This window comes from Rattus norvegicus, chromosome 9, assembly GCF_021556685.1.
Source record: "Rattus norvegicus strain SHRSP/BbbUtx chromosome 9, alternate assembly SHRSP_T2T, whole genome shotgun sequence".
Taxonomy (NCBI): domain Eukaryota; kingdom Metazoa; phylum Chordata; class Mammalia; order Rodentia; family Muridae; genus Rattus; species Rattus norvegicus.
The window spans coordinates 71,763,679-71,824,626 of record NC_141542.1 but is presented as its reverse complement, the minus strand read 5'-3'; the positions used below and the strand labels follow the sequence as shown (position 1 = coordinate 71,824,626).

At 42.6% G+C, this 60,948-nt stretch overlaps 3 protein-coding genes and 1 pseudogene across 5 annotated transcripts in view; 1 reads left to right on the top strand and 3 right to left on the bottom strand.

Moving 5' to 3' along the window:
- Positions 1-8,280: 8,280 nt before the first annotated feature.
- On the bottom strand, positions 8,281-32,217 carry Mob4 (MOB family member 4, phocein). Its single transcript, NM_133528.1, has 8 exons — positions 32,151-32,217; positions 25,150-25,212; positions 19,235-19,335; positions 16,140-16,182; positions 15,859-15,945; positions 12,972-13,051; positions 10,879-10,990; positions 8,281-10,222 (listed from the first exon to the last, which is right to left on the bottom strand). Exons 1-8 carry the CDS (start codon positions 32,208-32,210, stop codon positions 10,091-10,093), a joined length of 678 nt encoding a protein of 225 aa, NP_598212.1. The 5' UTR covers positions 32,211-32,217; the 3' UTR covers positions 8,281-10,090.
- On the bottom strand, positions 9,820-14,549 carry LOC103690547 (glycine cleavage system H protein, mitochondrial pseudogene; annotated as a pseudogene). The gene is made up of 5 exons (XR_015629925.1): positions 14,523-14,549; positions 13,580-14,360; positions 12,972-13,519; positions 10,879-10,990; positions 9,820-10,222 (listed from the first exon to the last, which is right to left on the bottom strand). The product of XR_015629925.1 is annotated as a glycine cleavage system H protein, mitochondrial pseudogene (transcript).
- Positions 32,218-56,594: 24,377 nt separating the features above from the next.
- Positions 56,595-59,684, bottom strand: Hspe1 (heat shock protein family E (Hsp10) member 1). The gene is given in 4 exon segments (NM_012966.1): positions 56,595-56,745; positions 56,935-57,024; positions 58,612-58,776; positions 59,411-59,684. Coding segments are annotated over 4 exon segments (309 nt in total). The 5' UTR covers positions 59,414-59,684; the 3' UTR covers positions 56,595-56,694.
- A 61-nt stretch (positions 59,685-59,745) lies between these two features.
- Positions 59,746-60,948, top strand: part of Hspd1 (heat shock protein family D (Hsp60) member 1) — a 10,688-nt gene continuing 9,485 nt past the window's right edge. The window contains exons 1-2 of one of the 2 annotated variants that reach the window (XM_087567498.1): positions 59,746-59,819; positions 60,854-60,948. The exon at positions 60,854-60,948 is cut by the window's right edge and continues 81 nt beyond it. In XM_087567498.1, coding sequence (XP_087423624.1) covers positions 60,856-60,948 — 93 coding nt within the window. In that variant the 5' untranslated portion in view covers positions 59,746-59,819; positions 60,854-60,855. 2 annotated transcript variants of the gene reach the window in all.

Genomic DNA, 60,948 nt, shown 5'->3' with positions numbered 1-60,948 from the left:
CTGAAGAGAACTACAGTATACTAATATATAAATAAAATAAATAAATCTTAAAAACAAACAAAAAACCCAACAACAACAACAACAAAAGAAAGAATTGGGCTGGAGAGATGGCTCAGTGGTTAAGAGCACTGACTGCTCTTACAAGGGTCCTAAGTTCAAGTCCCAGCAACCATCTGTAATGGGATCCAATGCCCTCTTCTGGTGTGTCTGAAGATAGCTATAGTGTACATATAAAATAAATCTTTTAAAAACAAAAAGAAAGAAAAGAAACTTTAAAAAGAACTATACAAGCATACTTTTGTTTTTTAAATTAAACTCAGGATCTTGCTTCGTAGCTCAGGCTAGCCTTAAACTTACAATCCTCACGCCTTAACCTCTAGAACTACAGGAACGCTCCATCACACCAAACTTGCATACTTTCTTTTATGACTTGCTTTTAGGACCAGCAAGATGGATCAATAGGTACAGGTGCTTGCTGCTACCCTGGATGTCCTGAGCTCAGTTCCTAGGACCCGTGGGTAGAAGCAAAGAACTGACTCTTTTGCAAGCTGTTTTCTGACTTCCATATATGCGTGTGATGCGTGCGCGCACACACAAACACATGAAATAAATACAAAGTATGAAAACATTGCATCTAAGAAGTATTCCCTCCCGTTGAGGGAATTTTAAACACAAGCACCTATAGAATTTTCAGGGTCCCCCAGATGGTGTTTTAGACATGAAAAAATATTTTTGTTGGCTTTAAATTATGATGATCATAAAAGTGAAGGAAGGAAGGAAGGAAGGAAGGAAGGAAGGAAGGAAGGTAGGCAAGTAGGAAGGTAGGGAGGGAGGGAGGCAGGCAGGAAGGGTGAAAGCACTAAGTCAGAGCCAGTGAGGTGACCCAGCAGGTAAGACACCACGCCTGACAGCTGATCAAATTGCCAGGACCCACATGGTGGGACAATCAACTCTTGCAAGTTAACCTAGGACCTCCACATGTGCCTCCCTCCAGACACAATAAGTAAACAAATAATACATATTCTTCTTGGGGTTTTTATATGATTTATTTTTTAATTATATGTACATGAAGAGTGGATGGAGTATTGCACAGGACCCCAAAGAGTCCAGAAGAGGGCGTCAACCCCCGGAGCTGGGGTTGTGGGTGGCTGTGAGCCACTGAACGTGGTTCTGGGAATCTTCTCTACAAGAGAGCAAACATTCCTAACATCCCTGACCCACTTCTCGAGCCCCTTCCTTCTTGTTCTTCTAATAATTCTATGCCCAGCATGGCGACACACATCTTTAATCACAGCACTCAGCGGTAGAGAACTGGAGCACCTTCTGCCTCTGCTCTCAAATGCTGGGGTAACAAGCATTCACTGTCACACCTGACATCATATTCTCTCTTCCCCATACGTCAAGATAAGTCAGTTTTGTGGCTTCAAGACCGCTATCACTTGTATAGCTGTTGTCTGAAACCCTTTTCAGATTTGCTTCTGAAATCACGAGTCGTCTTTCAGATGCTTGCTTGGCTCACTCACCTGTCCTGATGTAGATTTCTGACCAGGGGAAAGCTTCTGCCTTGGAGAATCATCCACAGAACACAATGCTCACACACTGATTTACAATGGCTCCATTCACTTGCTTGCTCATTGGATCTGCACTAAGAGAGACTGGATTTCTGCTGGGCAGTGAGCTAAGGTTTCATCTTCATGTTAAATCACTCAAGGCATAAACAGAAGGCCAAGGCCAAGCGATGAACGGCTTCCACGCCAACTATGACTCACGGAGGCTCAATTGGGTCCAACTTAAGGAATCACCGAATTAGTGCTTGCCTGTGTATGAAGCTCAGAAAAGAATGGCTACATTGTGAGGTTCCTGGCACACTTAGAAAGTAGCCAGTGTGAGCTAAAGGCAGATGGGACTACAGCCAGTTAACGACTGGCCTATTTTTAATTTAGAATTGTAAGCAAGAGAAAGGGGCTGTTTATAATCAGCCAAAATCAGTCTGATTCACATGGGCCCTGGAAGTCCCGGATACCCCAGCAAAACTGCCAAACTCTAACCTACTCCTGACTCGGTGACTGAATGTTACACTTCGGCCTCTGAAACACGTAGGCTTCAAAAGAGGATCCTGGTGTTTCCTCTTGGGGTTGCAGCACCTTGCAAAAATGCAACCTACCTGCGGCTGTTTTAAATTTGAGATCACTCGTGCCTCACCTTTGTGCAACGGAGAGGGCTGGGCCCTGCTTTCTCAGGCCCAGTGTGGAGCCTCCCACGGTCTTGGCCACGCCTTTCGGGGATCTGCAGATCCAGTTCCGCTGCTTGTGCTGGACAACCTACACGGTGAGTTCCAGGCCAGCTAGGGCTGGAGACGAGAGGAGGCGGGGCTAAAGGGGCTGAGGACATTGCTCAGTTCGGAGTGCTTACCTAACAGGCACAAAACCCTGGGTTTGATCCCAGCGCCATGTAAACTGGGAATTAGAGTCATCTCAGCGTTCAGGAAGTGGGAGCAGAAGGATCAGAAGTTCAAAGTCACTTTCATCTAAGCCAGCCTGGGCTACATGAGACACTATCTCAAAAAAATAAAAGAAAGAAAGAAAAGAAAATAAAGAAAAAAGCTCACTCAATAGCACACACACACTCACACCGAGAGAGACAGAGACAGAGGGAGAGAGAGAGAGAGAGAGAGAGAGAGAGAGAGAAACACTCTCCTCTCCTCTTATTTTCTTAGCCTTCCCTCAGTACCACCAGAACTAAGTCCTTTTATCTACTCTAAAAGTTACCAATGCACAAGTGAATGATGCCTGGTTTCTTGATTTTTGGGACACTGTGAGGTCTCCCCACGCGCTAGTCTGAGACTCCCAGGCTCAGCCGACGGAAGTTCCTGTCTCAGCCTCCCAAGTAGCTGGACTTCAGGCATGAGCCACCGCTCGCAGTACTAACTACCGTTTCAGGTTCACTTCCTCCCAAAAAGGCAAATCTGAGCCAGTGAGAGGCTCAGTGAGTAAAGGTGCCTGCTGCCAAGCCTGGTGACCTGAGTTCCACCCCTGGGACCCTCAGAGTAGGAAAGAACCCGCTCCCAAAAGTTGTTTTCTGAGCTGCACACATGTATGATGACATGCAGGCACGCATGCATGCGTTCGCACACATGCGTTCGCACACAAGCCAGTATGTTTTGTTTACAGATTCATTTCACATGTATGGGTGTCTTGTTGGCATGTAGGTCTGTGCACCATATGCATGCGTGGTGCACACAGAGGCCAGAAGATGGCGCTACGGCTAGACTTAAGGATGGTTGTGAGCCACCATGTGGGTGCTGGGCATTGAACCCAGGTCCTCTGGAAGAGCATCCAGTGCTCTTAATCTCTGTGCCAGTTCTCTAGCACCACAAAAGGTTTGATTTATTTTTTGTTTGTTTTTGTTTTTGTTTCTTAAAGAAAAGCTTCTGTGCAGCAAGGAACATAAGAACACAATCTACAGAATGGCAAAAAATATTTGCAACCCCACATCTGATAAAAAGTTACTCTCCAAAAGAGATTATGTAATGTGATGCAATGGCACAAGCAAAACAAAACAAAATCCCAGTTTAAACATGCACTGAGAAGCAGAACAGACATCCATCCAGGGACAACACAGAAACAACCCAGAGGTGTGTGAGAAAGTGCCAGTCGCATCAGGGAAACGGGGCTCACTCCTGCGGGATGGCTGCTGTCCACACAACAGAGATGATGTGAAGAAAACGGAGCCGCTGCCCCGCTGGTAGGGATGTGAATTACTGCACCAGCTATGACAATAATATGGAGATTCCTTGAAAACTAAAGACAAGTGCCACACTGTTCAACATTCCCACGTCTGATGTTTTAAAGATAACTAAACGAAGATCTGAATGAGGCAGGAGATGGCTCAGCAGGGAAAGGAGCTAGCAGCTCTCCCAGAGCAATGGGCTGGGCTCACACACCCACATAGCTTATAACAACCATCGGTCACTCCAGCATCACACGGTGTATGGACACACATGCACACAAAACACATGCATAAAGGGAAGGGGCCGGGGGAGCCTCTGTACATAGTAACATGGATGGGCATGGGCGCGAGGGATGCGAGGCCTGCTGACAGAGGCAGCCCCGAATACTGCGTACTTCACTAAGTAAGACACTCGCTCTGGCACAAGGTTCCTAAAATTGGATAGAAGCAGAGCAGTTGGCTACCAAGAGCCAGAGAAGGGGGGCTGCGTGGTTATGCATCGACTGACAAAGTTCCAGACACAGGAGATGAGTAAGCTCTGGAGGGCTGTTACCCTACGGTGCATCCAGTCACTGTGTCACACACTTCCCAGTGTTCAACTGGGGATGCCCAAACCATTCTGACTCAAGGTCAGTTCAGATTCCACAACGCCCACCAGGAAACAGTCCTCTAGGCAGGCAGCAAGAAAGAATGGATTCTCCATTGAGGCAGGAGAGCCAAGTCATAGAGTTCCTCTGACAGTCTGAGGGATGTAGCCTGTTTCAGTAAATATTTAAAGAGGCCTGAATCTTTTATCCTGGCTTGTGCCAGCACCATAGGGCCACATGGCACTGCGGAGTATCTTTTTATCTCCACAGCAGCTGGCTCCAGCCTGTCACCACTCCACACTGGCCCCAAGTACACTCTCACCCAGGTGGTCTGCAGGCCATTCCAGGGTGTTGACACTAGAGTCAGTTCCAGCAGCAGAGGGCCATATGGAACTAACCATAATTTGTCTCTGGTTAGTATCTCTCCCAATAGTTCTGTGCTAGCCATGAACTCTCTGGTTCCAGCTACCCTGGTAAAATCAAGACTCAATAAACTGTAACTTAACAATCAGATTTATGCTAAATTCTCAATCTACAATACAGCCACACAATAATCTCACAACCAATTGATAAAGATACAAACCGCCCACCTAGATAAATTGACCTATAGAAATCCATCTCCTAAGAAATATTCATAACAACCCGTATCTCTGTAGAGATGCATGGTGAGGATCTTACATCTGCCTCCATGTTGCCTCCCTTTCTCCTCCCTCTCCTTCTCTAAAACTTTGTTCCCTCCGACCCTTCCTTCTCGTCCAATGACAGGCCTCATTTTATCTTATGTCTGCCTTCACCTGAATAACATCAACCTACAGTAGCCAATTTCTTTCACCATTTTGGAAGATACCTTAATGTTGCTATTAGTGTCTGTGAACACCCCAAGGCCCTTGAGCTCAAATCTGTACCCTGCTGGGTTACAATGTTGTCCAAGCATGCTGACTTTGGAAGCAGCTGGAGAACCTGAAAGACAATACATGCTAAAAATCAAAATAAGGGCTAGAAAGATGGTTCAGCAGGTAAAGGCATTTGCCACCAGGCCCAAGGACCTGAGTTCAATCCCTGGAACCTACTTAGACAACTGACTTCTATAAACTGTCTTCTAGCATGCACACACATACATATATATACATAAAACATCCTTCGTGTGAGTATGAATGGTGTATATATGGTATGTGGTGTCAAGTGTGTATACATACACACACATGGATGTGTACCTGCCCATTGTGAATCTGTGAAATCCAGAGGTAGATGCCAGGTGTCTTCCAGCATTCCTTCACCCTTTGGGGATTGAGACAGGATTTCACTATGTAGCCCATATTGTTCTGAAAGTCTCTATGTAGACCAGGCTGGCCTTCCACTCAGAGATCCACCTGCCTCTGCCTCCTGAGTGCTGGGATTAAAGGCCTGCGTCACCATACCTGGTCTCCATCTCATTTTTCGAAACAGGGTCTCTGAACCTGCATCTTGGCATCTGAGCTGTCTATAGGTCTCTACTATCTTTGCTCTCAGTGCTGGGATCACGTGACACTAAACCCAGCTCTTTAGTGAGTACTGGGGACCTGAGGATCTCTGAGCCCAGCTTCCCGAGTACCTTGTTTTGGAGACCATCCTGCTTGCCACACAGCCCCAGCTGGCCTGGAATTCTCAATCTCCCTGCCTCACCCTCCTAAGTGGTAGGTAGGTGTCATATCCTGGCTCACTAAAAGAAACTTAACCATGGGGTTGGGGGTGTCAGTTCTACTGCAAAATGAATTTGACTGCTCAATGGATGACTATAATATGGTATTACTAACAATTATGGTTTTCTACTTAATTTACTTAGATATTAAAATACCGAGTCATTAAGAATTTAACTGAAAGGCTGGAGAGATGACTTGGCAGTTAAAAAGCACTGGCTGCTCTTCCAGAGGACCTGAGTTCAATTCCCAGCAACCACATGGCAGCTCACAACTGTCTGTAGCTCCACTTCTGGAGGATCTGGCACCCTAGAACAGAGATGCAGGAAAACAATGCATGCATGCATGCAAGCATATGTACATACATACATACATACATACATACATACATACATACACACACACACACACACACACACACACACACACACACACACACGTTAAAACAATCAACCAAGGCCGGGCATGGTGGTGCATGCCCCTCATCCCAGCATCCCGGCAGAGGCAGGCCGACTTTGTAAGTTCAAAGCGAGAGTGGTCTAAACAGCAAGTTCCAGAGCTACCAAGAGACCCTGTCTCAAAAAAAGAAAAAACTAAGAATGGGACAAAAGGTGAGGGAAGAAATATGGTATGAAATTGGCAAATACTGTAGTGTCAAACATATAAGTCCAGCACTTGGGAGGTAGAGGCAAGAGAGGGAACTCAAGGCCAACCTATGCTACATGAAACCCATCTCACTCTCCACCCCTCCCCCAAGAACTTGGGAACACAAATGGTAAGGCAGAGGAGAGACAGTGAATTGTGTTTTCTTATGCTTGAGTCTTCTGCCTGCATATATGTATGCACACCATCTGTATGACGGTTGCTAGCAGCGACAGGGAGAGATCCTTCCTATCTCTTGGAACTGGAATTCTGGGTGGTTTTGAGTCATAATGTAGTGCTGAGAACAAACTTGGGCTCTCTGAAGGGGCAGTTAAGCATACTTAACTGCCAAGCCATTTCTCCAGCCCCATCAACATGGTCTGTGTGAAAAAGAATATATAAGGCTTTCATTTTTATTTTTGAGAGTCTCACTCTGTAAGCCAGGCTAACCTGGAACACAATATATAGAGCTCAAGCTGGACTTGAACTTTGAGCTTTCTGCCTCAGCTTCTCAAGCTCTGAGAATTCAAACATCAGCCATCATATCCAGCAGGAGAATCCAGCCTTAACTTCTGAACTTCAGTATAGGCTCACTAATACACACCAAGCCTGTTGTATTAAGTTAGAACATTGTATTTGCACTTCTCATAGGACACTTACTCTGTAAGGTCATTTGCCAGAGCCAGGCTTGAGGACCTTGTGTGTACACGTGAAGGTCAGAGGGCATCTCTGTAACGTTCCTCAGTAGCATTTCACTCTGTTGTTTCTATGTGTCACTCTGGTTGTTTGGTTTTGGTCAGTGATTATTACTGGCCTGAGACTGACCAAGTAGCTAGGATGTGTAGCAAGCCAGCCAGCCCACCAGCTGCCTCAGCTCTGCTTCCTGCACTAGATTACAAGCTGCATGGGACCCAACTCAGACTTCACATTTGCCAGCAGGCACTTTACCAACTGAGCCATCTCCCCAGCTCTGCAATCATCTCTTCATAAGTTTACCTTTCCATTCACTTGGAGGCTGGCACATGCCAAATATGTGCGGAAGTTAGAGGACAACCTGCAGAAGTCCGTTTTCTGCTACTACCACGTTCGTTCTAGGGACTGAATCCAGGTCGTCAGGCCTGGCAGAAGTACCTTTACCCGCTGAGTCATCTTGTCAGCCGTTCTCTCCATTCCCATTTTTCCTTTCTAACATTTAGCCTCATTAATCATCTTTTAATTCTCAAAAACTTGGATTTTATGTAGATAGGTGTATGCCAGTCACGGCATCCATAGAGGTCAAAGGACAACTCACAGGAGTTGTATCTCTCCATGTAAGTTCCAGGATGAAACTGAAGTCATCTTAGCAATCACCTTTACCTGCTGAGCTATCTGCTGGCCCGGCATCTTTGAGACAGGATCTCATGCAGCCCAGAGGCTACATGCCTCTGCCTCTCTCTGCTGGACTAAGTGTGCCCCACAACTATGGCTCCAGCCACTTTTTAAACTACTACTCATTTTCAAAATTATGTAAATAATATTAAAACACAAACTTTCACTGAGATCTTACCTACGAGAGTTAGTGAGGTGTCAGTATGAATACAAAAGCAAGAATACAAACTGATGCTTTTGCAGATTTATGATCAATTTCACACATACTACAGGAAGGGTGGAGTAAGTATAAAAAGAAAACCACACTTTATTTTCCTGTTAACACTAAGCCATATATTCACAAAGTGTTCCAAGTACTCAGTCAGGTCTCCACCTGCCTTAACTGCTCACTGAGCAAGTCAAACAACAGGACTCCACCGGGGACTCCAACTAGAGAACAGCAACATTACTAGGCTATGTATAATTTATGAACTTAGTATAGGTTAGTCTCTCATATCTACCAAGTTTATTAAAATTACTAACCCCAATGATTTATGGTGACAGTAATATAAACACCCAATTTCAGTCAATGTTCTATTCACTGCATACATGAACTTCTCAGAAGATAACTGTGGGCTCAGGTACAGTGATGACTGTGACCGCTGGCACAGCACAGGTTCAGACAGGCGTCAACTATACACACACTCTCAGTTTGCTCTCACTTCCCAATTTTTCTGTGTATACTTGTCTTATAATACAATACAAATCATTTCTTCAAATAATTAGAAAAACAAACAAGATGAATGCATTTTTCAATTTCATTTGCAAATAGCTCTTAAATAAAAAAGAAGTTTCTTGTGTTTATTAAATTGGAAAAGATGGCTTCAATTGTCCCAACTGCACAGGTCTCTGTTTCATCTCAGTGCCTTGCTACAGTGTGGCATAGAGACCTCAGTGTTTAAAGAGAAACTCCACCAATCATGTTATCTAAGTCTGCACTTAAATTCTTAAGACACTGAAATAAGAAATCAAAGTATGACCACTTATCAACAGCACTTAACCTGTGAATTATTGTAAATAGTCTTACATGTGCATATAATTAGAACAATAAGCTTTTAAGGAGGGAGAATAAAATAAATACACTATCTTTTTTTTCATATCTATTTAATGCTGCCTAGGGCTAGGTGAAAAGATTAATATTACTAACAGGAAAAGTCAAACTATATTAAGGACTATTTTCTAAGTAGTTACAACCATTTTAAAAAACAAAGGTAGGCAGTCCAGTTTCCCTGTAGTGTAACGTCACTGCTAGTATGAGGTATGCTCTGTAAGCAATTAATACAGTATAAATAGGGAAAAGCCACCACTAACCATAGCTTGGTAAGTAAATTTCATGACTAGTATACTTCCCAGAGGACTAAGGGAAACAAGGGGCGGGTGGGTGTCCATGGGAACATCATGTATGTGCCTCCTCCTCCTCACCATGTATTTAATAATGCACTGCCATAGCAAAGGTAATGCTTCCATGTACACTGACCTAAAGGATACTTTATGTAGAAGAGAGAGATAATTTATTACTAACACCTCCTCGAATTTCTCTGAACACACACATAATCAGTTATGCATATCAAAAGCTATAAACAGAACTCTTAAACACTTTTATCTCATTTTGGAAAAATTAACAGTACAGATGGAATACTACTGAATTTCCTAAAATATTAAATCTTAGGGGTGAAAACAAAATATTCTCTTTAGTAATTGTAAATACTTGTGTGAGACACAAGTTCATTCCTTTATAGATTTGAGAGGATTGTGATCCAATGATTGTTTAGCAGCAATTATACCAAACTGTAAATTCTTTTATTAACAGGCATTATAAACAGATAATACTAAACTTATTTAAAAACCATGAGTGCCACACCAGTGAATATACAGCTCATGAATAACTTAAAATGTATTTCCCATTTAAAAAGGCAACACATAGCATACAAAAACCTATACTAAACAAATAAGCTATAATATGGATACATGATTGATGTGTCTAAAATGATATATATACAGTACATAATTGTTAATTATGTGATCAGTACATTGTTCTACATGATTCCTTCATGCTTCACTTTCCCCAGAAACTGAATTCTGAACTTCCTCTTCTAAAATTGGTACAATCAGGTTATCCTTCGACATCAAATTATATTTCATCACAAATTTGGTAAACCGGTGACATAAAAATGTTTCATTCTGTAGAAAGGAAGGGAAAAAAAGTCATTTACTACCCAAAATCAAAAGGCTAGAAGTAATATCAAAATACTTTACTGTCACCCTGACAAGAATGTATTACAATAATTGTAATTATTAGTAATTGGTTAGTTTTCTGTTGACTAGAATCATCTTGGAAGAGGGAACCCAACTGAGAGAATTCCCCACAAGATTGACCTGTGGGCAAGGTCTGTGCTGGCCTTATCCCTGACTGATGTGCACAGTGCCATCCCTGGGCAGATGTTATTGGGATGTATAAGGTGGCAGGCTGAGCCTTTAGTCCCAGCACTTAGGGGACTCAATCAGGGGAATTTCTAAGAATTCAAGGCCAACCTGGTCTACATAATGAAGTTCCATGTTGGTCAAGGCTATATGAGACCTGTCACAAAACAAAACAAAACAAAACAAAACAAAACAACAAAAGGAAAGCAGGCTGGGCAAGCCGGGAGAAGCAAGATAAGCAGTAGTAATCCTCCACGGCCTCTGTTCCAGTTTCTGCCTCAAGTCCCTGTCCTGGTTTCCCCAGTAATGGAGTCGAACCTAAGAGTTGAAAGTAGCAATAACCGTTTCCTCTCTGAGTTACTTTTGGTCATGATCGTTATCACAACAATATAAAGTAAGCTAAGACACATACTTACTTCATATTCATCAAATATCTGCCGGTGATGAAAATAGGCATGTGAGAATATTCTGTAAATCCTACGGCACACTGATCCTAGTTTTGCTACAGATGATTCTTTTATGCTAACCCTAAAAAGAGAAGAGAAACCAAGTCACAGGTTGGACAAATGTTAGAGATATACAGTCTAATCTTCTGGATTCCCAAGGGTGGTACTGGTTATACCCAAGGCAAGGTTATAGCTGGATCAAGGTTATAGTGCAGTGTAAAGAGTCCTGGGTCAGTGCTCTCACTACAGCACCTTAGTAAAAACGTCTGAAACTTCCACAAAATATAATGCAGTTAAAATGAATTCCTGATACCTCAAAACTTACTAAAACAAAACCAAAGAAACCAAATACTTTAAAAGTACTTCACACTACTGCTAGTTTGTCTATTGCAGGCAATTAAAACTGCTGGAAGAATTCACTGTTTTCTCCTATAAAATCTGCTTTTGCTTTCTTTGTGTTTTTGGAAATCAAAATATGTGTATTTTTGATTCTCTTTTAGAATATAATACTGAGAGAAAAATTAGATGTTTTCTGTGGTTTTTATCCCCACAAATTTTAGGTGAGATATGAAGCTAATTATATTTTAGAGGAAAAAAAAAATCCCCTAATCCCATCTACTTCATAACAAAGACCAATCAGAAGCCAGGGGTAGTACAGACACTTGTAATTTCAGTTCTTACAAGGACTGGCATGTTCTTACAAGGATGATCACCTAATTTCAAGAACAGCTTGGTTCAAGGCTAGCATGGGCTACACAAGACCCTGTCTCAAAACACCGGTTATGCTGGGTGTAGCTACACATGTCTTTAGTCCCAGCTAGAAGAGACAGGTGGATCTGTGAGTTCAAGATCAGCCTGATCTACACAGTAAGTTCAAGTGGGACTCAATCTCAAAAACAATAATTTTTTTTTTTTAAAGAAGTAATAAACTGCTGGGCAGTGGTGGTACATATCTTTTAACACTAGCACTTTGGGAAGCAGAGGCAGGTGGATCACTGTGAGTTTGAGGCTAGCCTGTTCTAGAGTGAGTTCCAGGACAGCCAGGGATACAAAGAAAAATCATGTCTGGAGGGTGGAGGTGGGGAAGACTCATAAACCACATGGGTAATATAATACATGCAGGTTTTCCCCATAGCTTAAAAAAAAAAAAACAAAAAACTACAAACAAGACATGCTATGCCTATCAAGTTGCCTTCTAAGTAACTGTTCATGATGCCAAACCTGTTCTACAGCAGTCAAGAGTAACTGTAGAGATTCAAGCAGGTTAAAGTGTTAGAAATGAGTGACTACTGAGTGCTCAGCTGTAAATGGGACATCAATATCAGCCCCCTCAAAGCTCAAGGAATATCGAGGAGTAGTAATTTAGAGTTAGAGGAAGAGGAAGTGTGGAATGCTAACTTCCAGGTTTGACATGGGCCACCGATGCACTCTTGAACTCATAGCAGCTGTGACTGTCTTTAAAGGGGCAGGCGCCTCAGTCTGTCATGTAATACATTCAGTTAACCATTGGTGGGGAGAAAAATCACACTAGCGTAAAGTGCACAAGCTTTTGTAAACAGCTTTCATCCACGTATCTAAACAATCCTAATGAAACTTAGTGGGTCAAAAGGTGGAGCAGGGGGCTGCAGAGAGAGGAAGGGAAGAAGAGGAAGAAAGCAAGAAAACAGAAGGGCCCTGTTGAGGAAGAGGAAAGGGATGAATGAGGTAAGAGGGCAACAGAGCAAATAGTATCAAAATACACTATGTATATGATAAATGCACGATATACACCCATGTCATAATGATGGCCATTATTATGTATAATTAAATATATGTTAATGTTTTGCTTAAAATAACTACAGGCAAAAATAAGGAAAAACAAGCAGTCCCCCTTAAGCAAGCAGATTCTAATGCTTGGTGAGAAGTTTGGAGAAGGAGCAGCACAGGGCACCAGGGACTACACTGACTGAACTAGTATATGAGCTGAGGGAGACAAGTTCTGATGCTTAACCACGACCTTAATTTCAAACTCAATCTGACCAAGTCAACTGTATACTTATATCATGTTTAAAGATTTTGTTTACCTGCTGGGAAAATATTTATTGCTATTCAGAAGACATGCAGCACCATCCAGTGTGTGTCTTGTATAATCTATGGCAGGACACTAGAAAAGAGAAAATTCAAATGCATTAACAAAAAGGCCCCCCTTTTCTTAAGTAATGTTTACTAGGTTTTCTTACCACAGTAACCAAACGCTTGACTGAAGCGACATAAAGGAGGAAGGTCTTTAAAGAGGATGAATGTTTTACTTGTATCTCAGTGTTGCAAAGGCAGTGCTTCACAGTGGGAGAACAACAGCCAACACAGCACATGGTGAAACAGACAGTACTCTCCCGCATCTGACACGGTAACAACACTTCCCTGCATATCCAGGCATTTCCAATAAGAGAGAAGACACAAAGTCTGACCAAAATCTAGTGACGCATATAGGCAAGTTACAAAATTACCTAAGATGCACCAGTGTTATCCTGAATTATGAAATTCTTATAACCAGTAGGTAGGGTGTCACCATGTAACTGTGGCTGGTCTGGAACTCGTTATGTACCTCAGATAGCCTTAAGAATTCTAAACACTTCGGTCCCCAGCTCCGAAAAAGAGAACCAAAAAAAAAAAAAAAAAGAATTCTAAACACTACAACTTAACCCCTCGTCTAAATACTTATTATGGTTATTATCAAAAATCTGTACACTATGTTTAATCTGTATCCATTAGGAAGTTGGGGGTGGGCCTTAAGTAACACTGTCAAGAATCATTCCTTTCCATCAGTATTGCTAAGTGATTTCAAGTCCTCTACTCTCCACTAGTTAGGACAAGCATGCTAGAACAGGGCACGTCCCACTACTATCTGGAAGTGGAGGGATGCCATGGTCACTCCTTAATGGACTTCACATAATTCTCATATGCTTCTTCACTTATTAATCCATCCAGCTCAGAAGGGTCACTCAGTGTCATCTTGATCAGCCAACCGTCTTCATAACAGGATTTCATGACGAGCCCTGGGTTTTCAGCAAGTGCTTCACTGACTTCAGTTACTTCTCCTGACAGAGGAGAGTAGGGTTTGCTGGCAGCCTTCACGCTCTCCAAAGCACCAAACTCAAACTCCTCTTGTTTGTCCAATTTTGTCCAGCTGAATTCAGGCCGACTCCAGTAAACAACATCTCCCAGAGCTTCCTGTGCAAAGTTGCTGATTCCCACTGTTCCAATACCATCCTTTGCTGCTACCCATTCCATTCGTGCTTCTCTGTGAATTTACGCACTGACAGCAAAGCAGATCCGGTGCACAGCAAGCAGACAGTGGCAGTGCTAGGTGCCCAGGGCCACAGCAGGCAAGAGGCCAGGGCTGTGTGCAGGGTGCAGGCCACAGCCCACACGCTCCTCGCCACTCACAGCGACTCCCCCCCAACGGCCCCCCCCTGCAGGAAGGTTTCTTTTCAGAGGTTTTAGTCCACCATGGTGGAAAGACTGTGGAGGGAGGGATCATCAACTCATAGCAGACAGGAAGCATAACAAAGACAGGAAGCGGTGAAGTAAGAAAATGCCCTTCAGAGACCAATCTCCAGCATCATGCTTCTAACCAAATTCAGCCTTTTCATTTCCTCCATCTCTCAACACTGTTCAAACTTTATATCCATTAGGATATATTAAACCATTTATTACATCAGGGCTCTCATGATTAACTACCTGTAAATGCTCTCTGATATACCTTATATATTATTCATCCCCTAACCTGTTCTCAATCCAATCAAGAATATGTTTAACCATGTCAGGTATCTTACTCTAAAGACACAAACATATTCTAAGAAAAAGTGCCTTCCAATTTCAGAATGATTATGAAATACATCTATCAATAAATAAAGCTGTTATCACTGTGAGTTATAATATCAGGCTTCTAGAAGATACATTAACTAATTTCCCAATTTCATTCCAACACTAAACCTTAAAAACAATGTTTAGAGGGGTTGGGGATTTAGCTCAGTGGTAGAGCGCTTGCCTAGCATGCGCAAGGCCCTAGGTTCGGTCCCCGGGGGGGGGGGGGGGGGGGGGCACAATGTTTAGGAACAGGAAGAATACTGGATTACGTACTCTAGCCTTCAGTAGAACTGGAGAAACAAAATTTTTGAATGATTAATGACTTATACAAGGTTGTAGTTGTTATACATAAGTTTGACCTCCATATATTTATGCAACAGTAGGCACATACATGCATGCAGGTGTGCATGCATACACACACACTTTTAGATAACATTCAGTAGTTTTGGAGGTCTTGGGAGATGATTGTGACTAAGTATAATCACGAGGACCTGAGAACAAATCCCAAACATACATATAAAATGCTGACAAGACCAGAAGCACCTAGAACTTAAGCATGGTTTGGGTGGTGGGGGAGGAAAAAGAGGGTCTCTAGGGCTTGCTGGCTACCAGCCTGGCTCCAGGTTCAATGAAAGACCAGCCTCATGGGAGTATAGGGTTATGGCCTTCTCTGGTCTCCACAGGTGCATGTACACACCTGCCCACACAACCGCATATACATCACACCCACATATATTAAACAAATTCAGCAGTGTTTAGTATATTTATAACATTAACTACGCCCACTACATTCCACAATATTTCTGTTCATATATAGATATGGAACATCCCCTCAATGGCTTATCTGCTGAAGATGTGGTTCCCAACTGGCCAGTCTTTCAGGGGATAGTAGAAATTTTGCGAGATGAGGCCTAGTTGGAGGAAGCAGGTCATGGGGCAGTGTCCTTGAAGAAGGCATCGGGACCCTGACACTTCACTGTTTCCTGGATGCCATGTAAGCAGACTTACTTCCCCAAATGCCCCTTCTGAGATGTTTGGCCTCACTTTAGCACCAGAGTAACGGTGCCAAATGACCAGGTACTGAAAGCTCTCAATTCTTACCTCTTTTGGAGTTTTATGAGCTGCACAAAGAAAAATCCATTGTTCAGTTGCTGTCATCTGAGTACAAGTATCAGGATGGCACTCACTCTGTTAAAAATAATTGTTATGTTTTTAATATGTAGAATGATATTGAAAAAAATGTGTCATTTGGGTTAAAACATTTCTATATAAAATACAAAAAGAAAATAATTAGAAATGTTGGATAAATCTAAGCATATAAAATTATTTTTAAAAATCAGAAAGAACTTTGAATTATGGCTTTAATATAAAGAAAATACTACCTGAAGTTTGACAGCAAGTCCATTTAGTTCAAGGCAGAATTGCCTAAAAATGCAAAAAGCACATTTATTATCCAGGCTTTATGTATTTTCTACTTTTATTTCATAAGGTGGCCAAGCTGGTTGCCCTTTTGTAGAATAAAAATTTGTTTAATTTTTCTGGACACAAACTTAGAAATTTCACCAAGACTCTAGGAAAACAAGTACTTTTTGACTGGATCAGCTCTCTGAGAATCTATTGTAATGCGGTTGTCAGAACTGTATACAGTTATGTTACCAAGGTGTTCACATTAACTGTGTATATGTGATAAAACTTCTGATTATGATCAGCTGAAGGACAGGAAGGTGTTGATATGTACAATTAAACATGGAGGATGTTTCAGTTATGTTAGAATTATGTGTTTATTTTCACATACAGTTATACACAAAGTCTAAACTTTTTTATAGATTAGAATTTTCATGCTCAGCTAGACAATGTAGCACGTGCCTGTAATCCCAACATTCAGGAGGCAGAGGCAGGTGGATTCCTTGAGGCTTACTACACAGATAAATCCTGTCTCAAGACAAAAACAAAAACCTACAACAAACACACACTAAATCATGTAAAGTGAGATGGTTGGTGACAGGAGACAGATATAATGAGTTCCCAAACAGCCAAGGTTACATAAAGAGAGATCCTGTTCCTAATCCACCCTACCAAAAAAATAAAATAAAATAAAATAAAGACTGAGCACACCAGGTGGGCTTGGTGGCCCTTGTGAAATTTTAACACTCAAAAGGTAGGGAAGGGGGGATGGACCCCTCGAGCAAGCTGGTTCAATTGATAGAGTATGTTTTAACACATAAGGCAGAGAGAAATAAAAGAAGAGTCTTGGTATCGACTTCAGGTGTCCACATAAATATGCCATCTAAGGGTTGGGGATTAAGCTCAGTAGTAGAGCGCTTGCCTAGCAAGCGCAAGGCCCTGGGTTCGGTCCTCAGCTCCGGAAAAAAAGAAGAAAAAAAAATGCCATCTAAAAAAAAAAGTAGCAAACAATAGATGGTTCCTTGTACACATATCCATGAGGGAACACGTGCGTGCACACACAGACACACCCCTACCACCACCACCACACAAAATAAACAGTCTGGGCTGACACCATGACTCTGTGGTAGAGCACTAGTGAACCTAGTATGTACAAGGTTCTAGGTTCATTTCCCAGCACAGCAAAAATATAAAGAACAGAAAAGTTTCAAAAGCTATCCTACATACAATGTACACAATTTAAATTCTTCATTTCACTACTGTTTACATGCATAGATTAAAACATACCAGAATGCATGTAATACATACATCTTGAATGTATGAAGTAACTTCCTGACTTTTGTTTGTATTTGGTGTTTTCATGATATTCTTTTTTTCTAAAACTAAAAATTGTAGGGGCTGGGGATTTAGCTCAGTGGTAGAGCGCTTGCCTAGGAAGCGCAAGGCCCTGGGTTCGGCCCCCAGCTCCGAAAAAAAGAACCAAAAAAAAAAAAAAAAAAAAACTAAAAATTGTAAAGCCTATGCAATGCCTAAAATCCATTTACTACTCCTTAAGCAGTCATATCTGAGGTAGGCTCACATAGCCCTTAAACTTGATATGCAGCTGAGGATGACCTTAGCTCCTGTTTTCACTTCCCAAGATCTAACATCAATGAATGTGCCAGCCATGCCCAGTTCTCAACATTTTTTTTCTTTCTTTTTTTTTCTTTCTTTTTTCTTTCTTTCTTTCTTTTTTTTTTTGGGGGGGGGGGAGCTGGGGACCGAACCCAGGGCCTAGCTTGCCTAGCAAGCGCTCTACTACTGAGCTAAATCCCCAACCCCTCAACATTTTTAAGATACTAAAAATAAAGGAAATCATAATGAATGCCAGACAATTTTAAGTAGACATTTGATGTAAGACAATCCTGTAATAAAAATAAATTATTTTATAGTTGTCACACTATTGAATGTGTCACTCTAAAAATTCTACCTATGATAATAGCATTCCACTCTATCAAGTGTTAGAAATAACTCTTTCTTCATCCAACAAAAACACTTAGATTCCCCAAAAATGCAATATTAAAGCCTTACATTTAGAGCATGAAACAGGTTACCAAAAAGAAAAAAAAGAAAAGAAAAAAGACATATATGAAACTAATTAATTAAAATCACTATTTATTTAAGCATATTTATTTATTGCTCTTTTTTTTCTGATATAGGTTCTCACTATGTAGTACCTGCTGGCAGGTTGGCCTTAAACTCACAGAAATCTGGCTTTGTCATCATGCCCAGCCTATTTAAGTTTATTTTAATGGAAAAAGACAAAAAGTAAAAGATACATTTTCATTTTTTTATGATTATACTTCCTTTCCAAATGCTGGGTAATTCTGTGCTTAAGACTATAAAAATAACACCGTGACAGGAAGATGGGTCACACTAAAGGACACTATTTTTGAATCACCTCTCACTGCCCACTACTTCATCAGTAAGCTGTGTTCTACGTGGTTCTGAGTTATGGCTCACTTAGCAGTAACAAAGACTGGAGTGATAAGCATGGGCTTACATGGCTCACTAACTCATTTGGCAGTGCTGCAGGTATAATCTGGCAAAGAGCACAAAGTGACAGCTGTAAGTCAATCTACTACAGAGCTAGCACAATGAAAACACAATTCAGAGCTAAAATCCACACATCTATCATGATTACACACCATTCAAAGGGGCACCTTTTCTTAATCACAGAGGTTCAGTATGAGCTATTAGGAGACTTGAATCAAGTTATAACTCAGTTGGAACTAACAATAATCATTTGCATGCTTGTAATTCTAATTCTAGTACTCAGGAGGCTCAAGCAGGAGAATTAAGAGTTCAAGATCCATGCCAGCTGTGATAACACTGTCTTCAATCTCAGCACTTGTAGGAGGTGAAGTGGATCAAGGCCTGGGCTACTACATAAGACCTTATCTCAAAACCAAAAGACATACCAAAATTGTTCTGATGTACACAAATTTTGAGTCATAATTCTCATCAGGAGGTACTTATTAATGATTTCTTACTAGAACTGTTAGTACTATGTTGAGATTTCATAAAGACCTACCTTAAATGTTCATACTTCCATACACCTTCATCTTGACCTTCAGGTGGTTCAAGAATTTTGTCAATATTGGAGCAGTCTGCCCTTATGTTCTGTTGAATATACTATAAAGAAAGAAGTTCTTAAGGTTAATTAAGTTCGACTGTGTCATGGTTTGTATATGCTCAGCCAAGGATGTGGCACTATTAGAATGTGTGGCCCTGTTGGAGTAGGTGTCTCACTGTGGGTGTGGGCATTAAGACTCTCTCACCATAGCTGCCTGGAAGTGAGTATTCTGCTAGCTGCCTTCAGATGAAGATGTAGAACTCAGCTCCCCCTGCACCATGCCTGCCTGGATGCTGCCATGTTCCCACCTTGATGATAATGGATTAGACTTCTGAACCTGTAAGCCAGCCCCAATTAAATGTTGTCCTTAAAAGAGTTGCCTTCAGGGGTTGGGGATTTAGCTCAGTGGTAGAGGCCCTGGGTTCGGTCCCCAGCTCCGAGAAAAAAAAAAAAAAGAGTTGCCTTTATCATGGTGTCTGTTCATAGCAGTAAAATCCTAATACATACTAAATGTTAAATTTCATTCTAAGAATGTTTAATATTTTTTAGTTTTTGAGACAACATAGCTCTGGATGTCCTGGGGTTTGCTATGTGCAGGGAACCAGAGTTGGTTTGGCTTAGCTGCCTTGAGAGGCATATGCCATAGGTTTTTCAATGTGCCTTGCTGTTCCTGAGAGATACCAATGCACTCCCTCAGGCAGTAAAGTGTTCAGGCCACTTTGTGTTTCTCTGTATGTTCCGTTAGAAGTCATAGCAGCATAGAAGCTCGACAGGACAATTGATCTTTAGACACTAATCCTGTTTACCCTGTAAAGTTGCAAACATCATCGTATCCTGACAACTACAAGTGTACAGATCCTGGCAATTGCCACCATATTCTCTTTCTAATAAAGGTATACAAAGTCTGACTGCTCTCAATATAATTGGCACAGCTTAAGTCTTGCTGTGGACTCTGCAACCAGCCTTATTCCTCCTGCCCATATTAGGTGACCTTGGTCTGGCAAGATATGGCACTTATAGCTATATAGACTAGGCTGGCCTTGAATGCAGAGATTAGTCTGCCTCTGCCTCCCAAGTGATGGGATTAAAGGCATGTATCACCAAGGCTGCACTGAACAAAAATTCTTGGCCTTCTTAGTAATGAAATTGCAGGCATGTACTAATACAGTGGATTTGAGTTCCTATGTAAACCCCTTGCATTGTGGGAATTGGGGGGAGAGAATGGGTTTGCACTATGCTGCCCAGACTGGCCTAGCATTCAAGTCATCTTTGCACCTCAGCTTCTCACAAGACTCTAGGAACGCTGGAAAGGGTATAAATGCCAGAGCCCTGAGAGAAGCCATAGGTGTTCAGAAGAATCAGACAGGGTTGGGGATTTAGCTCAGTGGTAGAGCGCTTGCCTAGCAAGTGCAAGGCCCTGGGTTCAGTCCCAGCTCAGGGGGGGGGGGGGGGGGGGGATCAGACAAAGGAGGAGGTGACTGCTGCTCCCCTCTGCTGCTCTTAGTTGCTGTTGTTGTGGTTTAACCAAAAGAAGTTGGAGATATCCTGACACTGAAGACTGAAATGACCCCAAAATTCAACACCCCTAATCAGCAGGAAGTAGCCTATAGAGGTCTATACCCCTTTTTCCCCTCTAACCTTCTTCCTCTCCTACCTAGTATTAGGGGGTTGGAAGGGAAGTGGAGGTATACAAATAAATAATAAATATGCAAAAAATAGCACCAAGGGGTTGGGGATTTAGCTCAGTGGTAGAGCGCTTGCCTAGGAAGCGCAAGGCCCTAGGTTCGGTCCCCAGCTCCGAAAAAAAGAACCAAAAAAAAAAAAAAAAAAAAAATAGCACCAAATATCTGAGGTCTCAGAACATAAAGAGCAGAAAGAACAGATGTCACTGAGCCAGCAGTGAATGCTTATTGTTCTTCCAGTAACTCCTTCCCCGAAACTGACAAAGGCTGAAACTCAAAAGTGAATACTATGATGCTGAAATCAGACTATACAGTGGTATAACAGGGTCACAACCCTTTGGGGGTTGTATGGCACTGTCATGAGGGTTTGCCTAAGACCACTGGATATTTACATTGTGATCCACAATAGTAACAAAGTAGCAATAAAATAATTTTTGGTCGGGAGGTCACCACAACATCAAGTATATTAAGGGTTAGCTAAAGCATTATGAAGAGTAAGATCCACTGGTCCAAGAGAATCTCTCCAGTCCAGCTCAGGAGTGAAAGAAGCACACCTTAGATGTGAGGCTGAGCTCTCTTCTGGTTTGAGTAAAGCAGTATCCCCAAGAACCTGAGTGTGATGATTATGGTTGTCATCTAACTCTTTCTTTGAGTCATGAAACATTAGGGTCATCCAATCTCAAACAAAAACCTCCAGAACCCCTGGCTATGGGCATTACATGCCTTTGATTTCAACATTTAGGAGGCAGAGGCAGATGGATCTCTGTGAGTTCGAGGCTAGTATGGTATACAGAGCAAGTTCCAAGAGAGAGAGAGAGAGAGAGAGAGAGAGAGAGAGAGAGAGAGAAAGAGAGAGGGGGGGGAAGGAAGACAAGACAAGACAAGACCTCCAGACCTATGCCTTGAGACAGGTTATTTGTCTGAACTCTAAAGTATTTCATTGTAGTAATATTGACTAATAGAAAGACTAAAGGAAAAAAGACACATGACCTACAGAAGAAATCAACTAGCCATTTCTTTCTCATCAAAAAACATGGAAGAGGGACAGAAAGATGGCTCAGGCACCTGACAAGTTGAGTTTGATCCTGAGATTAACAAGTTGGAAGGAAAGAACCAATTATCTTCAAGCTATCCACTGTCCTCCATACATGTACCCATATATCTCCTCCCAATAAGTGAATTTTTAAAAATGAAAGAACTACTAAAAGAACTGTCAACCAGAATTCTCTATCTTCCAAAATATCCTTAATAAATGAAGGTAGAGATATTTTCAAATTAAAGAAGATTAAAGACAGATACCATAGCATTTGCTAGTATTGCAAGGTTCTGGACTCTCACTAGCACCAAAAAGAAAACAAGCAAGCAAAAGAAAAGAGAATTCCTAGACAACAAACCATGCTAAAATAAAAACTACTAAAAAGTTCTTCAAGGGAAGAAAAATAGAAGGGAAGTTAAAACATTAGAAGTAACAGAAATTACAAGACAGGGTGGTGCAAAACTTTAATCCCAGAACTTGGAGGGCAGAGACAGAACTCTATAAGTTTGAGGCCAGCCTGGTCTACACAGTGAAGGCCAGACCAGCAAGAGCTACACAGTGAGACCTTATCTCAACCAAATAAAAATAACTCTGAAGTTGGGTATGATGCCTCAAGCCCATAATTCCAGCTCTTGGGAGGTCAAAATGAATGTCATGACTTCAAGAACAGACCAGGATAGAGATTGAAACTCCATCTCTATAAGCCAGAATAAAAGAAACATTGTGTCAGTGAGAAGGCTCAACAAGAAAAAATGCTTGCTTCACAAGTCAGGTACCCCAAGGTCAATCCCTGAAACCAAAATAAAGCGGAAAAGAAAGAACGATGTCTTTTGACCTCCATACAAGCACCATGGCCAACACTACCTTCATACACAGGATAACATATACACAGACAGTAAAATAATGAAGTTAAAAAAACAAAACATTAGGCTACAAATACATAGTTCAATGGTAAAGAAATTGCCTAGTACCTAAGAAGTACTTAAATTCAGTTTAGTCCTACCAAAGAAAATACCACTGTCTGACTGGATTTCAATGAATGTCTACAGATACATATGGTAATAAAGAGTAAGTAAAAAGTGAGGAAAGGGGCCCATGTAAGGGTAATAAAAACCATAATAATAAAATACTGATTCTACATAAGTTGACTATGTAATAAAGACTTTAGTAATCTATGCCATCACCAAACGAAACAAAAGAACATAGAGGAATACTCAAAATTACAATTAAAATAATGCTAAAAGGTTCAATTAACCTGTCAAAGGGGGAAAAGTGATTTACAAGAACAAAAAGACAAACGGAGCAAACTGAAGACTAGGGGTAGAACTAGTTAATAAACTACCTGCCTAGCATGCATGAATTTGCATGCAAATTCAAGACCTAGCAACACATAAACCAGATAAGGTGCTGCATACCTCTAATGCCAACACTAGGAAAGTGGATGACTGAGAGGATTGGGGAATTGGTCATCCCTGGCCATTACTTTGAGTTTGAGGCCAGCCTGGCAAACAGGAGGGCTCCCCATCTCCCACTACCACACCACCGGACAGTAGGCTTAGTGGTTAAGAGAGCACTTGTTGCTCTTGCAGAGGACTAGGTTCAGTTCCCAGTACCCACATGGTGACTGACAGGTGCCTGTAACTCCATTTCTGGGGACTCCACAGGCTCCTACACCATGCACCTGGTGCACAGTCATACACTCACAAGACACTGAAACATCACACAAAATAAATTACAAATTTTAAAAATGAGAGAACTGAAAAAAGTAATAAAAGTTAACCTAAGTCTAAATATATCTATAAATAACTATTGATTTTAAATAATATAGAAATAGACAAAGACTAATAAAATGAAAAAATAAAACCCACAGTTCCGTATTGGTTATAGGAAATTTACTTCAAATATGATGGCATAAGGAGGTCAGCTATAAATGTAGAAATAGCTCAGTGGTAGTGTACTTGCTTAACATGTATGAGGCACTGAGTTTCATTCCCAGCACATGACCTCCTCACTCCCCTAAAAAATAATAAAAATGTTACTTAACCCATACCTGATCTAATTTATTTCATACCAATTTCTTTGAGTTTTGTTGTTTTGGCTTTTGTTACTGGTTTTGTGGCTTTACAGACATATTTTTCTTTTTAAAATATTACCTTCTTTTTACTATGGTGCTGGGGAATCAAACTTCGTTCCTCAGGCATATTACATTAAGTGCTCTACTACTGAGCCAAACCTTCTGCCCCTGTATATCCCATTTTCTGCCATTCTTTTATTTTTTCTTATTAACTAAGAACTTTATGTTTTGATTTTATTTACCCCAACTCTTCCCAGGCCCACCCCACCTCCCTATACCCTCACTTCATGTCTTTTTTGATTTAATAATCCATCAACTTCAATTTGTGCTGTTCATACATTTGTGAGTGTGGGACCATTCACTATGTCATGGAGACCTACCAGGAACAGTATCTTTAAAGAAAACTAACTCTTCTTCCCTAGAAGCCAACAATTATCAGTAACAATTAAGTTAGGGATAGGAGGCTCATGAACTACAAGCTAGAATATTGACTGGCTTGAACTTGTGGCTGGCAACCACAATTAACTCCTTAATTAGCTATGCATAATACTTTTTTCACCAAACTCCTGATTCTATTCAATTTGAAAGGACCACTATTTTCTCATGGGGGTTGGGGGTTAGACCTAACATAGTATAGAACGTGATTCTCAACAAGACTGTCTAAAAATCTCCCAAGGTACTATTGAAACAAAATATGCTACAGAAGCCCTCCTTGGGAACCAATTCTACAGTGGGTCATGAGGTAGTAGTAATGAGCCAAAAGAAAACATCTATTTTCACATACACTGGAGGGTATAATATGAACATAATCATAAAAAGATACAAATCTCGAAAATATGTTATCAAAGGTATAGACACTAAATTAGCTTTATTTCTATTTAGTCATTAATTACTTTTAATTCTTTATACATTCAAATTTCATAACATACTTAATAAAATGAAGTTTGATTACATTGTTAAATGACCATTCCATTAATCCAATGGAATCTGGTTTTTGCCCCCTCACACACAAAATGGGAATATTCAACTATGCCAAAGATATAAAATGTTTGTTATGAGTTATAAAAGAAAATTTTATTACCTGCTGAACAGCAAGTGTACTGTCCATTTCATCAAATGATTCATCAGGCCAATTATAGAAATCCTATAAAAGTAAACTCATGGTTAAAGCACATACAGAGTAATAAGGAAGATACAGTAATGCTGCTATAAACATCAACTCTTAATAAAGATCCAAACCTCACACCAGAGTAGAAGAACCGCCTTTACAATGTGATTACCAATGAATTAAATAATCTTAGTCGATATTCTTAAATGGACATCAATAAACTATACATTGTAATTTTTTGCAACTACAGTCCCTCAAATACATTTCTCATTAATCTTTCATGAACTGTTTAACTGGAAAGAAAAGTTCATCACTTTTTGTTTACAACTGTTAGATAATACCCATAAAAGTTGCACTGAAAAAATTTCTTCAAACATCAAAAAAACAAAAAACAAAACCTAAATCAGAATTTTAAAGAGCTAGCATTATTGGTGAGCAATTTATAACTTTATAACACTATTTTAAACAAATAGTATAAATTACTATTCCAATTACAAATAGAATTTTAAATTTCTAAATAGAAATATGACTCTCATCAAAAAGTATTTATGTAGGAGCTGGGAGATGGTTCAGTGGTTAAGATCAATGGGTGCTCTTCCAGTGGAACCAAGTTCTATTCTCAGCACCCACATGGCAGCTCACCACAGTCTGTTAACTGCAGACCCAGAGAACCAAGTGCCTCTGTGAGCATTACTTGTACATGGTGCAGACACACATGCAGGCAACTGCTCAAACACAACTGTAGTTAAAATCTGTACATGTTTTTATTCAGAGTTGGGTAAGATGGAACAGGAGGCATTTTAATCCCCAGTTTGAAGGATGTCATCCAAATAAATTTCTCTTTTTCTTTCAAGACAAGGTTTCTCTGTAATAGTCCTAGCTGGCCTGAACTCTGCCTGTCTCTGCCTCCTGAGTGCTGTTAAAGGCATGTACTACCACTGTCCAGCTCCAACTTGTTTTTAAAAGATAGATTGATTTATTTATTTATTTATTTATTTATTTATTTATTTATTTATTATATTATATATAAGCACACTGTAGCTATCTTCAGACACACCAGAAGAGGGCATCAGATCTCATTACAGATGGTTGTGAGCCACCATGTGGTTGCTGAGATTTGAACTCAGGACCTCCAAAAGAGCAGTCAGTGCTTGTAATGGCTGAGCCATCTCTCCAGCCCCCAATTTTTTTTTTTTAAAGGGAATATTTTGTGGCATACCTTGCCTTGGTCTCAAATCCCTTTCTATTTGATTTTTCAGCAAGACTTACATATATATCTCACACCTTCCTTTTTTTGTTTTTTTCAGAGATTGAACCTGGGGTCTTATGTATATTAGGAAAATGTTCTACTGTTAAGCTCTATTTCCAGCCTTTTTTATACTTTTCATTTTCACTAAATTTTACAGACTGGCCTTGAACTTGCAATCTTCCTACCTCAATCTCTCTACATAGCTGGGATTACAGACCAGTGTCCAGGTATGCATGGCTCCTATGTATCTTTAAAAAGCAGCATAATTCCTGGCATAGGCCTAGTCTTCAACAAATGTCTCTAAGCTAAAATGATCTCAGGGAGGGGGAAGATTCTTAAACCAATGACCTTACTAACCAATGACTTTACTAACCAACAAAAGTAAATTGAGGAAAAATCAGAGGGGAAAACTCTAGAATGCAGTGTATAACACCTCATGATTAAAGTTTAAGAAAATGGGGGTTGGGGATTTAGCTCAGTGGTAGAGCGCTTGCCTAGGAAGCGCAAGGCCCTGGGTTCGGTCCCCAGCTCCGAAAAAAAGAACCAAAAAAAAAAAGTTTAAGAAAATGAAAAGTAGCTGGGTAGCTCATGTCTATAATCCCAGAACAGAGTAGGAGATCACTGTTCAAGTTCAAGGCCAGCCTGAGCTATAAAGTGAATTCCAGGCTAGGCAGGGATACAGTGTGAAACCTTGTTCCAATTCCCTCCCCACAAAAAAAAAAAAAAGGAAGAAAGAAAGATTAGCTCAGTGGTTAAACTGGTCTTTCAGAGGACCCAGGTAAGATACCCAGCACCCACAATGTAGCTCACAATTGACTGTAATTCCAATTCCAGGGCATCTGATGTCCTTTTCTACCCTGCTCAGGCCAATGCAGGCACGTGGTTCACAGGCAAAACACTCATATATAGAAAATGATTATTTTTAAAAGATTAAGGACGGGTTATGTGGTAGTGGTGGTAACATGCCTTTAATCCTAGTACTCGGGAGGTACTGGCAGGTGGACCTAGAAAAAAGCCAAGGCTTCAGAAAGAAACCCTGTCTCAACAAACCAAACCAAACCAAAGATTAAGGAAGGAAAGAAGCATATTTATGGATATAATGCATATATTAAGCCATGTGTGGTAGTACAAACCTATAATCCCCATACAAGAGAGGCTGAGACAAAAGACAGTTGGAAACCAGCTTGATCTACCAATCAAGTATCAAGGCCAACCAGAGCTAGAAAGTCTCAAAAACAAAAACACAACAACAAAAATAGATAAATAATTCTAGCACTTGGGAGGTAGAGGGGAAGTTGATCAGTTCAAAATAATCTTCAGCTATATAGAGTTCAAGGCCAGTCTAAACCATGTAAGACTGTCTCAAAAATGGATGGGAAATGAGGAAGCATGCATAGTAAAAATATCTAGAAAAAACAAAGAGGAATAATTACAATAGGCAGTGGTAATGGCAGACTCATGTGATGAGAATAAACTGAATGCTCAGCCATAAATGGGCATCTGCTTCACCCCTCCAGTGCCATAAAGGGGCATCTGTATCACCCCCATTCCTGAAAAACATCATGGAAGAAGGAACAGCAAAAAATCTAACAACTCCTAGGACAGTGGTGGCGGTGCATGCCGCTAGTTCCAATACTTGAGAGGCAGAAGCAGGTGGGTCTCTGAGTTCTAGGATAGCCAGGCTAGACAGAGAAACCCTGTCTTGAATGAGAGAAAAAAAAAATCTAAAAAGAACTGGAGGAAGTAGTGGACTGTTGTGAGACACTGTCCTGGGCATGACATGGCCACTGCTCTCTTAAACTCAAAGCATACGACGTCTGTCTGGGGAAAGGCTCAGGGGATTCTTCCCCAACCAAGACCGAAGTATCTATAAGCAGCTGTTAAGGGCAACAGATATCTTAAAATAACTTGAAACTATTTAAGAATGTTACCATGATTTAAAGCAAATAAAAATCATTTTTAAAAAACGTAGGGCTGGAAAGATGGCTCATTGATTAAGAGCATTGACTATTCTCCCAGAAGTCCTGAGTTCAAGTCCCAGCAACCACATGGTGGCTCACAACCATCTGTAATGGGATCTGATACTCTCTTCTGATGTGTCTGACGACAGCTACAGTGTACTCATATACATGAAATAAAATCTTTTTTAAAAGAATGTGAAGACTACAGGGGCTAGAGAGAGCCCTCAGTAGTTAAGAACACTTACTGCTCTTACAGAGGATCTGGTTTTAGTTCCCTATCAGGTGACCAACTGAGTTGGCCTACGACCACAGTTCCAATTGATCAAATGTTCTCTTCTGGCTTTCATGGGTACCTGCATTCATATGGTACACAAAACTCACACAGGCATGCAATACACATTAATAAAAAAATAAATTTTAAGAAAGTAAAGATTATAGATTATTTTGCTTTTAAAATATTAGTGAGGGGCTGGGGAAAGGTGGCTTCTTGGGTAAGAGCACTTGTTGCACAAACATGAGGAGCTGAGTTCAAATCCCCAGCACCACATTTTTTTAAAAAGCCAGGCATGATAATGCTAGAGGGAAGCAGACAGACATCTGAGTTCAAGGCCAGTCTGATCTGCATAGCAAGTTCTGAATAAGCCAAGACTTCACAGAATGACCCTATCTCAAAAACACAAAACAGGAGGCAGAGAAAGGCAGATCTCTCTGAGTTCAAGGCCAGCCTAGACTAGAGAGTGATCCTGTCAAAGACCAAGAGAGGCAGAGTGAAGGAGGGTACCAAGCACAAGGGGCTAGCTATCAAGCAAGTCAGACAACCACTCAGCTACACATGCCTCTAATCTCAGCATGGACAAAGACAGACAGTTCCAAGGACTCTCTAGCTAGCTAGTCACCCTTGCTGATGAAACCTTAAACGTTGGGTCCAATCAGAGACCCTATCAAAAGCAGTAAGGCACAGAATGAGATTAATCTTTCTTAAGTCTCCATGCACACCTACAGAGAAGACACCCACACAAACACACACAACTTTTAAAGATTAAAATTATTAGCAAAAAATGAAAAATATTAGCAAACCAGTAGTGATGATACATGCATGTAATCCCTTAATTTGGAATCTAAGGTAGGATTATCAAGAAGTCAAGGCTTACAGAAACTACACAGTGGGTACCAGGACAGTCAGGCTTATATGTAAGACCCTGCCTCAAAACAAAGTCAATAGTGTTGGTTCACAAAGGAGGAAGAGGAATTCAAGGTCATCCTTGGCTATACAGTAAGTTTCAGGCCAGCCTGGACTACATGAGACAAACAAACAAATGAGCAAACATGCATTGTATAGAAGATATAGATACAGATATAGATATATGAGGAAGCTGTGGCAAGGGACCCAAGAATCCGAGGCCAATCTAGACTCCACAGAAAGTTTTATACCAGCCCAAGATAAAAAGCAAAAGTGTCTCAAAGAAAAAAAAGGAAAAAGAAGTTAACACATTATTAAATATTTTGCCATTTAACTGTGACATTCATTAGACACTTAGGAGAAAAAAAATCCAGTCTAATAAATGTTCTCATTCATCGGTGATGATGGCACATGAACAGCACCTGAGAGGCAGAAGCAGGTGGAGCTTGATAGTTCCAGGCCATATTTATAAATAGACAAAGAAGCAAATAAATGTGCTCATTTAATTCAGTCAATAGATTTTAAAAACCAACCAAATATTATCTATGTTCTAGTCTAACTTTTAAATGTTCTACAGCACATACCTGACTCTAGCACTCAGGAAATGGAGGCAGGATGAGAAGTCATTCTCAGTCACTCACCTCTCTGTTCAAGGCCAGTCAGCCTGGCATACATGAGACCATGTGCTCCTCCCCCCCCCCCCCAAAGCAGGAAGATATACCACATACTACTCATATGTAACACAGTACACAATACACTTCATTTTGGAACAGGCCTATTTTAGTGAAGAAAAGTTATGTGATAAACAGCAAAGGTTGCTTAAAAAAGCAGGTTTTTTTTTAATCCTCTTTTTTCTCTATTACATTTTATTTAACCTTTTCATAAAGTGGGAAATCGAAAAATTATTCACTTGACTTACTCATAACAGCATAGCAAAAGGACATACTGCAGTGTTTAAACAATTTTTCCTCTAAGGATACAGCTGAGACACAAGTGCACACTTAATTTACCACAGGAAAAGTCCTGGATTTAATTCCAAGAATTTTTTAAAAAGGAAGCAATCACTTTAAAATTAGAAAAAATGTTGCCTATGCACAATAATAATCTGAAAACAAGAACCCTTAGAAAGAAGAGTTGTTAAACAGTAAAAAGTATACATAGTATACAAATTGCCAACAGAATCAAGGCAACTGACAACCCATGACTTTTTTTGTTTTTTTGTTTTTCAAAGCAATTCTCTAAGGATGTAGCTCAATTGATAGAGTTGTCATTTCCCAAAACTGTATAAGCCCTGAATGGTGGTATGCACTGTAATTCTAGCCCCAGAGTAATGGAAAACAGGAGGACCTAAGAATCCAAGGTCACCTTCAACTATATAGTATAATTCGAGGGTAGCCTGACTTTGAGAACCTTCTCAAAATCAACTACAAATCGCAATTCTCTAAATTGGATGCGGTGGTGGGAGGCAGAGGCAGGTGGATCTCTTGAGTTCCAGGCCAACCTAGTCTACAGAACTACTGCCGGGAAAGCCACGGCTACCGAGGGAAACCCTGTCTCAAAAAGAAAAAGAAAAAAAGAAAAGAAAGGAAAACAGTAATTCTCTAAAACTAGGTAGCATTAAGTGTTTTGATTTTCACTTACCCTAAAAATTATATTTTTCAAAAGAAAAGGTTTACGCAGTACATGGTTTGAGGCAGCAGGCTGGGCAGCAACAAGAACATAGCCTGCTAAAATTACATTTTAAACATATCTCTTCTGATTTTAGAACATCTACTCAATGACAGGCCATTTCCGCCAGCAGATTAATCCTATCAAATCTGAATGTCAACTTGTGTTTTGTTATGTTTTTTTTTGTTTGTTTTGTTTTTTTACCGTGAGGCATCCCAGGTTTGCAAATCCTAAGGAGCACCAATTTACTCCCCAACAGTGCCCTACTAAAAGGGCTATTAGAGTATTTTGGTTTATCATAATCAGTTCATTCTGATTATTGCCCACACGCATTAGCAAGGAAATTCGTAAGGCATGACATGTAACAAGTCACAACCTGGTGGCGAAAACTTGCTGGACCAGAGAACAGCAACAGGGAAGCAGAAGGGAGTGGTGGCAAAGACAAACAGGAGGATAACGCAAACTATTGCCACCTGCATCCGGCTAGACAAACTGGATGGAGCCGACCTGCAGGTACGTCACCCGCCAAGCTTGCTCTCGGTGAGGTGGGCAGTGTTTACAGCCCTCGACGCCGGCGGTCCTGATGCAGGGAGGGCCCCAGGTCCTCAGCTGGCCCACCCCACACCAGGGCGCCGTCAGCTGCCACTCACAGCAGGCAGCGCAGCAGCAGTCGCCGGTGACAGGCGTCAGTCCCGGGTCTCGGCGGATACGCCAGGGTCCTGAGCCTATCAGGCCTCCAGGGCGGCCGGCGCTGGCTCGGCTGCCTCAGCGGCCGCGGCTCCGGAAGCACAGGCCAGCCACCACCGCCACAGCCCCCACCCGTCCTCCCTGGCCTCTCCTGGACAGAGTCCCGCCAGCAGGAGAGCCTCGGCTCGGCCCCGCGAACTCCTTGACAGGAAAGCTATGGGGACTATACCTGCGCCTTGGTGCCTGGCCTGTTCCGCCTCAGCACTGCCGTCCCCTCCGCCATGACCATAGTGCCAGAGTCTGGGCGGCTGGCGTCGGTACCCGGATGTGGGGGCCGGCAGCTAGCGCGGGGGGCGGGGCACGGCGGCTCTGTGCTGCGGCTGCGGGGAGGGGCGGCAGCCTGCGGAACAGCCGCCGCCCGCGCGGGGCATGATGGGAAGAGTACCGAACAAGCAGCCCTGGCGGAGGGAGGAGTACACAAGGAACAGCCAGAGAAGCTTTGCCAAGGCTGAAAGGGAATGTGCGACCGGAAGCTGGGCTTGAGAACCGCTTCCAAGGTCTGTGGTGCGGGTGACCAAAACCTGCGTCACTTGTGGCTGTTTGTCCTTCGACTGTCTATAGACTGGAAGGGCAGTTTGCACAATGTGACCATCCCAGTAAAGCGAAATGAGAACATAATTCTTCAAAACCACATCAGAAGTTAAGGAACAGAACATCCCAGATAATCTGGGAATTTTTTATAGAATCTTCATGAAATTACCCAATCTGGAATCAGATTGGCCGGGTCGGTTTAAGGAGAAGACAGGAGGCACTGATAAACCTTGCGTCTATGGTCTTCTCACTTAAAAGTCAAGGACTCTTTCAATGACAAGTTGATTTTCGTAGATAATAGACTCAATGCTAAATTAAAAAAATAAAGATGCCCATCATGAGATAGAAAGTGCACATCTGTTATTGTGCGTTAGAGTTAAAATAAGCTCTCATTTTTGCAAGTCAGAAGCAGGAGGAAATGAATAGTCCTTGATGGTTTTTATAAATTCTATATCTTAACAAAATTCCAAGTTTCTCCTGTTTTAAGTGTGGTGGTTTTTTGTTTGTTTTCTTTTGTTTTTGTGTTTTCCTTTTTTGGAGACAGTCTCTCCCTGATGTTCCTTGAACTCAAGAGATCTATCTTGAGTGCTGGGTTTAATGGAGCATGCCTGACCAGACTTAGAGGTTCATGTTTGTAATCCAACTCAGGGAGTTCCAGGTGATCAGGAATCTTTTTCTGAACACCTCGGGCACACACAAGTAAAATGCTTACACGCATTAAATAAACAAACAAATAAACAATAAAAAAGTCAAAAGAATTGTTTAGAATTCAAAACCAGCATGGGCTATATAGAGAGTTCCAGGCCAGGCAGGGCTACAAAGGAAGACTTCAGTCTTCTCTCAATCTTTCCCAAAATAAGAAAGAGATGACAGCACTTTCACCAGGATCTTTTTTTTTTTTTTTCAAACAAGAAAGGTTTGTTTTGGCTTACAGTACTACGGAATACCTGGTAAGGAAGTTGTGGACACTGGATAGGTAGGTGCCCCACAACCTCTGTAATGGGCATCAGATACCTTCTTCTGGTGTGTCTGAAGACAGCAACAATGTATCCACATACATGAAATGAATACATCTTTTAAAAAAATAAAAAGAGGCTGGTCAAAAAAAGGGGGGGGGGATTATACAACCCCCCAATAGCATCTCAAACTGAAGACCAAGTGTTCAAACATAGGAGCTGGTTGGGCATAGTGGCACCGTTCCCAGCACTCAGGAGGCAGATGCAGGCTGGTCTCTGTGAGTTCAAAGTATGCCTGGTCTACAAAGAGTTCAAGGACAGCCAGGAGTACATAGTGAAACCCTATCTTTAAACAACAATAATAAAAACAAGGAATTGCCTCATTCAGATTGGCCTATAGGTATCTCTGTGGAGGACTGTCTTTATCAATGACAGATGTGGGAGGGCCCAGCCCACTGTAGGTGATACCACCCCTGGGCAGGTGGTCCAGCACTGTATGGGAAATTTTACAAACTGAGCAAACCCTGGGGAACAACCAGTAAGCACTGTTCGTTCATGGCCTCTGCTTCAGTTTTCCCTCCAGGTTCCCACCTTAAGCTTCTGCCCTTCCCTTCCTCAGTGATGTATTGTTACCCAGAAGTGTAATATGAAATAAACCCTTTCCTCTCCTCGGTTGCTGTTGGTCATTGCTTTGTCATAGTAACAGACAAGCAAGCTAGGACAGTGTGTGTGAATGCATATGACATGGGTATGCAGACAGCTGTCCTCGGAGGCCAGGAAAGGGTGTCAGATCCTCCAGGCCTAGAGTTACAAGCAGTTGTGGGCTGCTTGAAATGGTTGCTTGAACCAAACCCAGGTCCTCTAGGACAGGATTCACAAATTCTTATCATTAGTGCTTTCCCAGAGTACTGAGAACTCTGGACAAATAATACTTAAGTATTGTCTCTCTACTAGAGAGAGGGGAAGGATCTGTAAGAGAGCATAGGGGTAGCTATGACCTCCATCTTTAAGCAATTCCACTTCACTCTGAGGATCAACTTTAATGAATTTTTTTTAATATTTATTTTATTTATATGAGCACACCATTGCTCTCTTCAGACACACCAGAAGAGGGCATCAGATCCCGTTACAGATGGTTGTGAGCCACCATGTGATTGCTGGAAATTGAACTCAGGACCTCTGGAAGAGCAGTCAGTGCTCTTAACTGCTGAGCCATCTCTCCAGCCCGAGGATTACCTTTAAAATTTTCAGATTGTGTGTACTTTCCCTGAGTGTAGATAGCAATCATTTGTAGATGAAGACCATTAATGTACTCTTAATCCCAGGCTTGCTAAATGATTCTAGCCCATTTAAAGACAGAGAAAGAAAAAAGAAATGTATGTAGTAAATGTTAAGTCCCAAATAGCCTGAGCTATTTGGGAGGCATAGGCAGAAGGATCAAGAATGCAAGGCCACCCTGGGCTGCATGAGACGGTCTCAAGACAATAAATTCAACTCATTTCCTTTGAAAAGTCCAATAAATTTGTATGGTGATGTCAACCCTGGCCTTTCTCACAGGAAGAACCTTGCTCTTTAGAGCTGGCTGAAGAGTTTCTACTTCACAACCTTCACATTTCCATTCTGCCCCGTTTGCAGATACTGATCTCCAAACTGAAGAGCTTTGTAGCAGAGTAAGTTGAGGGAAGGATGGGAGAAAATTATAAAAAGAATGAAGTCGAGTGAAGCTTCAGCTTAATGGTACAGTCAGTGCTGGCCCAGAAAGCAAAAAGCCTTGGGGTCCATCCTCAGCAATAAAAGAAAGAGATAGGACTGGGGGAGGAGGAGGAAAAGAGGGAAAGAGAGGAGAGAAAGAGCAAGAATCTTCTTAATCACTGTCTCTTTCTTCAGGCCAGAGAGACAGCTCAGTAATTAAAAGTATGTACTGCTCTTACAGAAGACCCAGTTCCAGTTCCCAGCACCCACAGGGTGGCTCACAAGTGCCTGTAACTGCAGCTGCAGAGGACCTAATGTCCTCTTCTGGCCTTTATGAGAACATGCACAAACATGCTCACACACATACAAACAGACATCCCCATGCCCAGACACACTGTCTTAGGGTCATTACTGCTGTGATGAAACCCAATGAACAAAAAGGGGAGGGAAGGGTTTAGTTGGCTTCCATATTCTGAAGTACAATCAAATGAGGGAAGTCAAAGGAGAAACAAGCCGAGAAAGAAATTAGGGAAACGACACTCTTCATAGTATCCCAAATAATATGAAATACCTCTGTTTGACTTTAACCAAGCAAGTGAAAGATCTGCATGATAAGAACTTCAAGCCTCTGAAGAAAGAAACTGAAGAAGATCTCAGAAGATGGAAAGATCTCCCATGCTCATGGATTGGTTAGGACAAAACGGCAACCAACAGATTGGGAAAAGGTCTTTACCAATCCTACAACAGATAGAGAGCTTATATCCAAAATATACAAAGAACTCAAGAAGTTAGACCGCAGGGAGACAAATAACCCTATTAAAAAATGGGGTTCAGGGGTTGGGGATTTAGCTCAGTGGTAGAGCGCTTGCCTAGGAAGCGCAAGGCCCTGGGTTCGGTCCCCAGCTCCGAAAAAAAGAACCAAAAAAAATGGGGTTCAGAGCTAAACAAAGAATTCACAGCTGAGGAATGTTGAATGCTGAGAAACACCTAAAGAAATGTTCAACATCTTTAGTCATAAGGGAAATGCAAATCAAAACAACCCTGAGATTTCACCTCACACCAGTGAGAATGGCTAAGATAAAAAACTCAGGTGACAGCAAATGCTGGCAAGGATATGGAGAAAGAGGAACACTCCTCCATTGTTGGTGGGATTGCAGACTGGTACAACCATTCTGGAAATTAGTCTGGAGGTTCCTCAGAAAATTGGACATTGAACTGCCTGAGGATCCAGCTATACCTCTCTTGGGCATATACCCAAAAGATGCCCCAACATATAACAAAGACACATCCTCTACTATGTTCATAGCAGCCTTATTTATAATAGCCAGAAGCTGGAAAGAACCCAGATGCCCTTCAACAGAGGAATGGATACAGAAAACGTGGTACATGTACACAATGGAATATTACTCAGCTATCAAAAACAATTACTTTATGAAATTCATAGGCAAATGGTTGGAACTGGAAAATATCATCCTGAGTGAGGTAACCCAATCACAGAAAAGCACACATGGTATGCACTCATTGATAAGTAGCTATTAGCCCAAATGCTTGAATTGCCCTAGATGCACAGAACACATGAAAGTCAAGAAGGATGACCAAAATGTGAATGCTTCACTCCTTTTTTAAAAGAGGAACAAGAGGGGCTGGGGATTTAGCTCAGTGGTAGAGCGCTTACCTAGGAAGCGCAAGGCCCTGGGTTCGGTCCCCAGCTCCGAAAAAAAAGAACCACAAAAAAAAAAAAAAAGGAACAAGAATACCCTTGGCAGGGAAGAGAGAGGCAAAGATTAAAACAGAGACTGAAGGAACACCCATTCAGAGCCTGCCCCACATGTGGCCCATACATATACAGCCACCCAATTAGACAAGATGGATGAAGCAAAGAAGTGCAGGCCAACAGGAGCCGGATGTAGATCTCTCCTGAGAGACACAGCCAGAATACAGCAAATACAGAGGCGAATGCCAGCAGCAAACCACTGAACTGAGAACGGGACACCCATTGAAGGAATCAGAGAAAGAACTGGAAGAGCTTGAAGGGGCTCGAGACCCCATATGAACAACAATGCCAACCAACCAGAGCTTCCAGGGACTAAGCCACTGCCTAAAGACTATACATGGACTGACCCTGGACTCTGACCTCATAGGTAGCAATGAATAGCCTAGTAAGAGCACCAGTGCAAGGGGAAGCCCTTGGTCCTGCTAAGACTGAACCCCCAGTGAACGTGATTGTTTGGGGGAGGGCGGTAATGGGGGGAGGATGGGGAGGGGAACACCACATAGAAGGGGAGGGGGAGGGGTTGGGGGATGTTGGCCCGGAAACTGGGAAAGGGAATAACAATCAAAATGTAAATAAGAAATACTCAAGTTAATAAAGAAAAAAAAATCCTGATTCTCAAGCCTGCTGATTAGTAAGATTTCTTCATTTGCAATGAAGACTGTGTTCAGCAGTTCCTTTCCTTGTCTCACAGAGTAATTAAACCCTATTGGCAGAATAGACATGGGTAGGACAGGTCAAGCCTGCCAGAAAGCCAGGGAGGCTGCCTGCAGACATTCTGTGTTCCTGCAGATCCAATCTCCATCACAGCCTTCCCTGCCCCCCAATTCCATCTCCTGTGGATCCCACAGATCTTTCCCTTCTAACCTTCCACTTTTCACTTATTGCTTTGTCCCAGACCCCAACTAGAGCAGGCACCTTCTGCTTACCCAAGGGATGCTCCTCCCAGGGCAACAAGTAGACTGAAGGCAGACCCACACCTCTCCTACTACTCCTGAGATCCAATCCTCCAAGTCTCATCGAGTACTCTGTAATAGGAATTGCTGTGGTTTTCCTTTCTCTTTATTTTTTGTTTTTATGGGAAACTCGAGAGTTATTTATTTTTATTTATATGAGTACACTGCAGCTGTCTTCAGACACATACCAGAAGAGTGCATGGGATCCTGTTACAGATGGTTGTGAGCCATCATGTGGTTGCTAGGGATTGAACTCAGGACCTCTGGAGGAGCAATTAGTGCTCTTACCCCCTGAGCCATCTCTCCAGCCCTGTGGTTTTCCTTTCCTCTCTGAGCCCATCCCCTAGAAATCACAAAGACCAAACTCATCCCAGTATCCCAGCCTCCAACATCAGCAGGCATTCCCTGTAAATACACTAACTAAACAGCGCAGAAAACAGGCAAAACAGCCACCACACTCTCCAAAAGCCCAGAGAGAAAACAGGTACTGCAGAGGCAAGCTTCACCAACAGAATATAAAAGATGGAAGGGAAAAATCTCATGTGTTAAAGATACAATGAAAGAAATTAAAAGATGGGTCAACAAATGTTAAATCTGAAAAATTCCTGACACAAAGCATCCAGGAAATGTGAGACTCTATAAAAAGACCAAACATAAGAATAATTGGAATGGAGGAAAGAGAAGAATTCCAACTCAAAGGCCCAGAAAATATTTTCAATAAAATCATAGAAGAAAAATTTTCTAATCTAAAGAACGAGATGCCTATCAAGTTACAAGAAGCATACAGAATATTAGGTTGACTGGACCAGAAAATAAAGTCCACTTACCACATAATAATCAAAATACCAAACATTCAAAACAAAGGAAGAATGATAACAGCTGCAAAGCGAAAAGGCCAAGTAACATACTGAGGCAGACTTATTAGAATTAATTCTTAGTGGATACTCAAAAGGCCTGAAGGACTTGGACAGATGTGCTGCAGACTCTGAGACCACAGATGCCAGCACTGACTTCTAAACCCAACAAAATTCTGAAATACCATGAGTAGAGAAAATAAGATATGTCATTATAAAGTTAAATTTAAACAATATCTACTTACAAAATGACCCTATACAGGGTATATAAAGAAAATGCCAACCCAAGGAGGTTAACTAAACTCATGGACTCACAAGAAATAAAAAATTCAGACCTCCAAAATCAAAGTACACATACACACATACACACACACACAGCATCACCACCACTACCACCGCCAACTACTACTACAACAAAGAAATAACAGGAACCAACACTCATTGGTCAATTCATCAATAAAAAGACACAGACTAACAGAATGGATGGGGAAATAGGATCAATCCTTCTGTTGCATCCAAGAAACACACCTTAACATCAATGATAGACATTATCTCATGGTAAAGAGTTGGAAAAAGATTTTCCAAGCAAATGGACCTAAGAAGCAAGCTGTTATAGCCATTTTTTAAGATTTATTTTTTATTATATATAAGCACACTGTAGCTGTCTTCAGACACACCAGAAGATCTCATTATAGATGATTGTGAGCCACCATGTAGTTACTGGGATTTGAACTCAGAACTTCTGGAAGAGCAGTCAGTGGTCTTAACCACTGAGCCATCTCTCTAGCCCTGTTGTAGCCATTTTAATATCTGAGAAAATAGACTTCAAAACTATTTCAAAAGAAATAGGGAAGGATACTACATACTCATCAAAGGAAAGAACCACCAAGATGACATTTCTATACTTAACATCTATGCCCCTAAAAATAAGGGCACCCAAGTTTGTAAAAGAAACAGTTTTACAGCCTAAATCATATAATGATCCTCACACACTGTCTTAGTTTGGGTTTCATTGTGGTGAAGAGACACCATGCCCAAGGGGAACTCTTTTTTTTTTAAAGATTTATTTATTTATTTAAGTATTTAAGTATTTATTTATTTATTTAACCATTAAAGATGGTTGTGAGCTACCATGTGGTTGCTGGGATCTGAACTCTGGAAGAGCAGTCAATGCTCTTAATCGCTGAGCCATCTCTCCAACCCGAAGAGAATTCTTATGAAGGAAAATATTTAACTGGAGTTGGCTTATAGTTTCAGAGGTTCAGTCCGTTATGATGGGAAGCATGGTAATATGCAGGCAGGCATGGGGCTGGAAGAGCCAAGAGTTCTGCATCTTGACCTAAAGGCAACCAGAATGAGACTGTCTTCCAGCTCGAAGGAAGGTCTCTTCCTCACTGGGCAGAGCTTGAGCACAAGGAGATCTCAAAGTCCACCTATTCAGTGACAAACGTTCTCCAACAAGGCCACACCTATTCCAACAAGGCCACACCTTCTAATAGTGCCACTTCCTATGGGCCAAGCATATTCAAATCACCATATTCTACTCCCTGGTCCCCATAAGCTTGTTCAAATACATGAGCTTATGGGGGACATACATAGCCATAGCATAATGCAAAGTACATTTAGTCTCATTTCAATCCCCCATAGTCAATCACTGCTGGGGGCCAGCCCGGCAGCCTTTTGAGGAGCTGAGGTGGAACACAGAGTTGGATGAAAGCCAAAAGACCGATGATTTCTGCCCTTGTAATTCTTTCTAACTGTACTGGGGGTTGGATGCCGATGGCTTCTGGAAACTTAACACTCTCTTGACCATTCTGTGGCTGAAAACCACTGGCTTCTTTTCTCCGTAACTCTCTATGCTTGAATAAGTGCTGGAGAACTACAAAAAGGATTTATTTTTAATGCTCTTTTCTCTGGTTGAGTCAGCCAGGAATTTCTTGCTAGCCAGCCTTGAGGCACTGAGCTCATTAATTCTTTTGAACCAGAGGGAAAATAAAGGGAAGGAAAGAAGCCACTTACACAGACAATGCATACTCCAGGTGAAGCGGAAAATGGCTTTGCCACCTTTATTGCTATCAGCCTTTTAATAGTTTTTTCTTTTAATAATAGCTTTTTTTAAACAAAAAGTTTTCTATGTAAGAAAGAATTACCTCACAGATAAAATGTTACCTAAAAGGAGAGTTTCAGAAAGGTATCAGTAACAAGTTCAGGGCTGGAGAAATGGCTCAGTGGTTAAGAGCCATCATGAAAATGTGTATTCAAAATGACCAAGACTCCATGTCACAACCTGTCAGAATGGCTAATGTCAAAAACAAGGGACAGCTCATGCTGGAGAGGATGTGGAGCAAAGAGAATTGCTGGTGGGAGTGCAAACAATACAGTTTCTCAAAAGTTGTGAATTGATCTATCTCAAGAGCTAGCTATACCACTTTTGGGGATATACTCAAAGGACACTTGCTCAACCATGTTCATTGTGGTTCATTTCTAACAGCCAGAAACTGGAAACAACCTGGATGTCCCTCAACAGAAGAATGAATACAGAAAATGTGGCACATTAACACAGTGGAGTATTACTTAGCTGTTTAAAAAAAAATGACGTTATGAAATTTGCAGGCAAGTGGATGAAACTAGAGAAAACAATTAACCTGACTGTGATAACTCCAAACCAGAAAGACAAGTATGGTATATATTCACTTAAATTAGCAGTTAATAAAATGACAGCCAAGTTATAATTCATAGACCCAGAGAAGTTAGTTAGGTAAAGAGGAAGGATCTAAGGGGGAACATGTGGATCTCCCTTAAAAGAGGAAAGAGTAGATTTTATGGCAGACTGGGGGTAGATAATGATGAGAAGGGGGATCATTGGTGGTGAGATGGGTAGAGGGAGAGAGTTTGGGGAGAGATGGATGGAATTGGAGGGTCTTTGAGGGGTGGTGTGGAAACCTAGTGCAATATAAACTTCCTAGAATCTGTGAAGGTGATCCTAATGAGTACTCCTAATAAAGGGGAATATGGAGTCTCAACAGACCATCTCTTGTAGCCAGGCAAGGCTTCCAATGATGAGACTGAGGTTACATTCAATTGAATTGTTGGCAAACGGGGGTCCCATGGAAATCCCCAAACGACACAGACTTCTACTAAGACAAACAGTTCCTCTTTGTAAACTGACAACAAGGACCCCACTGCTGAGGACAGCGCCCAGACTACTCACTGAACATAGAGAAGTCAAGCTGGTGCCTATATGGAGCGTTCACAAGAAGGAATCCATATCTGACACTGCCTGGGTAGCCAAGAACCAAAGACTTAGGGGAAAACCAAATACTACCGGCCTAAATAATGAAAAAAGTATCAATAAGGTGACACCTAGTGATAGTCTGCTGCACTCTTAGACCAGTGCTTCATCCAGTCATCCTCAAAAAAACTTCCTCCTGCAGCAGATGGGAACAGATATAGAGACCCATAGCCAAACATCATGCAGAGAGAGAATCGAAATGGGATGTCCTCCCCTTAGAGGTGAGAAAAAAAGGAGAAGAATGAAGAAGAGTCAGGAAGAATTTAAGAGCCAGAGAGGGGCTGGAGAGATGGCTCAGCGGTTAAGAGCACTGTCAGCGGTCCTGAGTTCGATTCCCAGCAACCACATGGTGGCTCACAACCATCTGTAATGGGATCTGGTGCCCTCTTCTGGTGTGTCTGAAGACAATGACCGTGTACTCATACATAAAATAAATAAATAAATCTTTAGAAAAAGAGAGGGAGGGCTGGAGAGATGGCTCAGCGGTTAAGAGCAGTGACTGCTCTTCCAGAGGTCCTGAGTTCAAATCCCAGCAACCACATGGTGGCTCACAACCATCTGTAATGAGATCTGATGCCCTCTTCTGGTGTGTCTGAAGACAACTACAGTGTACTTATATATAATAAATAAATTTAAAAAAATTAAAAAAAAAAAAGAGAGGGAGCCAGAAAGAGAACAAGGCCCCCTGAATCAACTAAGCAAGTTGCAGATGAGCTCACAGAGACTGAAGCATCAATCACAGGCCACTTGGCTCTGCACCAGGTCCTCTGCATACATATTACAGCATTAGCTTAGTATTTTTATGAACTCCTGACTGTGAGAACAAGTGGTCTCTGAGACTTGTGTCTGCTCTTAGGACTCTTCCTCCTGTTGGTTACCACATTCATCTTAAATATGATAGTTTTTGCTACATATTAGTTTTTATTTTGTCATGTTTGGTTGTTTTCTTTGAGAGAGGGAAATTTTAATCCAGCAATATGGCTGCTTTGGCAATGGTTTACATCCAAAGACCTTCTAGGTCTGTGTGATCCAGCTAGGATATAGCCGTGTCCTTAGTGCACATCTTTAATGCCTAACAATGAAAGTAAGGTTAGTTTGTAGAAGGAGGCAGCCATATTTGAAAGTAACTTCGCCCAGTTGAGGTGCAGAGAAAGTGATGAATCAGAGAAAGATTTGACAGAATGAGTCAGAGCTAGGATATACCCAACTGTACTGGCTAGTTTTGTGTGTCAACTTGACACAAGCTGGAGTTATCACAGAAAAGGAGCCTCAACTGTGGAAATGCCTTCATGAGACCCAGCTGTAAGGCATTTTCTCAACAAGTGGTCAAGGTGGGAGGACCCAGCCCATTGTGGGTGGTGCTGTCCCTGGGCTGGTGGTCTTAGGTTCTATAAGAAAGCAAGCTGAGCAATCCAGGGGAAGCAAGCCACTAAGAAACACCCCTCCGTGGCCTCTGCATCAGCTCCTGCTTCCTGACCTGCTTGAGTTCCAGTCCTGACTCTCTTTGGTGATGAAACAGCAATGTGGAAGTGTGAGCTGAATAAACCCTTTCCTCCCCAACTTGCTTCTTGGTCATGGTGTTTGTGCAGGAACAGAAACCCTGACTGAGACACCAACCTTCACAAGAATGAAGAGGAGAACTAACTTAAGAAAGCATCACAGAGGGAGTGTGGGGTGAGGGGAGAGGAGGTAGTTTTATCTGGACAGCTTTACAGAGACATGTTGCAGGTGAAGACAGAATGAACCAAAGAAAGAGAAGGAGCCAGATGATTAGAACAGATTGCCAGAGAGAGGTCAAGCAGAGCAATTCAGTCTCAGACTCTCAGCCCAGAGAGAAGCCAGACTGAAGTTCAGAAAAAAACTAAAAAGGGTGAGTTTATTCAGCAATAAGCCTCCAAGACAACAATTACATCTGGAAAATAAAATTTACTTTTACACTTGGAAGCTAATTCTTTTTTAATAAGAGAAAGAAAGGTAATGGATCTGGAAAAGAGGAAAAATGGGGTAGAACTAGGAGTAGAGGGAGAGAAAACTATAATCAGGTTATATTATGTAAGAAAAGAATCTATTATCAACAAAAAAAATGCTTATAAATAAATATATATAAAATAAACAATTCTGCAAATATTCAGTATAAAATTCACTTGGAGAATTGTGTTTTAAGACAGGGTATGGTGTTGGGGATTTAGCTCAGTGGTAGAGCGCTTGCCTAGCAACCGCAAAGCCCTGGGTTCAGTCCCCAGCTCCAAAAAAAAGAAAAAAAAAAAAAAAAGCACGAAGACAGGGTATTGCTGGGTAGTCTAGGCTAGCCTTGATCTCTAGCTAGTTCCTACTGACCCTTAGCCTGAGACTTGTATACAAACTTGCATTTCAGTCATATACCACATTTGGCTTGTTCTTTGGGGAATTTTAAAATCTGTATAGTCATGTATCACTTAACACATTTTGAATACATGCTAGAAATACCAAAAGTGATCTCGGGTGTAATTACATAAACTGACTATGAGTTCATTAGCAGACATGTTAAGGACTTATGCATGGAGCTGAACTGAGAAATGTGAAGATTTGTACAATATAGACTTTACTTTCAAGACTTTTTAGTCTTGGTTTGGTTTGTGCTTGTTCGTCTGTGGAGGGGCAGCATTGTTTAAAGTGGAGTCTTATTCTGTGTGGCTGTTTTAAGCTTCTTCCCTTGGAATGTCTAGGCCCTGCTGCAACCAATGGGGAAGAATAAAGCAGAGCCGAGGTCTGCATCTTCCGTTGGGGAGTCTGGGATCCGTGCACACAGGGTGGGAAAGGATGAATGGAAGTCCAGAGTCTGTGGGTCAGCAGTGAATGTTGGGGATAGGAGGTCTGGAAGAGTTCAGTTTTACAGCAATTCTATGTTACAGCTCTTTTAGAAAACAGCTTTCTTAGACGTTTCTGAACAACAACAACAACAAAAAAAAAACACAACGAAACACACCGTGCTCTTTATTCAGGGTGAACAAGGACAATATAAATTTTGAAAAATGGGAAGGGGTTCTTCTTAGGGTAAAGCTTCATGGGCTGAGGTTTAAGGTTCTGGGGATGCCTCGTTTGCATGAAGAGGTGTTCCTGGAAGTTGAACTTGTAATTTCACCAGGGATTACCTGACTTTTCCTAGGTAGAGCGTTGGGGGTCAGACTCCCCAGACAGGGTAGAGAAGAGGAAACCCTGCTGGGAAAGGGAGTCCTCCAGTTTGCTGAGCTCCTGGAATCCAACTAGACATGATAGATGGTTTAAGTAGCAGGGTTTCCCAACAGCTATGCAACTGTGGCTGTCCTTGAACCCATTATGTATCCCTGAGAAAGCTGAGTTGATTCCATGACAAGATTCAAATTAGCAGTTCAGGAGACTATAGCTGAGAATTGGGCAAGTCCAGGCAAGTCAGTCACTAGAAAAACAACAACAAAACAAACAAAAACCAAACCACACAAACGCGCGCGCGCGCGCGCACACACACACACACACACACACACACACACACACACACACACACACACACACACACACACGCGGGCTTCAGGCAGCTAGTCAGAAACTGCCCTGACAGCAGAAGCTGCCCCTCTGAAACCTGACCTGAGGCAAAGACAACAATGTGTCAGCAGTAGTTTCCAGACTTCCCCAGTAACAGTTGTTTCCACCACCACCACCACCCTGCCCCCAGCAATGGTTCTGAAATATCCTTAGAGATACAGCCAAGATTAAGACAGAGGTCACCTACCCCTTCCAGGAATTCCCCCAATGGGCTTTAAATCTAGCTTGAGAACTCACTTCAGCCGTTCTCTATCTTGGTAATGGGAGAGCCCAGCACGCTGGATTTCTGCAGAGTAAATAAATACTCTTTGCATTTACATACTATTTGACTCCGAGGTATCATTCTTCAGCAAATCATGGACACGTACAGCCCAATCTGGCCTTAAATTTTCAGTGATCTTCCTGTCTAAGCCATGTGAGTGCTGAAGCACGCAAGACTTAAATGAATGGAAAGGCCAACGTGTAGAGAATGCTATGCTACAGGGTAGGGTGCTAATGTATTAAAGCAGACCTTTTCTTTTATTTTGATTTTAAGATATATACATTTATATATGTATGTATGTATGGTGTGTGTGTGTGTGTGTGTGTGTGTGTGTGTGTGTTTACACACGCATGTGAGTGAAGGTAGTCTTCCAGGCCAGAGCCACTGGATCCCCACTAGAACGAGAATTATAGTTGCAATCCAACTGATGTGCAGGGAACTTAACTCTGGTCCCCTCCAAGAGCTGTTTGTGCTTTTAATAACCATCTTATCTCTCCAGTCCCACAGGCAAATTCTTAGGTTGTTTGGCATCCATTTGTTCCAATATAAGCAATGTCTTAGTTACTTTTCTATGATAAGACACCATGACCAGGCAATTTATAGAAAACAGTTTATTTAGGGCTTATAATTTCAAAGTGTAGGCATACTTTTTGTCCACTTTATTGGGTTCTCCACCCCAATCCCTTCCAATCCCCCAACACTAGGTAGGAGAGAAAGATAGATGGTTGAGTCCAATCTTCGTTGCCAGGGTATCTCCAACCAGCAACCAGAAACAACAGCCCAGCTACAGCAGCAGCTGGGACAGCAGCAGGGGGACAGCAGCAGGGGGACAGCTGCAGCCTCTCTCAGAGCTCTGGCATTTTACCTGCTCAGGAGGCCCTAGAAATGTAAACTATCTTCGATGGGCAGGATCACGCCCCTGCCAAAGCACGAGACAAGTCATAGCTGCTGTGGACAGTCTGAAGCAGCCCCATGTCCCACACCTGGGATCAAACAAGAACATATTCACTTAACGGGGTTTTTTTTTTTTTGTTTTGTTTTTTTTTGTTCTTTTTTTCGGAGCTGGGGATCGAACCCAGGGCCTTGCGCTTCCTAGGCAAGCGCTCTACCACTGAGCTAAATCCCCAACCCCTTAACGGGGTTTTTAAAGATTTATTTATGTATTATATATAAGTACACTGCAGCTGTATTCAGACACACCAGAAGAGGGCATCTGATATCATTACAGATGGTTGTAAGCCACCATGTGGTTGCTGGGATTTGAACTCAGGACCTCAGGAAGAGCAGTCAGCGCTCTTAACCACTGAGCCATCTCTCCAGCCCCAACGGGGTTTTTAAAGAAACCAAAATTCTCACTATGTCAGTGGGTTAGCGTTTGTTTCAGTCTGTGTTCTACTGCTGTGAGGCGACACCACGACCATGGCAACTCTTATAACACATTCACTTGGGGCTGGCTTACAGTTTTAGAGGTTGAGTCCATTATCCTCATGGTGGGGAGCATGGCAGCACACGGGCAGACGTGATAGCTGAGAACAGGCATCCAGATCCCCAGGCAGGAGGAGGAGAACAAGTCACTGCCCAGCTTGGACTTCTGAAAACTCAATGTTCCCCACCCCCCAGCTACCCTCCTCCAGTGACACACTTCCTCCAAGAAGACCACGCCTCCTAATCTTTTCAAATAGTGCCACTGTTAGCCTCTGAGCCTATTAAGGCCATTTTCATTCAAACCATCCCAGAGCCCCTGACCATCCTGGCAGAGAGTATAGTGGGAATGCAGCCAAGAGAGTGGTGCATGGTGAACAGTGCCTTAGGGAACTGTGATTGAGGCTCCAGAAAGAAAGGCAGAGGACCTTATACCTGAAGTGTATTTTGTTCCCTGGATTGTTCTTGAACACGATTTCATGCCTTCTGTAACAGATATTTGCATTCAATTTATAAGACATGTTTCTTCTTGCTGGATGTTGGAACATAACTATTGAGCCCAATCTGGTGAAAGGCTATGTTGAATACTGTCCTCAGTGTGCCCTGGATCTGGCCTTTTGCTTTGGTTTCGTGCTTTACCAGATATAATGTATAGAATGTGCCAGGCAATTGTATTTAAATTTTTGATCTGTCCTGAGATAGTTCTGGGAATGGGCTGCTCTGCTAATCTTTAGTATGTGCTTACTGGAGTTTATTTACATGTTTTTCTACTCTAACAACCTTCCTTGGATCATTGCTTTCTCTGTTACAATCATGTATAAAAGCACACTGAAACTGAAATAAGTTGTCTGTAGTTGACCATAGTCTGATACATTCTTTAAGGTCTTCAAGTCCCAGGTCTTACAGACAGATCTGCATAGGCGGTCAAAGGTCAACAAGTAGGACAGCATGTTGCATCAATATTTCCTTCCTTCCTTCCTTCTCACTTTCTCCTCTCTCTCTCTCTCTCTCTCTCTCTCTCTCTCTCTTCCTTCTTGTTTTTCAAGACATTGTTTTTCAAGACAGGGTTCCCCTGTGTAGCCTTGGCTGTCCTGGAACTCACTCTGTACCTGAGGCTTGCCTCAAACTCCTGTCTGCTCTGCCTGCCAAGTATTAAAGGTTGGAGCCACCATGTTTAGCCTGAGAGCTCACAACCACAAGGCAGAGAAATAATTTGGAATGGCATGGGCTTTGAAACCTCGAAGCCCTTCCCCAGATGACAGTCCTCCTCCAACAAGACCTCCTAACCCTTCCCAAACAGTTTTGTCAACTGTGGACCAAGTATTAAATATATTAGCCTATGAGGGCCATTGTCTTTTAAACCCACAACCAGGAAATCCATATCTATAGCTAAGTATAGATTTCTACTAGCTTAAATCAATGATAACTTGGAAGAAGTGTATGAGTCCTATACAGCTTAAAAATATATTAAAGGACATCTGGTCTAAATACTACCAAGATGCCTGGAACTCACAGAGGTTCAGTTGGCCTTGCACCCTGAGTGCTGAGGTTAAAGGTGTGTACCACCAACCATTTTCTTTCATCTCATTCTAAAACTTTTTTTTTCAGATTTATTTTTATTTTATGTGCACGGATGGTTTGTCTACACATGTATGTTTTACACCACATGATAGCCTGGTGCTCTCAGAAGCCAGAATAAGTGTTGGATCCCCTAGAACTGGAGTTATGGATGTCTGTGACCCACCATGTCAGTACTGGTAACCAAACCTGAGAGCAACAAGTACTCTTTACACTGAGCCGTCTCCCCAACCCCTGATAAGGATTTTTCTTACTCACTACGCTTCCAGCGGGTGTGGGTTTGGTTCCTGGCACCCACATCAGCTAGCTCAAATTTGCCTGAAACTCCTGTTCCGGGGGATCTGATGCTCTCTGTTCTCCTTGGACACCTTTGTGCAACTGGTGCACAGAAACAAACACAAATTAATAAATGAGGTGCTGGCAAAAAGGTTTAATGGGAGAAGGTGCTTGCTACAAAGCCTGACCTGAGTTTGATCTCTGAAACTCAATGGTAGGAGAGAACCCACATAAGCAAATTGTCCTCTGACCTCCATAAATGCACCATAAAACATGCACGCACAGATATACATCCAATTTAAAAAATAGTAAATGACTATTTAATGGAGATATCAAAAGGAGTTGGTTCCATTTCTCTGTCACTAGAGATTGCTATCTAGTACTGCAATAACCATCTTGGCTTGAAGGTATTAAATTAACTTTTTCCTGGGGGAGAGGTAAACAAATGTCTTTTCCACAGAAACAGCATCAACAACAGGCCAAAGAAACGCTTCTACCTAAGTCTAGTTTGGTGAAGCAATGTATTTGGTTGGAGTTACCTCCAGGTACATACAGGTCTGAGAGGTAACGTGGGCAAATGGTTATGCCATCATAGAATAGAGGCTCCCTCAGTTGCTAGCCAGGTAAATGTTTTTGGAGAGTGGCGGGACCTCATGTGTCCTAATGTTCGTAGGCTCAGTCTTGTGAAAGGGTTGTGCTGGTAATTACAGCTGCTCTGACTGCAGTGGCCACGCATGTTACATGGCTGACAGAGTTCCACGCTCCAGGCTCAAGAGCAATGTAACCCCGCTGTAAACAGTCCACGAAGCAGCTGAGGCAGAAAACATCATTGCAGACTGAGCAAAGGTGAAGCAGGGGAAACATGGCAATGTGCATCCACAGTTGAACCAATACCTAGATGTTTTTATGCATCTTCAACAAGTATTTTCTCTTCATGGATGTTGTCATAGACATAAATTTGCATTTACAGAATATGTAACTTTGACCAAGTTGGCCATGGGGATGAGCATTGTCTAGTATTTATGCCCTTCGGTTGTCATTCTCCACACTCAATAGGGACCAATAGGTAGTGTGGAAGAAACTGTGTCTTGGATTTGTTTTTATCAACACGAGGTCTTCACTGGTAGCCCGGGTTGACCTTGAACACCCACCGAGCAACCGTGTCTCACCCTAGCAAACCAGATGGCAGGTCTCGTGTTCCATGCTCGATCTGTAATGCTGCTCTCTTAGATCTCTTCCCCTTTGTTAAAAAGCTGACAAGCAACCTCAAGGGGTATATGTGTAGTAAAAACTAAAACAGGCATGCGGATGCACTCCTTTGATCCCAGCATTCAGGAGGCAGAGGCACTTGGATCTCTGTGAGTTCAAGGAGAGCATGGTCCACATAGCAAATTCTAGGACAGCCAAGACTAAGAGAGACCCTCACCTCCCCATCCCACCCCTGGCCCAAAAAGAAAAAGACAGAGGCTTTCTACCAAATACAACATCCTATCATTAAGAATACACCTTATTTTTTTTTCCTCTGCAGTATAATATAGGGAAGTAGATTCAAGGCTAGACTGGTCTACCTAGTGAGTTCCAGGCCAACCCATAATAAGACCATGTCTTGAAAAAAGAATTTTTCAAAGTATTATCTTCCAATTCATGTGAAACCCCTCTAAGAATGGCTTGGAGTGGAAACAAGGTTTCTTTGGAAAGTGGGTTGTGTTAGATGGTGTTTTGTTAAGGCAGACACATACAGGAACATTTCGTAGAAGCAGACATAGATGAAAAGACTAAGGCAGACTTGTGAAGGATCTTATGTGAGAGGGACAAGTACTCTTTACACTGAGGTTTGGTCTTCTCATAGTGTCCCAAATTTCCTGGCTGTTTTATGTCAGAAACTTTTAGATTTAGCATTATTTTTGACCGATGTATCAATTTTTTCCATCATATCTTCTACAGTTGAGATTCTCTCTTGTGTTCTATGGTGATACTTGTGTCTGTAGTTCCTGTTCTCTTCTCTAAGTTTCCCTGAATCTCCAGGATTCAGTCTGTGTTTTCTTGATTGCTTCTATTTCCATTTTTAGTTCTAGAACAGTTCTATGTCCTTCACCTGTTTGATTGTATTTCCTGTATTTCTTTATATATAATTTGCAGTCTGGGATTAGAGGCCTGAGCCACTACTGTGCCTGCCTTTTTAAAACATATCTTATTTTATGTATGAGCGTTTTGCCTACATGCATATGTGTGTACCATGCGCACGGCTGGTTCCTGTGGAGGTCAGAAAGGTTTGGCTCCCCTGTAACTAGAGCTGTCTATGAGCATCCATGTGCTGGGAACTGAACGCATGTCCTCAGTAAGAGCAGCTGATATTCGTTACTGGTGGACCATCTCCCCAGCTCCCGAAGTCATCTTTATTTTATATTATTAATTTAAGTTGAACCTGGAGCCTTCCACATACTAAGCATACACTACTACTGGGCTACGTCCTCAGTTCTCTTTGTGACCTTCCTGCTTCAACCTCCCAAGTGTCTGGGATTATAGGTCTGTGCCACCAGGCCTAGGTTAAACCATTTTGGACTTTTATGTGTATGAGTGTTTTGCCTGCATGTATGTTTGTCCACTGCATATGTGAATGTGTGTACTGTGTTTGAGGTGGCCAAAATATCAGATCCCCTTAAACTGAGTTAAGAATGGTTATGAGCTAAAATATGGATGATTCACAGAGGATCTGTGTTGTGTTTTATTAAAAAAAAAAGGGGGGGTTGGGGATTTAGCTCAGTGGTAGAGCGCTTGCCTAGCAAGCGCAAGGCCCTGGGTTCAGTCCCCAGCTCCGAAAAAAAGAAAAAAAAAAAAAAGCCAAGGATATGTTTGATAGAGGCACGCGCAGTATAGTGAGAGGAAGGGAGGAAGGTGTCTCTGCGGGCCCATGCTGAGGCACCCCTTCCCCTTGAGGCACCAGCCATACGATGGCTTTAGTATAGAATAGGGTTTATTTAGGACATGAGAAAGGGAGTTGGGAAGAGAGTAGAGACAGAGAGAGAGAGAGGAAGCGGGAGGGAGGAAGGTGGCCAGGAAAATGTGGAGGGGAGAGAGGGAGAAAGGGATGGGGGGTGGGCAGAGGAGAGTAAGAGAGAGCAGAGGGCGAACAGACCCTTTTATAGTAAACCAGGAATACCTGGCTATTGCCAGGTAATTGTGAGGCAGAGCCTAGAAGGAATGCTAACGAACTGAATCTAGGTCCTCTGCAAAATTATCAAGTACTCTTAACTATTAAACCACCTCTCCAATCCTAAAACTACTTTTAAACACATCCCAATCACTGTTTTATGTCTCATAAAAAAATGAGAGGAACCCTTCCACCCTTGGAGGCACAGCATGTGGATCTCACACCCTATAAATGAGAGGTCTGCATAGTGTGCACCCAGGACTACATGATAAAGACTGTCTAAAACAAAACACAGAAAACCTAAAAACATACCATAATAAGCTATAGTAGGTGCCATATTGAAAAGAGAAATGGTATTTCTGCTGTTAGCATTCAAAGGCCCACCCCAGTTACCTGGCAACAGCCAGGTGTGCCTGACACTATAAAAGGGGCTGGTTGCCCCCTCCTCACTCTCTTGCTCTTACCCTCTTCCTCCTTTGTCTCTTCTTTCCCCATTCCTTTCCCCACTCTCCACATGCTCATGGCTGACCTCTACTCCTCTACTCTCTCTCTACCTTTCTCTGCCCCTACTACCCTCTTAACTCCCCTCCCCATGCCCTGAATAAACTCTATTCTATACTATACATTTGTGTGGCTGGTCCCTCAGGGGAAGGGAAGCCTCAACATGGGCCAGTGGTACGCACCCCCTTCCCCATACCTCACCATACCTCCGTAGAACATATCCCTCCTCTCTTTATCTTTTTATAAACACATTGTATAGGATTCTGCTGGGACTTGTCTCTTCTGATCACATCCTCCCTCTCAGAAAGTAGTACCTACTGATGCACAAAGTTTGACCTGAACATGACAGCTTAAAGCATAGAGACTCAGTGGTAAAATCCCTACCAAGCTGCACAATCAGAGTTCAATCCCTAGAACCCAGTTGGTAGGAGAATCAACTCTCTGAAGTTGTCCTCTGACCTCCACAGTGCAGGAGAAAAATATAAAAACCTAGCGATAGTCAAACACTCTAGCACATTCCTGTAATCTCAGTCACTCAGAGAATGAGGCAGGGTGATAAGTCGAAGGCCAAACGGCATTTTTGCAAGAGAATTTGAAAATAAGAGTCTAGAGCCAGGAACAGTGGTGCAAGCATGCAATCCCAGCACTTAGGAGGCAGAGGGAGGAGGGTGAGGCACTCAGGACCAGCCTGAGTGATATGAGACCCAGACTCAATTGTGCAGGGTTAGGGTTACAGTTCAGTGAGCTGAGACCCGGCCAAGGCCTGATCCTGACTACAGAAGAGGAAGCTCAGTTAGCTGCACATGGCTGTAATCTCAGCACTTCAGGGTGGAGGTGGTAAAATCAGAAGTCCAGAGCAGGTTTACAAGTGAGGTTTGGGGTCATTTGGGGGTTACATGAGACTTGTCTTAAAAACAAAACTGCATCTGTGTTTGCACTTCAGTGGCAGAGTGATTGCCCATTATATGTTAGGAAGAAAAAGAAAGGCCAAGATTTAGCCAGGTGTTGTAAATCATAAATCATACCTGTAATGCCAGCATGTTGGAGGCAGAGGCAGAAGAGCTGCTGAATTTGAACAAATCTGGGCTAGAGTTTTTTTTTTTTTTTTTGGTTCTTTTTTCCGGAGCTGGGGACCGAACCCAGGGCCTTGCGCTTCCTAGGCAAGCGCTCTACCACTGAGCTAAATCCCCAACCCCTGGGCTAGAGTTCTTAAAAAACTGTTCCAAAACACAACCGGAGCTGGAGAATGCTTGCCTTGTAAGCACAGGACCTGCACTTAAACCCCAAGCACCCACATAAAAAAGCTGGGCATAACATACGCATCTGTAATCCAGACCTAGTACTGGGCAGGCAGATAGGATTGCTGGGGTTAGCTAGCCATCAATCTAGCTCCAGGTTCATCAATCTAGCTCCTTGCATAATCACAATACCCAATTTTCCTCTTCTGGCCCAAACCTGTACATACACAAAAGCCAGAGACAAACTGAAAAAGCTTACCACAAAGAAAAACCCAAATTAGAGGGTTTCCTTAACGTGATGACTACTGACTACAGAAATCAGGAAGCCAGCATGGATCAATGCTTCCCTACTTCCCAATGCTATCATGGACCAGGGTAAGGTTCTAAAGCTTGGATTCCGTTCCCAGAATTACTTGGGATACTTAAAATATCAAGGCCCCAAGCAAGCACACCTACTAAAACCTTTGGGCCTCCTGTGTTACTTGACTAGTATAATTCTTTATTTTTTTTTAAGATTTATTTATTTATTATATAGAAGTACACTGTAGCTATCTTCAGACACACCAGAAGAGAGCATCAGATCTCATTACAGATGGTTGAGCCACCATGTGGTTGCTGGGAATTGAACTCAGGACCTCTGGGAGAGCAGTCAGTGCTCTTAACCACTGAGCCATCTCTCCAGCTTAGTATAATTCTTAAAGGAATAATTTTATGAGATTATATTGGTAATATAAGATATATAAGAATATATAAGAATGAACTTTGAAAGGAGGAATTCAGGTTGAGCCAGGTGTGTATTAACACCTATAATCCAAGCACTCAAGGAGGCTGAGGCCTCTATTTGGTCTACATAGTGAACCACTGTCTCAAAGAACACTGCATTGAGAATGTGGGCTAGTGTTTCAGATCAGCTGCTTTTGCCCAACAGGAAAATAAAGAGAACAAAGTCTGACTGGTAAAACAAAGGAAGTTATGGAGTTGGGGATTTAGCTCAGTGGTAGAGCGCTTGCCTAGCAAGCGCAAGGCCCTGGGTTTGATTCCCCATCTCCAAAAAAAAAAAAAAGAAAAGAAAAAAACAAAAAACAAAAAAAAAAAACAAACCCAAAGGAAGTTAGACATAATCACACACATCTTTAAACTAGAACTCAGAATACATAAACAGACCTTAAGTCCCACCTGGTCTAAACACAAGTTCCAGGCCAGCTAACAAGATTAATTTCCAAGTACACTGTTAGCTATGGCTGAGGCAGAGTATAAATGACCCACGTGGATTCCTAAGAAGTTCATATTCTAAGTTTGGTAATTAGACCTTGGCCTATCAAAAGCACTAAGCATGTTAATATCCACATACATTTTGAAGGTCACATAAGGAGTCATGATTTATGTCCTCTTATTCTGAAATTAACTGCATTCAATGGAACTCTAGAAGTTTATCTTAGGGGCAGAATGCTTCTCTAGCATACAAGAGGCCATACTAGATCCTGGGAACAACAAAACCATTTCTGGGAGTAGTGCTAACCACAAAAAAACCCCCAGTATTTTGTAATTACCTTGTATTGGATTTTAGATTTATTCATGAATGTTGCTTGTTAGTGTACCACATACACATAGGCAGGGCCTGAAGGCCCTGGAATGGGCTACCATCCAGCTTCTGTAAGCCAAATATGGGTCCTGGCTCCTCTAGTAGCAATTCTTCTGGCTTCTTTTCTTTCCAAGACAGGGTTTTCCTGTGTAGCCCTGGCTTCCTAGACCTAGCTCTGTAGACCAGGCTAGCCTTGCACTCACAGGCTTCTCTGCCTCCCGAGTGCAGGAACTAAATAAAGGCATGTGGCATCTTTGCCTGGCCCCGTGCTAATTTAAATTTTGTGTATGATTTGGAAATTAAGACATGCTCAGGAAATAAAAAGTTAAGGACCCCCCATCTCTGTAACCAGAGGAATTGTACCACACGTTCTTTTGTTTACAATGCTGCTAACTTTACTTTCTGTTCAGGTTCCATTTTGCCAATTTTACACAAGCTTGGGTCACCCAGGAACTGTATGAAGTTGCAATTGAGAAAATGCCTTTATTAGATTGGCCCACAGGAGAGCTGATGGTACAGAATCTGAATGATGGATGTAGGAAGCATCTCTGGGTCATGCCACCCCTGGGTAGGTGGCAGTGGGCTGTGTAAGAAAGCAGGCTGAGAAGGGTGCAAGCTGTAACAGCCTAGGTCCATGCTCTTTGCTTTAGCCCCTGCCCATGGTTTCCTGTAAGTTTCCTTGAAGTTGAGATAAACTTTCTTCTCAGAGTAGCTCTTCGTCAGCAGTTATCACAGGAATAGAATATAAACTAAGACAGTACCTAAGTGTAAGTCCCCATTCATCTATGTAATAATGCCAAATTCATCCTGAAAGATCATTTACCTAGAAAATCCATTATTTCTCATAACTCTTTAACTCTGTAGCTTACTTGAAGCAAAGCACCTTAAATTACCAGACTGTCCACTCATTTATATTATTTATTTGGAAATGTTTGTAACAGTACAGTGAAACTAAATTTCAGAGACAATGGCTGTCAGTTTAGGCATCATCCGTTTATTATAAAAGGGAGGCATGGAAATTATTTACATGATGAAATAGTTCAGAATATCAGTGGAATGGGCAGCTTCATGTGACACCATTTCAACAGTGATTTCAGTCGACATACTTTCCAAGAATGTCGCCATCTCTAAATAAGAAGTAATCCTGTGAATAAAGAGACCACTGATTAAGATAGTAATAACAAATATAAACTGATTTTTTTTTTTTGGTTCTTTTTTTTTTTTTTCGGAGCTGGGGACCGAACCCAGGGCCTTGCACTTCCTAGGCAAGCCCTCTACCACTGAGCTAAATCCCCAGCCCCTAAACTGATTTTAAATCATTAGCTTTACTTACCTTGTCGTCTAGTACTACTTTGGTGCCTCCATATTCTGGGAGAAGAACTTTATCTCCAACTTTCACACTGACAGGCTGAATCTCTCCACCCTGATGAAAACAGACACTTGTTAGCAAAGATGTCTGTCTTGTTCACTAGATACACATTAAAGTTTTTGTTTCAGTATGTACACCAGGAGCCTCCTGCCTCAGGTTTGTGTTAATTATAGGCATTAATCACATTAAAACTGTAACTTTTAAGTCACTAAATTTGTAAAATGTGCTCAAACCAGTATGCTGGCAGGTACCTAATTAGTGGTTAAGCAATATAGACCTTACCTACATTAAATGTAGACCTTCATAATATAAGCATCACTGTAGTTACTATATGACAGAGATGCCTTTCAGTGGGCAGCTAAGGTTGGCTAACTTTTTACTGTTAAATATTAACACACCCTGAAGACCAAGGGAAGTAAAGCAGCTTGTTACACTAGACAGCAAATGGTCATGTATGACTTCAACAAACAAAAATTTGGCATTACTTTTCTCCATTTAATATACATTTATTGACTTAATGTCCTTGTTGTCAAGACACAGACTTGGTCAGAGACTGAAGGAGAATGTCCACTCCCCCATACTCTAGCGGTTTAGTTAAGTGAAGAACACCCAGAGTAGTTCACCTCCTTTCTCAAGTAGGCCAACTAAAACTCGAAATGGTGTAGGATGATTTCAGTGTCTGGGCTAAGCCAACAGTCAGGCTCCTCCACCCATCACCGCACCCTTGCTTTTGGGGAACGGGAGTGGGGTGATGGGGTCTATGTAAAAACTGACTGGCCATTAATTCTGGATCCCCCTCACTCAGCACTGTACCTGTGCTAGAATTAGTTTTGTGCCTTATTAAATACCTCCTTCAATTCTGAAAAGACCCCTGGGTTTATCTACTTGTATGATCTTCTGTCTATTTAAAATTTGAAGAGTAGGCTACAAAATAACTACAGAGGTATTTCTTTTTTTTTTTCAGAGCTGGGGACCGAACCCAGGGCCTTGCGCTTGCTAGGCAAGCGCTCTACCACTGAGCTAAATCCCCAACCCACTACAGAGGTATTTCATTTTGTGAGGTTTTGTTTTACTTTGAGATATGGTCTCGTCCTGTACCTCCTGTTGGCCTACAAGGCTCTATAATCCACTTGCCTTGGCCTCCAAAGAACCTGGGCCAGAGGCATGAGGCACTATCAAGGCAGGCACTTTTTAATCTGTAGTGTGGGGCACTGCTGAATTAGCTCAGTGGGTAAAGAGACTTGCTATCAAAGTATGGGAACCCAAGTTGGGATCCCAACACTATAGTAAAAAGGATGTAACCCCCAACATGCTCAGGCCAGAAACCAGACTAGTTCAACACGACTTTACCCCAAAAGAGTAAGGTGGAGATGGCCCTGCAACACATCATACAGACATGTGCACATACAGTCATACACTCAAATACCCTCTGCCTTTTTACAGTCCCTGTCATTCCTTAGAAATATAAAACAATTCTAAAATTGTTTTCCTGAATGCGAGGTTCTTCGTGAATTGAAATCTAACTTGAAATTACTTCCAAAAAAACCTTGCCATTTTAATTAACTTTTTAATTAACAAACCAATTCCTCTCCTTCCACATCACACATAAAATTCTGTACCACTCTAGGAGCTCCGGGTTACCTTTCCTTTCCCGCCTGATCCCACAGCCACGACCGTTGCTTGCAATACTTTTCCTTGAGACTTTTCTGGAAGCATAATGCCACCTTTGGTCACAGTTTCAGCGGCACTCCTTTCAACCAATACTCTGTCAAATAGCGGAAGAAACTTCCTAAAAGCTTGTCCAGCCTGTGGAGAGAAATGTGTTCAAACAGACAGTAATTAAGTTCGAAGTGTCAGGAGACGAAGTTAATAAATACCACTGCAAACCTTAACTCCCAATAGGTCAAAGCCTTCCAAAATGACAAGAAAACTCAAGTGTATCTTTAGAATATACCCTTCAATGTTCACTCCATATAAGCCAAGTTGATTTTCATTTCCTTGTCTGTTGTGAGTGTGTGGGGGGCGGGGGTCTTCATTGCTCATCAGCAATCGCAACCTTGGTCTTTTCCAAGGTCAAATATTTTTCCTTTAGATTTTTTTTTCAAACTCGAGTAACAGGGGAGTGGTGTCAATTTTTAAGCCCCGATCTTACTCTTTCTCCAACATAGGACTCATTCACCTAGGCCGTGCCAGGGCAGGTGGGCTTCTGAGTATGTACCCGGGCGCCCGCCCCCTGCTCCAGACGCCTGCCGCACACGTGCGTGCAGAAAAGCCGTGGTGGAGAAAGGGTCGGATAGGCCTCGCTTCTGTAGAGCAACGGGAGGTCGCTGGACACTGAGTGGACCCCTGTCCTGTCCTGCTAGTCCCAAAGCGCACATGGGCTCGCCGTGGGCCGCAGGCCGAACTGGATCCGTCGGCCTGCCAGCCACGAGACACTCACCATGACTTACGCCGCCGCAGCTCCGGACTCTGCACTCGGACTCCTGCTGCAAGGAGACTCCCGTGGGCCGGCTCAGGACACGTGAAAAGACAGCGCAGCGCGCAGGCGCACTCAGCCCCTTAGCGTGAGAGAAGGCGGCCACTCCAGCGCGCGCGCCGATTGGTGGCCAGGACTCCGCGCAGGCGGCCGATGCGGGTAGCCGGAGGCGGAAGAAAAGGGGAGCACTTTCTAGGCTTTTCCAGGTCGGCCGCTGAGGTGAAAGAACAAGCCCCTCCCGGAAATGACGCCACTTGACCTTTCACCCACGAAAAGCGCGGGGCCTTCCGGAAGGTTCTAGAACCGAGCGCGGCCCAGGAACCAGTGTACGGCGGCGGGAGAGTGCTGAGGCCACGGGGCTGAGGCCGCTCAGGTAAGGAGGGCGGGGCCGCGCGCGTCGCATGCAGATTGCAGGGCCGGGGCGTGGGAGAAGTGGGGCGCGCGCGCGCGCGCACGCGGGGCCGCGGGGCGGGGCCGGGGAGGGAGGGGACTCGGGCTCATTGCGGTGCGCGCCCAGTGCTGGGTCCCTCACTCGCCGCAGACGGCCTGCCTCGCCTCGTGCTCTTCCGCCGCCGCCCCGCAGGTACGCGGCCTCGGCGTGCACGGCGGCCCGGTGCTCGTGGGCCTGCTTGCAGCGCGGACCGAGCACGGAGGGCTGGGGGATAAGTCTGTCAGCGACGCCGCAGGCTCGGTTCACTTGTTCAGGCCCAGTAGGGCCATACTGCTTTCATCACGTGCGGCGGGCACCACGCGACCTAGGCTAAGCGCGGGAGCAAGGGCGGGCTAGGGTGGGAGCAACTTGGGCCCTGTGGTTCCATCTGCGCCTGGCGCACTGTAGGGCTCTATCGGAGGGTGGTCGCGGTCCTCTAGTCCGCTGTGGCCGCGGTGATCCGGCGCCTTCACTTTGACCTTGCTCGGGGCTCCTGGTCGAGAAGACACGTGGGGCTGCGCGGCTGCGCTGAGCTAGGGCCCTTTTCCTCCGGCCTTGCTTGCTGCTGTGCTACTGTAGCTCCGGGTGGATGCCTGGCGGGCGACACTCTCCTTAGAGGGTTTTGCACCGTCATTAGTACTTCTGTGATTCTCTAGGCACTTGCATTTAGAACCTGCCTGCTTACACCAACTTTTTTTTTCAGACACTTTTCGGAGTGGATCTGCTTCCAAGGCCGTTTTGGCAGTGAAAGATTAACTCGAGAGGGCAGGAGGGGGTGGCCATGGGGAGGTGGTTTCGTGTGCTTTGTGCTAGTGCTGTAGGTCAGGCATGGGGGCAGCCTCCATGATCAGTTGGTTAACAGATTATGTCCTGAATCTGCAGCGCCGTTAGCAGAGAACAGCAGAACTCCAATCTAGCCACCATATTTTGAAGCACCGTTGGACAAGTTTGTAGTGATACTTTTTTTCTTTCCCCAGAAATGCTTCGACTACCCACAGTCCTTCGCCAGATGAGACCAGTGTCTCGGGCACTGGCTCCTCATCTCACTCGGGCCTATGCCAAAGATGTAAAA

What these genes read in the sequence shown, in the direction of transcription:
- Mob4 (NM_133528.1), bottom strand. Translation starts at nt 32,210, where the DNA reads ATGGTCATGGCGGAGGGGACGGCAGTGCTGAGGCGGAACAGGCCAGGC. An exon ending in GACTTGCTGTCAAACTTCAG is followed by an intron (nt 15,946 to 16,139) that starts GTAGTATTTTCT and finishes TATTTTTAACAG; the next exon opens with AGTGAGTGCCATCCTGATAC. An exon ending in AATAAATATTTTCCCAGCAG is followed by an intron (nt 10,991 to 12,971) that starts GTAAACAAAATC and finishes TTCTCTTTTTAG; the next exon opens with GGTTAGCATAAAAGAATCAT.